Source organism: Gasterosteus aculeatus, chromosome 5 (genome assembly GCF_964276395.1).
Source record: "Gasterosteus aculeatus chromosome 5, fGasAcu3.hap1.1, whole genome shotgun sequence".
Lineage (NCBI taxonomy): Eukaryota > Metazoa > Chordata > Actinopteri > Perciformes > Gasterosteidae > Gasterosteus > Gasterosteus aculeatus.
In genome coordinates this window covers 4,744,775-4,799,659 of record NC_135692.1, presented here as the reverse complement: position 1 = coordinate 4,799,659, position 54,885 = coordinate 4,744,775, and the positions used below count along the sequence as shown (strand labels likewise).

The window sequence follows — 54,885 nt, the reverse complement described above, 5'->3', positions numbered from 1 at the left end:
TAATCCCCAAATCAATCAATCAATCAATTAATCACCACTAAAATACAAACCAAAAACAGCATGACATGTATTTCATGCTAGTTTATTAAAAACTGAAATATCCCATTGACAGAAGTATCCAGTGACTCAACTCCCAGCCAAATTGGACCACCTTTGTAATGGATTACAGGCCTGAGTCTACAAGCTTTCCACCAAAGGTTTTGAGGATTTTCCTGCCATTTTTTTCTGCAGAGCCTCACAGGATCTGTCTGGTTGGACGGGGGCCACCACAGGCCAGCTGGTCTCAGGTCCCCCCCCTGGAGGGTTCATGTCGGGACTCTTCTCTGTGCCACTTCAAAAGTCAAATACAGTGCATCCGGAAAGTATTCACAGCGCTTCACGTTTTCCACATTTTGTTATGTTACAGTCTTATTCCAAAATGGATTAAATTCATTATTTTCCTCAAGAATCTGAACACAACAAGCCATAACGACATAAGTATTCACAGCCTTTGCTCAATACTTTGGGAAGCACCTTTGGCAGCAATTACAGCCTCAAGTCTTCTTGGGTATTCCACAAGCGTGGCACACCTATTTCTGGGCAGTTTCTCCCATTTGTCTTTGCAGAACCTCTCAAGTTCCATCAGGTTGGATGCGGAGCGTCGGTGCACAGCCATTTTCAGATCTCTCCAGAGATGTTCAATCAGGTTCAAGTCAGGGCTCTGGCTGAGCCACTCAAAGACATTCACAGAGTTGTGCCGAAGCCACTCCTTTGTTATCTTGGCTGTGTGCTTCGGGTCGTTGTCCTGTTGGAAGATGAACCGTCACCCCAGTCTGAGGTCCAGATCGCTTTGGAGCATGTTTTCATCGAGGATGTCTCTGTACATTGCTGCATCATTGCTGCCACCACCATGCTTCACTGTAGGGATGGTATTGGCCAGGTGATGAGCAGTGCCTGGTTGCCTCCAGACATGACGCTTGGCATTCAGGCCAAAGGGTTCAATCTTTGTTTCATCAGACCAGAGAATTTTGTTTCTCATGGTCTGAGAGTCCTTCAGGTGCTTTTTTGCAAACTCCAGGCGGGCTGTCATGTGCTTTTTACTGAGGAGTGGCTTCCGTCTGGCCACTCTACCAAACAGGCTTGATTTGTGGAGTGCTGCAGAGATGGTTGTCCTTCTGGAAGGTTCTCCTCTCTTCATAGAACAATGCTGGATCTCTGTAAGAGTGACATCGGGTTCCTGGTCACCTCCCTGACTAAGGCCCTTCTCCCCCGATTGCTCAGTCTGGCTGCGCGGCCAACTCTAGGAAGAGTCCTGGTGGTTCCAAACTTCTTCCATTTCCGGATGATGGAGGCCACTGTGCTCATTGGGCCTTTCAATGCTGCAGAAATATTTCTGTACCCTTCACCAGATCTGTGCCTCGATACAATTCTGTCTCGGAGGTCTACAGATAATTCCTTGGACTTCATGGCTTGGTTTATGCAAAAATAAATAGGGGCGCAACATACAGCGGAGAACTATGAAGAAGAATTCATCCCGGTTTCATTCATCGTGATTAATTAAGATTAATTAATTAAAAAATGTGAGATTATGTAGTTAATGTTTTGACAGCCCTAATATCAATATATCATGAATACCATTTAGGGAGTCAAATAATTCTGTCATTTGCATATCACAACCTGTAGAAAGATAAATTAAATTTAACTGTCTTCCTTTTTTGAGAACTAAATCTGGCCACTAAAGTACAAAGCAACACAGTCCAGGTGGTAATATTACAAATTACTTCTAATAACTGATTTAATTGCCAAAAAAACAAGTTAATTTAAATTCTAAAAGAAAGACAGTGTAACAGTAGGTCAGTGTCTCACGTCAAGATGCTCAGGCTTCATTTCAAAATCTGGAAAAATAATTTTCAAAAAACTGGACCAAAAAATTGTCGGTCCAGACAGAAGAAGAAGACATGGGAGTAATGAGCTGTGGTGGGTAAATCCCTCCAACAAATCATACTTCACCAAACAACGTTTTGGGTTGCTTTTTTGAATTGTTGACTTCATGTTCAGCCATGCGAGTCTTATTAAATGAGCTGAACTACATAGGGACAAATGGGCTGCAGTTGACACAGGCACAGAGCATCTGGTAAAAGTAAATCTTAACAAGCCCCGGAGACACAGAGCTGCACAGTGAAAAAGATGCATTAAACAGCAATAGGAAGAGAGTGGCTTTATTGGACAGCTGTGTAACCCAATACAGTGTAAAAGGATGCTACCGAGGCAAGTTTACATAAATGTTGACATTTTGTAGGCCAATAGGTAATATCCTGGACCCTCTGCTGTAAACAATACAAAGACGTCATCTACAATCCATTTAATTACTAACTCAATAAGGATGCTAGCTGCATGGATTTGTAAAGGGGACTTAATGAAAAAAAAACACTAAAATTACTTCTAGTTTAACAAACAATATGTGCTGGTAATCTGAAAAGGAGAAACATAAAAGCAAAGCCTTGAAAAAATCAGGGGTGAAAATCAAAGTGTTATCATTTAAAAAAATAAATCAATGAATCGAGAACTGTCCTTTCGACAAATCAGTGTCACTTGCATAACAGTGCTTAGAATACCTCATTATACATTTACACACACCTTGATCTTTCTGAATTAAACCGCCTCTGTAGCTTTGACTTTTCTCAGCATCGAATACATACTCGATAAGAAAATTATCTAAAGCAAGCATTTCTACCTGTGTGCGTAGCTTGTGAAAAAATCACAGCTGTAGAGTTTAGTGGCTGTGTAGACTGGGTCTGTCTATGTGTGTGTGTGAGCGCGTGCTTCTGTTAAAGCCAGAGTGAGCTACTGTCCGCTTGCATGGACTCTTAACATAAAAAACAAATTAACAGCATACCTGTATGCATAGCAGACATAATTGAAAACATAAAAAGTGTTTTTCATCCCCGAGGGGGGATAGACACTTATTTGAATTATTCTAATTACTGTATTCACGCATGAACATTCCGAAGACTAAAAAATAAGTTGCAACTGCCCTGTTCTTTTGAAAAATAAGGCTGGCTTTTAAGTATCTGTTGAGGTCAACCAAAGCAATCTTACTACAGTGTTACCTCTACCACCGCCCACGGGTTTTGCTGCTGATTGGAGGTGTCAGGGTGGTGAAGGGTTGCGTGATGAAATCAGCGATGGGCAAAAATACTAAATGTATTTTGATACAAAATACAAAACACCCCTTCAAATAAATTACAAATTCAAAAAACTGGTGGCAGAAAATGTAATAAAATAGAATCCATCTTTTTTGTATTTAAAATATAGAAAAATACTTTTTTCTGTATTTTCCATTTTTTTCACAATTTGGTACAGCACAGCATTCTGGTTGGCTATATAATGTACACAACGCTCTGGTGATCCAGAGAACAGAAGTTGCCGGTTTGGTCAACCTCATTATTATTGTAGGAAGGATATAAAAGGTAAATGGGGGAAAGTATTGTAATTTGTAGTTTTTCCATATCTGGCCTAAAATTGTACTTTTTGGGAAATCTATCGGATTGCTTATTATTTGCCATGCATTTTAACTGGCATGGTAATTATAACGTCTTGTGTGAGTGGATACAATATAAATATTATTATACCTTATTGTTTTTAACTGCTGAACACTTGTGACTATCTGGCACACTAATTGTAGTGATATTTTGAGTAGCCAATATTTTGTTTGGGAACTCAAACCTAAATTGTAGGTTTCTGCTGGTCCCAGTTTGAATGAAACCTTGTGCAGTGAAGTGCGCTGGCTCACAGAGAACACTGGCTGAAACCCGCCCTTTGCGTGTGTTTTCTCAACTGGACACCAATGCGAGCGACTCAGCACGAAGCACTCTCCCAGATGTGTGCTATGCATCAAGCGTTTTGATTGCTGCCCACAGAACAGCGCCCAAATGGCCATGGATCCGATGGCTTTTCAGCGGCTTTACGACTTGAGATCTTAATAAAGTGTCTGAATGACTTTCCAGGGCGCTCATTGGTTTTTTATTCTCTTTACTTGGTGAAAGCGAGCCCTCTCCGAGTGCTCTGAGGATATGCCTTGAAGAGCTTTGCAGGGTTTTTTACCCCTTTGAAGGATCTGTACAGCAGGGATTTTCCCACTACAATTCATCTCCGTCTTCTCTGTGTCTGTGTGTGAGTGTGCAGGTCTGCCACAGGCCTTAACCGCTATTAGTGGGGATTTTGCCATCCTTTTGAGGTGGTGATCTGTTCCATTTAAATAGGTGAGAACTTGGATTAGATCTGAATCTCCTCTACACACTGTGGGACGCGCTCTCCACAGGCCCCGCAGGTCATACAGCGGATCACCACTTCCTTGGATGTGTGGTGGGTCTGCCTGTGTGCTTACAAAAGAACCCACGAGAAGAGATCACAACGGGAAGGCAGATAGCACGGTGACCGAGACCTACACACGACCATCATGTTAACGGAAATCTTCCTCCTTTGAATCACATGGTGTTTCGGTAATGAGAAATACAAAATATTGCTTATAAATATATTTAACTGAAATGTTGCAGTTAAAATTAACCCTCCTTTTGTAATTGTGTGGTTCCATTACATTTAAATATGTAGCATTATTAATGAGCCCATAATGTATAACTATCCCACAATTCCTCCTTTAACCGTTTGCTGAAAATGTTTTTGCTGAAATTTAAATGTCTTTTTTATAGGATTGAAGCTGAACAAAGATCTGTTATTTAATAGCAGCAAAAAGTTTAAAAAGCACCACTCTATCTGCTTTATAGCTAAAGGTTATTGCCTCTAGTTTGTGGTGAGGCGCAAAAAAAAAGATATAAGGAGATAAAAATATGTCCGTGTGTATATACACCTCTTTAAGTACCTTAAGTATTTTGCATGGGCACCTCAGACCCCTTCACATGCACAAGTCACCTCTATCACATCAAACCTTAATTGGTGTGTGCAAGAGTGAGAAACTACAAACATGTCCTAAGTCCTGCAGAGACACCTTGGGCCCGAGGGGGAGGCGACCTTGCATCAAAATAAGTGTGATAGGGCAGAAGCTATCAGACTCTGTACTAAACTGCTTTCTCCTCTTCAGACTAATGTGTTGTGAGGAGCAGACCACAAAGCTCTGCAGAGCTGCTAGCGAGTGGATGGGAACTTTATTCAGCCAGTGGAATGTTGGTTAATATACACACTGTAACGAATTACTGTACATTTACGATTGATTTTTATCGGTATCTTATAGTGTTTCATAATTACTGTAACTTTCAGGTAAATGCTCATCCCTTGCATCTAAATTAACAGTTAATGCCGCCAATTAATAATAACAGCACACTACCATAATTTAACAGCATGATACAGTGTTTTTTATGTGGCAAGTGGTGGAAATGCACATCTTCATACAAGTTTAGTGAATCACAATCCCACTACATCTACTGTCTACTGTAGGTTAATGTGTCTGTACTGATGAAAGAATGAAACAAATGTTTTACTACCCAAATTCTCATTACGTCTTCTGCAATTAACATAGAGCACAGCAGTAGCGTGCACTGTCCTTGATCGTAGGTTTGGATTGCTATTTTGCCTTAATAAATTAAATTGTCATTGAAAAACTTTTTTTTTTATTATTAAAGCTTATTTTAACCAGGAGAGTCCCGTTAGATTAAAACAATTACCAATCAAGGCCAGCAAGGGTTTTAAAAGGTTGCAAACTAACAAAACCTAAAAATAAGCACATGCCCTCCTTCACCTTTCCTCCACTTTCTTTGTTTTCTTCTCTCCCGTCATCAGATAAACCACTCTTTATGCTCCAAGGGAAAAGAACAGCAGCTCTTACCGTTTTCTTCTGAAAATATATTGCATCATAAGTTGATCTCGTAATAACGTTGGTGATCTGTTGACTTTTCCTCTGGCACCATTATCGGCTATTTTTCATTTGCCACATTCCTTTCTTTAATACACCCTAAAAACTGACGACTGTTCCGTCCACCTCGGCTGCACGCTAACACGCCTAGCTAAGCTGGCGACGTGGTTAACATTATGCCTGCTGAGCGTTAGAACGGTAGCGTATTCATTGCGAGCATGTCAGCGTAATAACTTCAGCTGAAAGTGCCACAGGGCAGTGAAGGCTGTGTTGTAAGCGTGAACTTGTCCACAAAGCTGCAGCATAGCGATCCACTGCATGTGTGGTACGCATCCACTATATTCAGAACTCCTACATGGAGCTGCACGTGTATGCGCCCGTTTATTAGCATAACCGAGGCTTCAGTTTACTAGCTTACATAGAAATCAGAAAAAGAGGACGACTGTGAGAATGGAAGCTGTCACGGTGTGGTTCACTTCATGTTATGTTTTGTAGTTTTCTGCCACTTGTGTCCCCGGGTAACTTCACTTCCTGCCTTGTCCCGTTGTCCCCTGTGATTGTCTAATAGTTTCCACCTGTGTCCAATCACCTGCATCTCCCTTGTGTATTTAAGCCGTGTGTCTCCTGTGTCACTTGTCGCGTCATTGTCTTTTGCCACGCATGTCCTGTTCTTGTCTTTCGCCTCCGTAGGTTCTTGCCTGTGTGTTTTTGCCCCTTGGCCTTTTGGATTTTGGACCTTTTGATTATTAAAGTCTTTTGTTTTGGAAAAGTCTGCGTTTGAGTCCTGCCTTCCACCCTCTACCCTGACAGAATGACGCGACCAAGGGACTCAGCAGACCCGCTGCCAGACTACGGCCCGGACTACTTGGACGTAAGAAGTCCCTTCTGGCAGCGGAAAACGAATTTTGTTTTTGGTCCCAGGAGCTATCAGCTCGCCTGCCTCGAGCTCCGGGACCTCCTTAACCCAAGGAGGAGCAAGCGGAAGAAGCGCTCTCCCGTTCCCGCTGGGCTGCCGCAGCGCTCTCCCGTTCCCCGACTCTGTCCTCGGACCCCGACTCGGCCAGTCCCCGCTCCGAGACTCTCGGCTCCGACCCCGACTCGGCCAGTCCCCGCTCCGAGACTCTCGGCTCCGACTCGGCCAGTCCCCGCTCCGAGAATCATGGCCCGACGCCCCCAGTCCCCGCTCCGAGAATCATGGCCCCGACGCCCCCAGTCCCCGCTCCGAGAATCATGGCCCCGACGCCCCCAGTCCCCGCTCCGAGAATCATGGCCCCGACGCCCCCAGTCCCCGCTCCGAGAATCATGGCCCCGACGCCCCCAGTCCCCGCTCCGAGAATCATGGCCCCGACGCCCCCAGTCCCCGCTCCGAGAATCATGGCCCCGACGCCCCCAGTCCCCGCTCCGAGAATCATGGCCCCGACGCCCCCAGTCCCCGCTCCGAGAATCATGGCCCCGACGCCCCCAGTCCCCGCTCCGAGAATCATGGCCCCGACGCCCCCAGTCCCCGCTCCGAGAATCATGGCCCCGACGCCCCCAGTCCCCGCTCCGAGAATCATGGCCCCGACGCCCCCAGTCCCCGCTCCGAGAATCATGGCCCCGACGCCCCCAGTCCCCGCTCCGAGAATCATGGCCCCGACGCCCCCAGTCCCCGCTCCGAGAATCATGGCCCCGACGCCCCCAGTCCCCGCTCCGAGAATCATGGCCCCGACGCCCCCAGTCCCCGCTCCGAGAATCATGGCCCCGACGCCCCCAGTCCCCGCTCCGAGAATCATGGCCCCGACGCCCCCAGTCCCCGCTCCGAGAATCATGGCCCCGACGCCCCCAGTCCCCGCTCCGAGAGTCAGATTCCCTCCCTCCCGCCCTCCCGTTGGTAATTTGAGGGCCGTCTGGGATCCGGCCCTTAAGGGGGGGGCTATGGGGTGGGTTGAGCCGACGACGACTGCGGAGGTGTTCCGTGTCCCCGAGCCGACGACGACTGCGGAGGTGTTCCGTGTCCCCGAGCCGACGACGACTGCGGACGTGTTCCGTGTCCCCGAGCCGACGACGACTGCGGACGTGTTCCGTGTCCCCGAGCTGGAGCCGCCGCCGACTGCTGCGGACGTGTTCCGTGTCCCCGAGCTGGAGCCGCCGCCGACTGCTGCGGACGTGTTCCGTGTCCCCGAGCTGGAGCCGCCGCCGACTGCTGCGGACGTGTTCCGTGTCCCCGAGCTGGAGCCGCCGCCGACTGCTGCGGACGTGTTCCGTGTCCCCGAGCTGGAGCCGCCGCCGACTGCTGCGGACGTGTTCCGTGTCCCCGAGCTGGAGCCGCCGCCGACTGCTGCGGACGTGTTCCGTGTCCCCGAGCTGGAGCCGCCGCCGACTGCTGCGGACGTGTTCCGTGTCCCCGAGCTGGAGCCGCCGCCGACTGCTGCGGACGTGTTCAGTGTCCCCGAACTCGAGCCGCCGCCGACCCCCCCGGAGGGTTCCCGTGTCCCCGAGCCTGCCATGCCAGAGACGTTCCGGAGCCGGCCAAATGACCGTCCGCCGGGCCGACCACCGGAGGCTCCCCGGCAGTGTGCCTATCCGCCAGGCCGACCCCCAGAGGCTCCCCGGTCGCCGGGCCGCCCGCCAGAGTTTCCTGGGTGGCCCGACCATTGTCTCTGGTTTCCCTCCCCCCCACCCCTTGTTTCGCTCTAGTGTGAGCCGCCTGGAAGTCGGCCCTTAAGGGGGGGGTACTGTCACGGTGTGGTTCACTTCATGTTATGTTTTGTAGTTTTCTGCCACTTGTGTCCCCGGGTAACTTCACTTCCTGCCTTGTCCCGTTGTCCCCTGTGATTGTCTAATAGTTTCCACCTGTGTCCAATCACCTGCACCTCCCTTGTGTATTTAAGCCGTGTGTCTCCTGTGTCACTTGTCGCGTCATTGTCTTTTGCCACGCATGTCCTGTTCTTGTCTTTCGCCTCCGTAGGTTCTTGCCTGTGTGTTTTTGCCCCTTGGCCTTTTGGATTTTGGACCTTTTGATTATTAAAGTCTTTTGTTTTGGAAAAGTCTGCGTTTGAGTCCTGCCCTCTACCCTGACAGGAAGCCACACCTATTCTTGCTGCTACATCGAGACATGATTTAAAGGTGCAAGTGTATCTATTAATCTTTCACAGTTAGTTAGTTAGTAGGATTCTAGTCAGACAAGTAACATTTTAGTTTTAGTTAAACACATTTGTTGCGGCATGCAGTAAGTAATATGACAAGGCGCTTAATGTGTTTGTATAAGTCTTGGGAATGCATGAGTGGAGCAGCTTAGTTAAGTGTTTGATTCACACCTTTAAAAACTATACTGTACACACACACACACACCTTTCCCACTCCCACCATTCCTGGCGTCAGTTGAAGCACTATATGTGAGACACCCCTCATTAACTTTTTGTGTGTGTGTGTGTGAATTTTGACTGGCCCCTCTCCTCGCTTATTAAACATTCGTAGGAGGGTAAGTTCCCTTGGCGAATGTGTGTGTGTGTTTCTATGAGGCCTACATCCTGTATGTAGAGAGGCAGAGTGTCTACTAACAAAGGACTCCTGTTACACGTGCTACTATACCAAACTTGAAAAGCAGTTGTCTTTTCACCCTACTGCAATTTGTCATGCATATATTTTGCCAGGTATATCACCATTCTTTAATGAAACATGTAAACCATTTAAATGAAAACCCTCTGATCATGCCTCTAAAACAAGTTGCTTTTGTTGCGTGCAGGCCTCTTTTTTTCACTTAAATGGTAAAGTGTATTCTCCATTAGTACATTCTATTAAACCAGCTGGAATCAGTACAAGCCACCAGCCAACTGGTCAAATATAGAAAGTGGTCTTTGGATTTACTCACCAGCCCAAAAGACAATGGTAACTTTTTGAGTTACGGGGACATGTAAGCTAAAGTGATGTATTTATTGAGTTCGTCACACCAAAGAAAAATGTGTTATTTAATAACATGCACATTGTGGGTGAGGTTTGATGTACGTGCAATTACAAGACATATTGTTAATCTCACTGCTGTGATATACAGTAATTCTTCTGGACTCACCAAATGTTATTTGACCGAATTGAATTCATTCTGACAGTGAAACTAACCGCTTTGCATCAAAGCTTTTAATTCAATGTTCAACAGCCCCATCGGCAAAAGAGTAGGCAATGGTGACAAGACAATACAGAATCCGCGTCAATATAGAACATGTTAAACTACTCTGCCAAGCTTATACATGTAAAATTTTGATTTCAAACTCTGTATAAAACACTTCAGCTTTGGCATCTGTGACTCTTTTACTGACATTAATAAATACATTTCTACTGTAAAATACCAAATGGCGTGCAGAGTCATACTATACATACACACACAAAAACAACCAATAGAACACAGCAAACCAACTACAGGAAACCTATTTTGAGGTATGAATTTCAAAATAAAAAAGGTGGAGCTGTCCGTGATCCATCCCTTGGTGAACTATATTCACTTTCAAATTCTACCTAGATTGAAAGTCTGCGAGTAAAAGTCCCCTAATGCTTTCTGCCGAACGACGCTGCCCTGCACTCAGCTCATAAAATATGATGTCATGGTTCTGAAGTCATTAACAGCCTACATAAGCATTGAGCAGAGCGATTGCAAGCTTAGTTTATGCTTCTGCGTTTTCAGAGAGACGCAAGGATACGCAGACGTAAGAGCCTCTTGCGCGCACCCTTGCGTGCCTTTTCACCCCTTCTTGCGTTATTGCGTGCTTGCATGCGTCAACCCATTGTTCTAGACAAGCGTTAAAAGCTACGCAAGCCTCCCGCAAGGCTGTGATTGGTCTGCTAACTACATCCTTTCTGGAGTTTCACATTTACGGTTTCATAGAAAAATACCGCCATTATTAAAACGGAGATTTTACGGGAGAATGAATCACAAGAACTTTTGTTGGAAGAAATCCGTAAATATAACCATATAACTTCTATTGGCGGACTATAAGGACGCGCGGATGGGATAAAAAGCAGCAGTGGCGATGCACGGGGAAAAAAAGTCTATGATAAATAAATAAACAAAGCAACAACTTCCACACACAAAGACATCACTGTCTAGGTCGTCTTCAACAAAAAACGTTTCTCCACCTATTGTTCTAGCGGTGAATTGCTTTGCAACACGCGCAAGACTTTTTGAACCATGAATTGAAACGAGTGCGTCGACACAGATGCAAAAGCGTGCGCTATCCTTAAAGTGACGCTGCAGTTCCTAGTGGGCTGTCTGATAAAACAGGGTTGTGACACACACTGAAATAATGATTTCAACTTTTGCAAATAGGATGCATCACCGCTCATATGGCCCGACAATGCACACCCAATGTGAAATCAACGTTTAAAGTGCTTGAGTGTAGAGGTCCTCATGAAACTGACACAGATTCTGCTTATCTTAGGTTTTAGACGTATTGACAAACAATTACTTGGGATGCAGCGCAACTGTATAGTTGGACACTGGTCAAAGCTGACCTTTGCTATGCCACGGTTGGTCCACTTTCGAGGGGCAGAACACAGCAAAGGATCAAAAACTCAATATAATTTGAACCTGTGAGGCAACTTAATGGGTCGATAAATGCTCAAAACCTCTGGCGCACCTGATTGCCTCTTGTTTGTCGATTGTCTTGTCTTTATTCACACAACTAAAATGGTTCAATCTAGATAAAGAGCCTTTTCTTACATCTCGTCAGCCCTAACCGCTGTGCTCAAGCCAGCAATGTTAGGGAGGTTGGATCTTTTAAACCCTCTCACTGGGGAGTTAACCTTCCATTCCATGCTTAAGCCAAAACATGATAAGCCTTGTACATATTTAGCTTTCACAATCCCTGCACCCTCCCCCGTCTTCGTACCTGGCCGGCTCCCTGGACAGGGTTATTTGCTTGGCTACCAATTGTTTGTAAAAAATAAATTAAAAAATGCAGCTTCTGAAACAGAACAAATCATTACTTCTCATAATCAACTTCAAATTTGATTTATGTGTCCACAGCAGTTTATCCTGGTGTTATTCCATTTTCCCTGACGATGGTGACTGTCTGAGATATTACAGTGTAGAGTAAGTAAGAAGAACTGCACAGAAACACAGATGTGTCTTCAAATATGAACAGAATGAAATATAGCTATATGCCATAGGCACACATTCAGAAATCCTTTTTAAGTAGACTGTGAATGGCTAGACACATGAGGAATTTAATTAACAAGTTGTACGGAGATCTACACCTGCACACAATCATTTAGAGGTGAACACACTGACGCTTCTGTGTTCCATCTCTGTTGAGGCCTGAGCAACAATTCTCACATTATGTCAGCAAAATTGTTTCACAGAGTCTCTGCGAAAGTATAAAGCAGATCGGAGAGTCTGATGCTGGACAGCTTTCATTTCAAAACAAAACAGTGTGTGGTGATTATGATTTCTTTGCCTTCACTAATTTATGTATATTTTGATCCTGGGTGCTGGCTGGTGCTCTTATAGGGTTTTCAGGCTGGGCGGGACGGCTGAGAGGAGCGCTCTCTCACCACTCTCACCTGTGGCTAATTAACAATCTGGCACCAGTTAAAGCCTGCTGTCTCCGGGGCTCCCGTGTCGGATTATTGTCCCCCATCGACACTACGCGCATGCCTGCGCTTTTGTTTAGCCTGCGCTCTGTACCCTGCCCAGCCTTTCACCGAACCTGCCAGCAGCCTACCCCCGAGACTCGCCTCACGAGCCCCTGCACGGGATCACCTGGACACGAGACCCTGTGAATAAATCCTTTCTTTTTGAGATCAAAACTGTCGGTCTCCGGTTTGCTTTTGGATGTAGTCCTCATCACCCGTAACGCAGTGTTTAAATAGCATGATTATGTAGTTTCCTGCAGAAAAAAAAAAGTTGAAGGTTACTTTTTAAGCGTCTTTTAAAAGAAACTGGAACATGGGGAAGGTAGTGGGTTTGACTCACATTCCAGTTTATATTATATACATAGTTAAAATATCCTACTTCTAGAAAGAATTTTATTTTTGGAAGTTCAATAAAAACTTTTTTTTCACAATTTCTGTCAAACCTGCTGTAATTGATGTTATCTTGTAGTTGATATAGCATCAAACATTGTTAATATACCCATTGTTAAGTAATATAGCATTTTAGTTACCATAGCTAAACCATAAACTTACCCAGGATTCACAACCTGACTGTATCAGTCTCCAAAATCAATATGAACCCTTGACCTATTCAAAATATTATGAAAAAGATCGTACTGACAAAGAGATATAATCACTTTCCAATCTTACCCAAAGAAAATGCCTCTGAAAAACATTTTAGCAAAATATATATCAAAATACATATACCTGTAATTTCTGTTAGTCTTCCTTCCTTCCCTACATTTAGCTTGTTTCTTAATTTTTTCCATATTTGCACATTTTTATAATGTGCCTTATGGAAAAACTTTTCAAGTTAAAAAAACATACTTCATCTACAATCTCTACTGAGGAAAACATCTGGCCCTTTAGCTAAGCATTTAATCAGCAAGTAAATGCTTCACTGTTGAACAGTTATTACCTTTCTGTCTGTTGTTTGGCACCGGGCCCGTACAGTGGCTTAATCAGAGCGAACCACCGAATGCAGCTGCCTGATTCTGTAAACAAAGCCATGAGAACTGTGAGAGGGAGTAAAAACAGTGAAGACGTGGAACACAATACCATAACAATGAGCTGAAACAGTCAAAGGCTCCCCACAGCTGAGACGAACTGCTGAGTCGGGTAACAATTCTCCAGGTTTGTCCCTTGCGTGCCTTTTCACACCTCCTTGCGTGCTTGCATGTGTCGACGCAAGCCTCCCGCAGCGCACAAGGCTGCGATTGCTCTGCTAACTACATCCTTTATGGAGTCTCACATTTCCGTTTTCATAGTAATAGTTTATATGCGCCCACGGTTCCTGTAAATAGAGATTGATGGCACTGAGGTGAAACTCACGTTCACACACAGTCAGCACGCTGTCACTGCAACATCAATCTGCTTTGAGTTAGATTACTCAGTTTATCAGAGTCTCAGTGGAAAGTTTCAGTGTCTTGTGATGGCCTTGTTCCCTGTGAGCACACGTAACTTTTCTGCTTTTGACAGCAGCGTTCTCAAATCAAACACAGTTAGGCCTCCTCTCAGCTGATGGCTATGCAGTGTGCAGAGAAAGCCTTCACTTCTTTCTGATCTCGATTTGGCTTGTTTCCAATGAGACAAACATCATGTAACCCAACACTGTGAGTCTTGCAATAACATTGTCTTTATTGTTGGCAACGGATGGAATTTACTCATTTTACTTGACTTTGAGAGAGTATCCAGGTGTGCTTTGGCCCCTGGTGAATGTACATGAGAGCTAAAGATGGAGAAATCTATTTTCTTTCATCCTATTTTCTGTCACTTTTTGGGACCTTTATTATCGCTTTAACTTCTATCTTTGGCCCCTTCTTTCAAACACCCTATGTTTAGTTTGCAAGATCACAAAGGGCTGGAGCTGCTTATGTTTCACATTCAGAACGTAATAAACGTGTATTTCAGAACATATTAGTGTTACTAACGGTTACTGGTACCGGTGAACGCTGGAACCCAAAAGCACGACAGAGACAACAATGAAAGAGGCGGGTAGATTTACTCAGAGTTCATGCAAGGTCAAAACTGGGTAATCAGTCAGAAAGCAAACAAATCCAGAGGGGCAGGGAGTTATTAAGGATTCAGTTATTAAGCTCCTCTTTTGTGGAACCAGTTTCCACTTTCAGTCCGGTGGGCAGAAACACAGTCACCTCATTTAAGAAAAAGCTTAAGACTTTCCTCTTTGATAACGCTTATAGTTAGGGCTGGCTCAGGTTAGCCTGGACCAGCCCTTAGATGAGGTGCCATAGGCCTGGAATGCCGGTGGATCTCATTGATGCACATCACTTATTCAGCTTCTTCCCTGGAGTTTTTGTGCATTCTCTCCTCACAGGTTTCCATGGATCATGTTTACTTCTGGTCCTACCTCCTGACACGGCCCGGCTGACATCTACCGCTTATATTATCTAATACACTATTATTATTAGTCACATTAATATCAACATTTATGCAGTATCTTTCTTTAAAGCCCTATACCAAATTTGTGATTTTGGCGTATACAAATCAAAGAATTCGATTACACTCTTAGCCTGTAGTTATTTTTTATGTATGAAATGTGTTTTGGAAGCCCATTTGTATCTATAAGAGGTTCTAATGGAAACAAAATTGCTTCTAAGGAATACGAAAAATAATAGAATGAATGACTTGAATTGATTGTAGAATTGAAAGCATCTCCCAAAAAAGCTAAATGCCAAAGAAAATCCTTCAGCCTGCTTTGATCGGCCTGACTGGAGAGCGCAGTCGTATGTGACTGATAAACAGACTTAAGGACCAGCTGTTTGAAAGCTCCACAAATGTGGGATACTTTCACTTTCCCATGATAAAGGGCTCCGTGGATGGACACCGTACATATGGAGGTTTTCAAACAGGACTAGATAGATTCAGAAACAGAAGCAGACCAAGTTCTCTTTTATTTGGGTTGTCTTATATTTCAGCTAAGTTATCTTCCAAAAGACATAGTTCATTCATATCTTTATCTTGCGTTCTATGCGTTTTATTGTTTTCAACAGTGCTGTTGATTTGGGTCTAATCAAAGCTATGGGGAGAGTTGATGACAGAGAAAAGTTGAACTTAGTTGATATTGATGTACCGATAACAAGACAAGATGAAGATGAAGAGAAGGAAAGAAAATATCAGGGAATTATTGCCTATTTTCATAAGTTTTCCTTCTGCCTCTTCAGCTTTGCTTTGTTATTGTAGCTTCATAGGGGATCCATGAAGTTTAATGTTCCGTCACTGTCTAAATCCTACCTTTTGATTTACATTTGCCCTTTTGCTCCTGTGACCAGTTTGATGGTCAGGGGGATGGTCAAAGTACAAAGCGATGCTGGAGTTTTGACGTTAAAACACAATGACTGCATTCTATTTTTTAGAATCTCGGAAAAAAAATTATTCAGAGGATAAATGCCGGACAAAGGCATCCACGAGGGCTTCTGCTGGGATTTAGACATCTTCCTGCACGACGCTTTTTTCATCACAGCATTCATTCCAGTTTGGTCAAAAACTTGTTTTGGGAAGGAAAGGGGCACAGGTCGAATCCCAACTTTAAGGCAAAGCCAAAGGGTTTGCCTAGAAAAACAACAGCGATCCTCAAATGGTAAAATGTGAAGAAAAAAACTTGACTAATTTAGGTTTCTCTACCGCAGGCTTTCTCCAGACGGGGGTCCGCCAAGTCGCAAATTAACAAAACAACAGAAGCCTTTTGTCTCGCAAGGCTCAGATTTTTTTCTCTTCTCTCTCTGTCGACCGTCGAGTCATTTGGCTCGGCATCTTGTTATTTTTCCATGCGTAAAACTTTCATGATGGAATAAAGCAGAGGGCATATGGCGGCGGGGACGGGCCTTTGGCTGCTATCACTCATGATCCTGTCTGATCGATGAGACCATGCCGAGCTGGCTGGCTCACATCGAGTGTCTGTTTTTAACTCCCTTTGCATCTCTGCATGCATGCATCTTTCTTTCTTTTATTTTATTACTGCCTCTCTTCTGTTTCTGTCTCATACCTTCATGCTTATCTGTTTTCCCATGTCTAATTTTCTTTGGCCCTGTATTTCCAAATATTTGTATTGGCTTCCAAACCTTAAAATCAAATCGTTTTGGTGATTAAAAAACACTGTATCATCCCCACTACACACACACACACACACACACACACACACACACACACACACACACACACACACACACACACACACACACACACACACACACACACACACGTTGCCTCGGCTTCTGACAATTGTAGACGTCTGGTGAAGAAAGTATATTGTTACTGTCATGTTGTTACTGTCAACATTGCCCACTTTGCTTTTTCCCTGAAGTATTTGTGCTTTCCCTTCCCACATGCTTCTGTGGATGGTGGTTCTATGTGATGGTGGTTGTCCCTGCAGAGGTCCTACCGTACACCTGGCCTACTACTTGCAATGTTTGAATAATTTCAGTCAGAGGAATTGAATGTCTTGTACATCCTTTACATTACGTTTGTTCTGTACATATGTACTGTACATCCATCGCAGTGTGTCCATACCAGGAGAGGGATGCCTTCTCTGACATTCTGAGGAAGGATCCTGTGCTGATGTGAGGGTTTTGGGACAGAGGATGTTGCATGAGACTCTAAAGCCCTCTGAGGAAAATTTGTAATTTTGAGCTTTTCAAAATGAAACTAATTGAAATGAATTGAATACGTCTGGGTCACTTCCACACAGATGTTGGTTTTCCCCCTCAGAGCATCTGACATTTGTATTCTGTCATCTCTGATGTGTTCTAAGCTCCCTTTACCTGTCCTCCTAAATAATGATAAGCTGTGGATTTAACGGTTTTACGGCTGGAAGGTCCCCCTGAATGTAAGTATGCGCAGTTGAACCAAAAATTGTGGCATTTTTAAAAGCCTTTCAACTAATACAAAGCCTGCGAGCTGAATTAGGCACCACCACCGTGTGAAAATCTGACACAGCTATCAAACAACCCCCCCCCCGGCTTTTCCCATCCACTTCCACACCGCGCATCTCGTGGGCTCCTTCACGCTCACCCTCTGGCTGCTGACCCTATATCATACCTACTACAGTCATGTTTTTGAAGAGTAGGCAGTTGAAAAGATTTTCCGTGGTGTCAGTCTGATCCTGTACGGGAAAATGTCCCATTTTTCTCTCCACTTTCGAATGTTCCATCATATTGCACTCGTCATACCTTTCAGTCTTTATAATTCCTCCCACATAGCTCACTCCCCCCCCCATGACTGAGCGTATGGCAGGGAAGACATTGAGGTTAACTGTGAAATGACACACAAAGTCCCTCCTGCCTCTCCTGCACAAATGTGAAGTAGCAGTATCAAATATCTTGCTGAGGTCTGTTTGGCAAAAAGTAGCAGCCTGACTTTACTTTGAAATGCGGAAAAACTGACTGACTGACAGGAAGCATGAAAGAAAAGAAAGTGGTGGTGAGGGGTGAGCGCTCCTCTCTGCTGTTTGATGAGAGTGTCCTTGCGGTTCGAGAAACGCAGCACTGGACCTTTTGCAATCACATCACACATGTGTGACGTATTCAGTGTGAAAGGTTCAGAACTGTTATTGGCTCATTAGCTGCACCTTGAGAGAGAGCCTGCAGCAGCGCGGTGTGTGGTGCAACGATTACAGCAATAATTTAGTCGGAACCAGAAGTGAGGTCAAGTCATGTCAGTGCTGGCTTACTCACAAGATTAGTATGTTTGTGTATGTCATGTGACCGTGCACGCGATGTACTGTTACAGTAGAAATGTGGGTTAATTGGCGTGTGTGAGACTGCACATATATAACTTCACAAACAAACGGTACTGCACAGGCCGACATAACAGCACTCCAGCAGTACACGTTCTGTCTGGGCTTTGTCACGTTTGATTGATCTTTTTTTTATAATAAAGAATGAAGAAAACGTTAAAACCACCACCAATGAGATCAGACTGGGCTATTTTGGGAGCAGGCCTCAAAGGAACACCATCAAAATCCTACATAGGGCAGATAGGTGTATTCAGACAGATATTACAAAAACAAATTCAAACAATAAAAGTTTTTCTAAATGTTTACCTGCATAAGGATTAAGGGACCTTCAATAAATAATAATGAACCTGAGTAAAATAATGGAATGGTTTCCATTGACCATGATGTGAGATTCCTGGTGTACAACACAAAAAGAGCAACACATTGCGGTTTATCATACAATCCCCAAATAACCCAACATTTTACACTACCTTAAGGTAGGAGGAACAGGTTTGAACGGCTGTGTGTTGAGGGAGGCGAGGACAGAATGGCTAGAGCATGCAGGGGAAGACTGAGATGCAATGTTATCATGGGCCATTGCTTGTTCATGTACTTCTTAAAGCCATTGTTTAACCATATCTTGTAGAGATTCAAATGCATAAATCAGTACACTTTCATATGCATAGTTTAGCACAAAGACAGTTAACCTGGCTCCATCCAGTTCAGAACCCAACAGTTTACACAGTACCCATCACAAACTCCAACTTGCCTATGTTATGTGGTGTAGTTAGTGGACTCAAACGCACACGCCCAGCAGTTCAATTTCTTGCCAATGACTTTATTAAGAAAACCCCAAACAAAAGACGAGCGGGGCAACTAGTCAAAAGGGGTAACTGAAAGCGCTCCTCAGGCTAAACTGGAATCGGGAGGGAAAACTCCGACGTCTTGAGGGTGAATAGGCAGAGTTCTGGGGCCTCATTTATAAAACCTTGCGTAGGATTTGCGCCAGAATTGGTGTACTGATGAAACACAGGACGTGCGTACGCACAGAAATGTTCAGACTTATAAAACCCAGCGCACGCACATCCTACGCAGTTTCTGTAATAAATCACAATCACTTCTAAATGCAGCGCAGCTTTTGCGGCTTCATGTCACGCCCATAGTTGCCCATATATAGTCTGTGGAATGCCCACAAATTAATATTCATCAATTGCGAAATCATGGCAAACTGACAGGAAAACGAAGAAACGTAACTTCAGTCAGTGTGACGTCGAAATGATCATTGGCGAGGTGGAAAGGAGAAGTAAAATGCCTTTTGGAGTGCACAGTATGGGCATTACTAATGCCAAAAAGGCACTTGAGTGGCAAAAGGTTGCAGAGCAACGCTGCAGTCTCACAACCTCGGACCGGCCGAAATAAAGAAAAAATGGTCTGACATCAAAGTGGATGCAAAAAAGCGCCATCGCCAAAGTGTGTCTTCCACGGGTGGGGGGGGGGGGAGGGGACACCGGAGCTGTCCCCTCTTGATGGGAGACTGGCGGCAATGATTGGGGATCGGGGACAGGGTCTGGGCCAACATCGGCGTCAGGAGGGTCGAGGCACGTTTCGAAGCTGTGAAACATTATGTAGCACAGCACATGCCAGCACGATTTTGCACACCTTTTCAGGAGTAGACAATAACCTCCCTCCAGTGCAGTCGCGGCAGCGCCATCTGCCCTTAAACAGGCCGATGGTGCGCTGCACTACAGCGCGAATCCTTCCATTTGCCACATCTTCTAAGAGCGCAAGATCAGCCATTTTGCGTCATTACGCATTGTGATGGCATCATGGCATTTTATTACAGTCCATTCGATTGCATCTGACAAGCAACAGCTGTGTTTTGAGGATGAATTGCATAACATGCAAATATTATTGCAGAACATATTTCACTTTTCTTTTTGAAAATGTGTTAATTTGTATTCAGTTTTTTTTACGCTGCAGATCGATCAAACGGGTGTATGTGTTATTTATGAGAGGCAGTATTGGCCTTTCATTAACACAACAGTCTAGTTTTACACACTTTCACCGCACATTTTTCCGTCAAGTTTGCTTTTTATAAATACCAATTATTGCGTAGAGAGCGGCGTACGCCTTCTTTTGTGCGTACGCAACGTTTATAAATGAGGCCCCTTGTGTGGAAACCCCGAGGTCCGACACCATAGTCTGAGTCCGATCAAAACGAGTCGCGCATACTCCGTGGTACCCCGCGGATGAGACACTGCTGGACAAAAACATGGAAACTGGTAAGTTCAATAGGGTAGTGAATTCTTAACGGCACCTGAGACCCGCTTGGGAACTGGGATGGACTGACGACGAGCCTGTGAACTCTGAAGCCTGTATGGCAATCACTGAGATTCCCGGAATGAGCCACAGCTGGGCTACTGGGAGAGGGGCGGGGCCGAAGGCAGGACACACGGGGGAAACTCGAGGTTGAAAAACAAGAACAAAACAAAAGCACAGACGGGGAAAACAAAAAACAGATACACAGATAGCAGGATCCTAAAAGTCTATGTAGCCAACATCAGCATGTTTCCCAAAAGACCGTCATGTGGGTGTCGATCCCAGTCCTGGCTAACCCCCATGTCGATGTGTCCTTGGGCAAGACACTTAACCCAACATTGCTCCTGTAGCTGAGACTACAGCGTATGAATGTTAGTTACTGATGGGCAGGTGTCACTGTGTCATCAGTGTATGAATGGGTGAATGATGTCATGTAGTGTTGAAGTGCTTTGAGTGGTCGGAAGACTAGAAAAGCGCTATACCATTTACCATTACTCCATAACATGTTCTTTTCAGGCAAATTGAAGGTCTTTTTTTCTATGTGTATTGTTTTCTGCAATTCTATTCAAAGACCAGCAGAAAGGACACTACAAACACGGTTTATCTTTTAACGGCGAAATGCAGAACCAGGGGGGTATTCCAGAAAGCGGGTTATGTGAAAACTCAGAGTAAGTTAACCCTGATATCAGGGAAACTCTGAGTTATCCGTTCCAGATAGAGAGGTTACTGAAACTCTGAGTCAATCACCATGGGAACAGACTCTGTGAACATAACCTGCTCGCTGGCAGGTTTACTATAAGAAACCCGGAGTTTCTACCGTTTCCTCCCAAATGAAGAAAGCTGGTAGACATGGATGGCCCATTCCTACCAAATCCAATTGACATCGAAGCCTTAGTGATTCGAAATGCTTTACATCGCGAGAGAGTCTTCCGACCTAGATTAGACGTTTTATCATTTCCAGAGGAATTTCTTTTAGAACGCTACAGCTTTTCCTCAGGTATCATTTATCTCACTAACATTCTCCGGCCGTAAATCACCAACCAAACACACCGCGCGCGGATGTGCACTCACATCGGAGCAAATCTTATGCATCGCGCTACGTTTTTTTTGCAAATGGTAGTTTTCTTTACAACATCGGGGATGCAGAGCACTTTGGCAAGGGAACAGTTTGTAGAGCTGTGAGGAAAGTTCGAACTGAAACGCGTTACGTGATGGTGGTGTTTCCCGGACTCAAACCTCTTAGAACCATCAAAGAGGAATTCCACAGGATTGCAGGTGACTGATGTAGAAATCATATATTATATTTTTTTAAATTATGATGTACATTCTGCTGCGACCTCAGAAGCTTAATTAGCTGTCATTTTGCAGGGCTTCCAAATGTGATATACATAGATGGGACACATATTCTTATTACTGCGCCTGCACTCGATTAAGGGGACTATGTGAATAGAAAATCCTTTCACACAAAAGCAAAGTTTGAAGAACAAAATTAATATTTCAAATAAAAAATTATTATTTCTAATCTTGTTGTGAATATCGTGACTATATTTTCAATTGATTTTTCCAACTCGTTTGATAAATAAAAGTGACTTTTCATGGAAAACACGAAATTGTCTGGGAGACCCCAAACTTTTGAACGGTAGTGTATATATTAGTTTTATTTTTTTTAAAGAAGTGTATACTTGCATCTGATGTAGTCACCTGTGTCCTGGGGGTGACAGGTTCGGAAGAGCTTTCCCCAGGGATACCTTCAGCCACCGGGTGACCACTGTTTAGTGGTGACCACGTCAGAGGTGGTGGAGGTGGCCCTCCACCTTTTTTCCCTGTTGTATTGCACCTAAATGAAAATCCCATTTCATTCCTACTTATATTCATAACTATAGGCTGCAATGATCTTACGGTTAAATGTTATGTCAATGGAACAGTACATTCAAACTTACGCGTTGACTCGGGCAGCAATTTTTACCCATGCGGTCTCTCTCTCCTTCGCTGCAGCTGTATTGCATTTGCGGCGAAATACATGCTCATACTCACCGTAGGCCTGCAGAAGTACCTCCACTTCGATCGCAGTGAAATAGCTTGCACTTTTATTTACTGTTGTCATGGTGACTCCATTGATGATGGCTTTTTATAATCGTCATGCACGCGCTTAACTCAAGGTGAACATACTCCGAGTTGATTGAACTAACGCAGATCAGCTGTTGTGGAACCAGTTTCCCGTCTCAGAGTAAGTCAACTCGGAGTAGACTCAGAGTTTATCAAACCTCCTTTCTGGAATACCCCCAAGGTCTTCAGATTTCCCCTTCGGGTTTTCTACCTTCACCTCTGGCCACTCCTGCCTCCTTCTCTCTCTCACTCGTCAGTTCTCAGAGACAGGAAGTAATTCACTAACCCCTCTCATCGCCACTCCAGTTGTTCCTGTCTCCAGTGTTTTGGCAAGTCGTTTTGATAAATACCATGACGACGCATATGCTGCAAGCCTAGCCATACCGTATTAGTCTCAATTTGATGGAGTGTGTGAATATGGAGCAGAAACCTGGGGCCCCTGACTGAGTAGAAGAAACGAGCATTCCCTCATGGATTCATGAAAAGAGCCCATTTATAGGCATGAAAAAAAGTCCCGTTTCAACAGACTTTAAGTGCGACGGCCAAGGAAAACAATGTGCCCGGCCAGAAAACCCCAAGTCTGTAATGCACCGACTTAATTCCATTCTCTCGCATGAAAAGAGAATAAAAAGTTCAGTGCTGGCTAGAAGGGTCGCTGTGTTCGAATTGAGTGCGGCTGACAGAGGCACTGAGATACTAAGTATCACTCTGCACGAAAATCAACTAGAGGCTAAATCACACAACAGTCTGCCTCAGTGGGGCTGCAGCACGTCACAGCGATATGACAAGCGATTTATTGTCATCTCGGCCAAAATGGCGAATACTGGAAGAAGAAAAAAAGGGTCAAGCAAAAAGAGAGTGAAATAAGCTGTGAAAGTACACATGGACTAGAGAGTAATAAAGTGAGGGGCAGATGGATGGAGAGCACTTGGTGCCAGTCGGCAGTCCATTTGGTCCATTAATGTGGAGAGCAACGGCCTCACTGACTGAGGGATGATGGGAAAAATGGCACTTCCTGTAGGGCAGCTCTTGAAGTGATGTATAGTCGCGAGGACAGAGCGTCGCGCTGGATGGGCGATTCTTCCTCCCTCAGCTCATTACAGGCATAAACAACAGGGGGCCTTCCTGTAAAGAGAAGGCACTCTCACAATGTAGAGCCCAACCAATCCAAAGAGCGTCATATTGTTTTTGGTCTGATGACTTTAAGTTTGCTCGGTTCAGACGTAAATTTGCTGCTGCAACTTATGAAGAAAGTATAAGAGCAATTATACAGAGAGTTTAAAACTGTCCAATGCACTAAAGAGACATTTGATTGGACAGCGTATACATTATGCAAAAGTCAGCTGTCTAAATCAACGCTTGAATAAAAATATACATGAACAAACATAACACTACATAAACATTTAGCACTCATGCCTATTTAGCAATTTTCAGACTGCTCATTACTATTTTTGTACAAAAAAAGGATTGAGTAACTTTATGTCATGTAAAAGGGGTCGCTTATATTGAAGATCTCATCATTGTTCCTACCTCAGCAGTTTGGTAGATCAGGATGACCATATCGTAATTTCAGCTGGATTTCGATTAAATTGTACATCCAAACAAAGCATCTCGGGTGAATGACTCTGATGTGAGGCATGAGTGCAATAATTAGATAATACAAAAGTGTTTTGTTTTGCAATAGCAGATCTATTTGTATTTTCATGAGATCGAGAATGAAAACACAAACAGGAACTTTGAATGCAATCCCCATTCATTTTTGTCCAGCTTAAAATAAAACTACTGGCTTGGGAATTCAATCAGTCAAACAAAAAATAAAACATTAAAAAAACAGTCATCTCATTCACAAGATCATATATCAGTTGGAAATGTAAAGTTTCAGGCCAGAAGTTTTTTAATGTTTAGACTAAACAAATAAGATAGCTGAATATTGCTCTCCATAAACCACCAAATATATATACAGTACGAACACCAGACACACGCCGGTATACCAATTAACCAAAGCTGTAGCTTATGTGCTGTATTTAAGAGAGGCAGCTTTAAGCTTCCTCCTTCCAGACAAAACAACAGACATCATCTGGAGGGAGCAAACAAACAGGGCTGACGAGGTGAAGCCAACAAGCAGCATAGGCCTGCCGTTGGAGTGTGAAAATGGACTGTGTGTACCATTCCTCCTGGCAGAGAAAGACCTGCGATCGTGGCTGATTTTAAACTGCAGCTGTTGCAGGAGACGGAGATGTGAAAAATTTGAGAACATTGTCAATTTTTCAAATAACTGACAAACACGCAGTGAATGATTGTTCTCAGACGGGGGGGTAATTGCCAAAACAACTTGCTTTAGAGAAGATTCCAGCCCCGAAAAACGCTACAGGAGAGTGATGACCATTTACTAATGAAAGCCCTCCTCATGGGAGACATTCAGGCTCATCCGTCACTGTGTGACGGACCGACGTGAGGCTTAAAGAGGGTCTGTGAGGCTCAGTCTCAGGTGTAAAGGCTCCTTGTGATATATTTTCTTATGATTGGATGGTTACTCTCATCATTAGCTAAGTGGCAGTCATCTAGAGCTTCTCAGTGGAAGGCTGCTGTCGGATGGCACAGCAAACTCATTTTTCAGAAGCGTGTGTTGGTATGTCGGCAGGTTTTTGAGCCTTTATGTGCCCGCTTGACTTTGGCTTTTTGACTTCACCACCTATCTTAATATCTGGTTTCTCAATTTCCTTTTGTGCAGTGGGGTTTCCCCAACTCCTTATTCGTAAGCACAATTAAACTAAATGTCCTCTTTAAAGGCAATCCATATTCTGGCCAACAGCTCACTACATCAACCCCTGGATTAGCCAGTTGAAACACAATGAGGACCTAGCTTTGTTCATGATGGGGGAAAAAAAGATGCAACCCAAAAGAAGTATTTTCCTAATTGGGCCACTTGAGGAAAAGCTTGTCAGGGCTGAAATCAATCAACGTTGATTGCTGGTCTTGTCTGCGTGGAGCCACATGGGGGGGGGGTTGATGGGGTTCTTGTGGTTTGGGATTTTGCACATGGTAGTTGGATCTCCGTAGGGAAGGCCTCTCACAGACGAGAGCAGCTCATTACCTCGGCCCACTGTCTGCAGCCGAATGATAAATGAGCAGGCTCCCGTGCACGGCTGTGACGGCCCTGTGCACGGGGTACAGCTGACATCCACGACAGACAGAGGCAAGGCCGAACGGACACAAAGCCTTCGGTGGCTACATGAGGAAATGTGTGAACAGTTGAGGTTGTTTCTAAAAGGATAACTCCCACACTGATCACCATTTAAAAGAAAGCCCTTTGTACTGTCCGACTCGTATTGACTTTTTTCATTGATACTACAGCGCAGGAGGCATAACATTTTTTATCCACACCACCTCCAGAACTGGTCAACTGGTCAATCGAGGATCACTCCTGAAACCGGTCCAACAGGCCAACAAGAACGATGGTTCAATGATTGAACAGGTTGTAAGCAAACCCCCATGTTAAGCACATTTTTGGGAAATTACTTGTAGAGCCAAATGGAAAAAATCATTTGACGACCCAAATATTTAGTTTACATAAACACATGACCGTTGTCAACTTACAAGTCAGGATTTTGAGCAGAGTTTGGACCTTTCAACTTCAATGTTTGCACACAGCTATTTCTGCAATTGATCTTTCAGTTGCCACTTGAAGTAAAAGCTGTAAAATAGGAAATTATTTTTGATTTGGATTCATACATTTGCCATGCGCAAGTTTCCCCCTTGGCTGGCACTGCTGCGGCTACATGCAGCACTAATGCAAGAGACAGCCGGATGTCTCCTGTAGAGAGCAGGAGGGCTGTATGTTTGTGTGTGTGGACCTGTCACCACCAGTTTAGTGATGTTGATGGGAGCTCAAGTGGCACGACTGTGGCTCTCTATGAGGGAGGTATGGCACTGAATCCAGACTGTGTGTGTGTGTGTGTGTGTGCGTGTGTGCGTGCGTGCGTGCGTGGGGACAGCTTGGCAGACATCGGATGAGGGGATGTCATACCCTTCAAACTCTCTCTCCCACACACACACACACACACACACACAAACATCCATATCCAACTGCAATGCGCATGAATGGTCATTCAGCTCCAGCCAGCAGTATTAAAACAAGTCAAAGGAACGAAGAGGAGGGGAGAGGAGGGAGGATGAAGGATAGGGTCTTGGGCCAAAAGAAACACGGTGGGCTCGCCTGTCCTCCTCCCTGTCCTGATGAGCACCCCAGGCAAATATTTTGTGAATGAGAGCATGTTGGGGGGGGGGTAAACTTCTCATTTTACCCTGCAAATGAGGAGGAGAAGGAGGTGTAGGAGCAGTGACTCATCTCATGATGTCATACAAGATGAAAAATGTTAAATGAGTCTCAATGTGTAATAGAGGACGTATATTTTGGCCAGCTTCTTGGTCTGGTTCTGCTAATACGGAACAACAGCGCTGGTTCTCACCCTTTTTGGCTTAATTGGTGTGATCCAAAAAACGAAGCTGTCATTTGAATTGCCCTGTGAAAAGGTCTTGTTTGTGTGTTCCATAACATTTGTCGTGAGACAGGCGAATGTGGGTGAGTGGGGAGCACGGTCGTCCTCCAATCAGAGGGTTGTCGGTTCGATTCCAGGCTCTGCTAACCCGCATGTCGATGTGTCCTAAACAAGATGAGTCTGTCGTTGCAGTTCCAAATGACTTGGTGTTTTGTGATCTGGCGACAGCTTTGATTAATTTTAGGTAATAAAAGCTTTCAGGCTATGGTTAGGAAAAGGGAATGGTCACAGTAAAAGACACCAATATGTGACTGTTGGTGGTAGATTGGTCGCAACCTGTTGTCTCGGACATCAAAGTCTTCCAATCATCTTCGCTGACCCGCTTCCTGAAGGGCTTTCTGGCGTCAGGCCCCTCTCCGGGTCCCACATCCCAAGGGTTGCCTCTGAAGGAGAGCAGTCCTTCTTCGCATCACCACAAGGCCGCCTCTTGTGAGGAAAACAGAGGCATTGGTCGTTTTAAGTGTGTGATGAAATGATTAATGCTGGTGTTTGTGCTGGCGAGGACAGCCTGAAACACCATCAAAAGAAGACTGGCCATCATTAGAACCAATTAGACAAGCCTGCGCTGAGTGATAACACAGTTCCAAATCTCCCCAGGCGGAGACAGATGCTATCTGGCTCTTTTGTTGAAGTCGCGCTAACTTTAAACACACCAGTGTTGGGCGGGGGGGGGGGGGGCGTTTTCCCTTAGTACTTTAAGGGTGGTGTCAAAGAGCTCCTTGTGATCCCCCAGTAGGTATTTTAATAGCTGGGCCGACCCGCTGTCATCTCACTCACAGGGACACTATTGTGATGCAGGAGAAGCACAGAAAGCAGAGGGGAGCCTAGAAAGATGTTGTTGACTGCTTGTTACTCAATCTTTCCCGAGGCTGAAATGAGCATCATCAGTAAAGTCAAAATGTACTGTGCTCTAACTTTTTTCTTAATGAAAAAGAGAAAGACGTTTTAATGTGAATTACTTACTGCCTCTAAAACCTCTTGCAGGATTGTTCTGCCTTAAACTGATATACTCAAGTCACCTTCGAAGATGCTGCATATTTACCGGACAGTTTGGCAGCGCGGTTCATAACTTTGCTTCTCATCAAAACTCATGAGCAGTCACAGAAGATGCGGCCTGTCGCTCGTTGGTTGTGCGCTCTGAGGCGTCACCATCTGACATCCAGCAGCAGAGCTCCATCCATGCGTCCTCCCCCCCGGTCTCCACCCATTGTAGAAACAGCTGTAGATCGTGAACCGCGGAGTGCTTGTTTTACGGATTACATAGACACCGGCTGAAACTCCTGGGTGGGCATCCAGCAGCGAGAGACGGGCAGCGCTACTTTTTGCTTATTCTTTGCTGTATTAAGTTTCCCCGCTTCACATTTTTTGTTTGGATCACTTCCAAGAACATCAACCATGGCGAGACGCTTTCTTCACACTCTGAATGTATTAATAATGCTGGAGTTGAGCTCCGGCAAAATGGTATCTGAGGATTTTGGTCAAACCGTGCGTCAAGGTACCGAAGACTTAGCGGCTGCGGAGCAGGGTGTCTTTGCGCACGAAGGCGCAAACCGGGACATGGTCTCCATCAACATGTTCAAAGTGTACGAGAAGTACAGCAAAGAGCCGCAGAGCCAGAGGGACGGAAACACTGTGAGGAGCTTTAAGGCTGTCCCGAGTGAGTGGCCAAAGCGATTATCAGTTGCATGTTACTTTGGTGATAAGTGATCATTGCTGCGGACACTATGCCGGATACAAAGTAAGGTCCATGATGAGTCAAAACAGATACATTTATTTAGAGTGTTACTCTGTGCTTAATAGCAAATTTTCTCAGGTAACATTGTGGTATACATTTTGTATACATATTGATTGGGCATTTTGTTTTTTCTGTTATGTTTGAGTCATCAGATCATAATGATTAACATATTTTCCACAACATAGCTTTTAGAAAATAATCCTTATGTTTATCTCAGTGACGTGCTGTGAGGTTCGTGGCTGCGGAGGCACTGACTTTTTCAGTCAATGAAGTGAAGTCAGATTCACAGTAGCATAAATTCAAAATTCAACTGGATATTTTGCCAAAGAAAGGTACATTTATAGCGGCTCAGAGAGAGCACATTTGCTCGAAACCCTCCATGTGTTCTTCATTTGACATCACAATCCATTCGCCTAACCTTCTGGACAAACTGCAATTACTTTGTTGTAAAAGTCCTCGTTATCTACTTCAAAAGTCTCTTTGTCCCAATAGAGATAATTGCCTAGGATGAAAGTTGTCCAATCCGATTTCGACTGTATGTTTTCAGTCTTTTCAAAGCAGAGAAGGACCTTTCCACGGACACTGTTGTAGCCGGTATAGTGAACACCAGCTGAAGTAACTTTGTCGCCTTAGGAACAGTCTTCATCAAATCCTTCTGGGCCAAAAAGTTGAGGAGCTGTCCAGGAGATTTACACTCATTCCTCACCGTTTGGGAACTATAAAGTCCGATGAGATCAGCCGTAGGTCTAACAAAGTAAAGTAGAAGAAAAGAAGAAGGCATATTTTGAGAGGCTCTGCTTTTTGGTGTCATCAAAACGGTGTGACATTTCCTCAATTTTTGCACAGTCAACCAAAACCAAGGAAAGCTAGCTCACCAAAATGATCAAACCTAGCTTTCAGTTGACCATTGATGTTGTCCAGAATGTTATAAAACATTTATTTCCTCTCTGAGTGACTGCTTACTTTGGACACTCTTCATCAGGCCCAGTGTGGCACATTTCTGTCAAATTGCTCAAAGAAACTGTCAAACTCCTGTCTCTGGCATTCCACAACTCCAATTGTGTCGCGGATTCATGCACAACAAAATTAGATGTCCATTACTTAGTTTTACAGCACTCTAAAGAGAGCTTCGTTTCACTGAAAATGTCTTCATATGCCATGATGAGAAAGGATGTTGATGCTTTTGTCAGCCATCGATCATATCCAGTGACCATCGTTGGCGTGTCATTATCCCAATTATCTGGATTATCAGTCATTACATGGAATGAGCACGCAAATCTGATTGGTATATGCTTATTGTCCGCAACAGCCAATTTGAGCTCCATCTCGTGGGCGCTGCTCTGGGCAAACATCCCTAGTCCCTCAGCTGTTTTAAAGAAGGTTCTACTCTGAGGCATGCATTTTGCTGAATGCGTGAGAACCAGGTTCGATTTGTGTGCGTAACAGTAGTAAAAATGGCTTCAGGCACGCCTTCTTCACTTCACAGGCTCACTTTTAGCCACATAACGCAAAATGACAGAGATCTGGGCTTTGTTTGTGACATCCATCGTCACGTCTACTTCTACAGCAATAGGGCTGCATCAATCTCCTTTTTTAAAATAATTTCTGATCGTATTACTACTGCTTCAATTAGATCTTTCTAAATTTGATTTGATAAGCCAGAAAACACAGTGGATGTCTCCAAATGTCTAGCTAACCTATCATCTTTCTCAGCAAAAGCATGTACATAGTTGCCACAATTAGAAGAGGTGGTACTCATCGTTACCACGAAATGCTAATTCCAAATCTATCCTTGCACTTCCACTTCCACTTTTGCAGCAATTTGGCTTTGAATGTTAGTCGTTGAACTTTCATGTCTGCTGAGACTTAATCCTGCTGTAGTCCAGAACGGACTGATGCGGTGCACTTGACTTTCACTAACGTTACTTAACACTGTTAGCTAGCATATGCTAGAACAGGGGTGTCAAACTCATTTTAGGTGTGGGCCTGGAGTAACGCCAGAGTCGAAAAGGTCTAATGCAGAGGAGCCCCACATTTTTTCGGCTGGCAAGCTACTTTTTACTCAACTTTTTCAATCCAAGTCATGCCGATCTATCCCCCCTCCCTCCCCCCATGGACAGTTCGCCTGAATAATAATAACTATGAGCAGTAGCGGTAACCAAATGGAACAACAGCGCTGCATACCGGGAGCGCAAAACAAACCGATATAAAAAAAAAAAAACACGAGCCTCTCGTCTGTCAGAAGCAGCCGCGCATGTGTGGGATCTACCGGCCCTGCGTTGGTCCAATGCATGCGCTCACTCACAGAGTGCGACCCCCAGTGAACTTTTAAGGAATAGCAGCTACTTTTATAGATGCAATTTATGTCTTTCTGTAATTGTCACATTAGCAAAGTCAGCTAGCGGGCCGCACTGGACCCTGCCCACCCCCCCAGGAATGCAAAACCATTTCAACTATTTTTTTTATCGTAAAGATTAACATTTTTTATTAACTTTGCCTTATTGAAGCCAGAAGGATAAAGGTAACGAACCCACATAGTGGGACCATGATAGTTTAGCCTGGTACCAGGAGGCTAGCAACTCAAAAGTGATATTAACTGGCTGAATTAACGCTGAATTGTCCATTTTGGCAGAGTTTGCATTAAATTATCGTTTTTTTATGGGTGTTTTGACAATGTTACCCATGAGTGTTATCATTCACACTGACTATTTTCAGAATAAATGTCATGCTTGTAGGTAGTAAAAAGGTGCTATGAATTGGAATGCCTAAGTTTATGCATTATACAATTAATTATGCATTATTTCATTGCTCAGAAATCCAGTACAGATGATTTAGGAAGACTGCTTGGATTTGCAGTTTAGGGAAAGGTTTGTCCAACCAGATTTGGAGAAACTCAGTTGATGGCTTTGAAATTGACAGTGAGATTCTGACTCTGTTCCGATCAAAATCGGAACAGAGTCAGAATCTCACTGTCAATTTAGTGTTCAGTCAGCACCACTAGCTACTAGGAAGATGTAGGAGTAGAAAGGTAAGGGGTCGCTTTGGCCAAGTGGAGAAGCTGATCAGAATCTTGATGTCTGTGCCTGCTTCCGCAGTTGATTCTCAGTGCGTTAAAAAGGTTCAGGTCAACCATCTCCCGGCAGCGGCTGAACAATGTCTGTGCATTGAGTTGCTCTGGACACCGTTGAGCTTACAGATGTAGGCCAACCCTTCCTCTCTGTGAATGATCTTCTTTTGGTGCATTTAAATAAGAAATTTAAAAGACAAGTAGATATGCATAAAAGAGGAAAGAACTTAATTTATAGCCTAGTAAGTGCTGCAAAATATATTTATTTTCAATTCTTTTTTGGCTGTGCAACTGGGAAACGTTTTTACTATATTTTGACGTTTTAGGAGATGTTTTTTTAATAAATTTGAATTGATCAGTCATTATTATTCAGGGTTTGTACGGTCATGGAAATCCATTGGTCAAGATGTATAGAAACCCTGATTATTTATTTGGTGCAGAATACTGTTTTGTATTTCAACCAAGATTTTATCACTGTTTTTATGTTTAAATCAGTGCCACAAATGTTAATATATGTAAATAATGTCTGCCTGTTCAACATAATATCAACTACGTTTTTTTAATTATATTGTGGGGGGGGGGGGGGGGCTGGTAGTGTCCCTACCAATGCAAAGACGAAACCTACGCCCTTAGAGACAAGGGACCCACATGGTTTAAATACACTGGGGAGGTACAGGTGATTGGACACAGGAGGAGACAATCAGGAACAAGTATGACAATCACAAAGGGGGAGAAAACTCACCAGATAAGGAAGTGAAGTTAAGCTAAATAAAGGACAAACCAGCACTGTAGTTCTTCGGCAACAAAGGTGTTAGACAAGAGTCTATTATCCCACCCTGACACCGGCTGCACACCACAAACCTCAGAAGAGCTTTTTCTGCTATAAGCATTTCCATATGCCTGCGACACACCTACTGGACCAATCCAATGTTTGTCTTTCAGGCTGTGGTGACGTGTGGGAGACAAGGGTGAACTTGAAGAGAATACCCATCCAAAATGAGGCTGGGATGAAGCGTGCCGTGCTTAATATGTTCCATGCTGCCGCTTAGTCAAATGTGTTGAGCAACAATTCACAGAAAACATATTGAATGTTTTTATTGTTTTCATTCTGTCAGCCAAATGTGCCAGAACGATGTGATATGAGAGGAGGGAAGGCAGCAACGTGAGCGCTGTAGTCTTTATTGGTAATTCCAGGTCTTTAGCATGTATTTGACAAAACATCTGTATGGACAAGTTTTTTTAAACTTGTTTTTTAATTTTTTTTAAGTTTTTAAAATCGTGGAGAGAGAGGATTAAAAAATCCTATAGATGTTACATCAAAGGGAGGCTTTTTTCTCATCCGTCTTCTAATTTGTTTTTCAAAATCTCCAGGAGTATTTCATGGCAAAGACGTGTTCCAGTTCAACCTGTCAACCATCCAAGAATCAGAGCTCATACTCCTCGGCTCTTTTCATTTCCTCAACAAGCGGCCCCGCCACCACCAGCGGCCGCTAAGTTTCCGACGGCCTCGCCACCCATCCGCCAGCCTCCAGCATCTTTATCCTCCCTCCCCGCAGCTCCTCTTCCATGGATCCTCCTCCCCAGACTTGACTTTTGCAACATCACTGGGGAACTTAACTCTGGCTCCTTTCAAGAAAGGCTCTTGGCAAACAAGGGATGTAACGGCGTTGCTGAAACACGCCAGGGATTGCAAACAGCTCGTGGTCACTGTGGAGTTTGAAATGGGTTTTGCGGCAGTGCGAGGACAGCAACGGAGCCCTCATGGCCAAGAGCGTCTCTCCTCGACCAACCTCCCGTACCTCTTGGTGTACGCTGACGACCGAGCAATAGATGAGCCAAACAGCGTGGCCAAGTCACTCCAGAGGTACGCAACCTTCCCCGTGGCAGAGGACGTGTCCTCCTCGGCCTCAGCCTTGAGGATCCGGAGGGAGCTTCATCTCCAAATAAAAACCAACGACATTCCAGAGGTCCAGTACAACACCTTGAAGAATCACGAGCTGTGGCAGAACACATACTTTCCGGCGAAGGCTAAAGCAGCAGTGAAGCCAGGAAAGAAGCACAGTTTGACGAGCAGCAAGGGCCCAGGGAAGCCCCATGTGCTGAGCTTTGATGAAAGGACAATGAAAAAGGCCAGGAGGCGACAGTGGAGCGAGCCCAGAGTTTGCTCCAGGCGATACCTCAGGGTGGACTTCGCCGACATCGGCTGGAGTGAGTGGGTTTTAGCGCCAAAAGCATTTGACGCCTACTACTGCGCAGGGCCCTGTGGATTCCCCATTCCCAAGGTTACCCGCTTCATCTTCCTTCAGATAATACAAAAGATTTAATTTTTGCTTTTATTTTGTGTTTTATAAGTAATTTCTTTCAGCGTTCATAATGATATACTCCCACTCATTTGTCCAGGTGGCGCTTCCATCCAATCACGCCACCCTCCAGAGCATCGTCAGAGCGGTGGGAATTGTCCCTGGCATCCCCGAGCCATGCTGCGTTCCGGAAAAGATGAGTCCCCTCAGCGTCCTCTTCATCGACACAAACAGGAATATGGCGCTAAAGGTTTACCACGGCATGTCCGTGGACACCTGTGCCTGTCGGTAGTGCTGGAGACGGCAAGGAGTGCCATCTATGAAGATAAAGGGTTGTGAGGAGGACGTATATGTGGAGTACATCAGGAGGGCATTTCCACCTCAAAGAGGACGGTGACAAATACGGCAAAAGGGGGACACTTGAGTCTCAGCTTGAGAACTCTGTTGTGAAGCTTGAACTAGCCTCGGTCATGAAGCCGCGGTGACCAAACACTTTCCATTTATGTGTTTTCTCCACCCGGGCCACCGTCAATTATTGTTCTCTCTTCATCCAAAAGCAGTTCAAAGAGGTGCACTTAATAAAAACCTGTTCATGCATTTAAATGACTGTTTGGATGTTAAATTTGGGTAAAAAAAAGATCCTGCAGGTAAATCATCTGTTGACCCCTTATGAACTTCCTTTGGTCTTTTTCAACTCACCTCACTTTTATAAAGTGGTCTTCCCAGCTCTCATATTAGACGAGATCATTATTTTCTTTGGCCTGGTTTTGGGAATATATAAACTCAATTAAACTCAAAGTCTGGGTTTTAACTGTTCCCAAACCTTTAGACATCAATATCCTCCGTTTATACTCTGCTTGCCCCTGTCGATAGGATTGAACTGATATTTGGAAACAGTGATGATCTGCCAACTGACTCTGATAGAGGGTCTGATGGACACAGAAGCTGTATGGCAGCACTTTACTTTCTACCAAATTAATCCACCCACATCATGTAAATGATGTTGTTACTAATGCTTACTAAATGGTACTTATTCTTAAGTAATGCCTAATTGTTGCCATTGAAAATCACCCTTATATTGGCAAGAACCGTTATTCATGCATGAGATGTAATATCGTCTTTGAACTATATTTCAATAACATTTTAAAATGTTCTATAATTCAGTGTTCTGTCACCCACTGAGCTGTAATGTGTTGCTCGCTCTGCTACAGCACACATGGAAAAGTGGTGCATTGCTGCCACCTGCTGTGCATTTTGGGAAAGATGAACAGACAACCATTTAACATGAGTTTTTGTACTTCCTGATGCTACTCGGTATTTGTCTTTGATACATTAATACTGTTTATTTAAGAAGACATGTAGGGTACGGTTTGTAATGATAGTTATTTTACGTAGTAAGTAAAAAGGGATAAATGTATCTACCTTATAACTGAATGGCTCAAAGTGTATCTGAAGAGTTGAGTGATGTGTGCTTTGACACATTGTAGACATAATGCGTGTCTGATAAGGAAATAAACTGAACTGTACATAGGGTCACAGACACTTGCTGACTTCCTTAAGCTAATAAAACATATATAAATCAAATACTTTAAATGTGCATTTAACATTCAAAATATCTTACTAACATTCCTATACATTATATTCACACATGCATGCATACATACACATCTGTTTGATCTCAATTTAAAATCCCTTACTTAAATGTTTAAAGGAATGCTGTAGTACAGCGGTTCCCAAACTCAAGAGTGCCGCGGCCCACTTTGAAATCTGAAAAATCTTTTGCGGCCCACCCAAACCTTTAATCACAACTCTGATCAAAACATAAACTTGGGATGACCTTAAGAAGTTAACCGATTAAACATGTATTAACCGACAATGTATGTTTTGTATACCATTTTCTCCGGAGCTCATGTGCCGTGTTTTCTGCACAATAAGGCACATAAGATACTGCAGTCTATCAGCGCAAATCACTGTCAAAATTCGAGAGCGCAAATCAGGTTGATGCGCGCGCGTAAATCAAACATCCGCCGGCAAAAGTCCGTCTTTAGGGAGGTATTTGCTCGCTTGCGAAACGTGAACTTCCTCGCTCGCATGGAGAATCTCTCCGAAGGAGTTTTCTACGCGCTCGCTTTTTTTCCTTCTGACAGTGAGGGGGCGGAGCCAGTCACCATGGTATCTACATCTGATTGGTTACAAACCCCGTCTTTGGATTGGCTGGAGCGATGCATTCACACAACTATAGAAGCTCATTTCCGCACTGAAGAAAGGGGATAGAAAGTCGAAATTATGAGACAAAACGTTGTCAAAACACAAACGACACCTTTATGTAACCGTAGTGCACCGTAGATGACAACCAGCTACAACCATCATTTACCATCATTACCGGCACATTAAGAGCAATGCGTCCAGCTGGCAGACCGGCTGGCGATTTGCCGCCATAGCAGTCAAACGTTTGGCGTCGGGGCGGGTGGACGGGGGTGTGTGGGGCGGGGAGACGGTGCTTTCAGGGTCCGATCGATGCTGTGAGGTGCGTCCGCTCCCGCCGCCCCCCTTGCCATTCATTCCTTAAATCTTCGGCTGCTCTCCAGCCGCGCCGCCTGCCAAGGGCGCCTTTTAGAATAACTTATTTTCCCCGTTAAGATGGTTCAGCTACTGTAAAGAAAAGGGCACCGTCTCTCGCTCTTTAATCTCATTATGTGCTCGGCAAGAATGACAGCTTTGTTTCTCCGACGCGCCCTGAAACAAGCTCCATATCTCACGCGCTTGAGCGCCGCTCAGCATCTCGCTGTCGTAAACCGAGCTTTGGCATGTTTGGCAGAGCGCCTTCAGCGCCGTGTACAACCAGTATGGATCAACCGATTAACCAATCTTTTCGTTTGTGCTTCATCAATTAATGTTTCACATAATTAATGTGCCGCATCATACATATTTTTTTATTAATTTCAAACTTTTCAAAATTGAAAATTAAAAACTTTTTATTTATTTATTGTAAATGACCTCTCGCGGCCCACCTGCAGTACCTGGGCCGCGGCCCACACTTTGGGAATCGCTGCTGTAGTAGTTGTCACCGTACAGACAAACCTTAATGCAGAATATACAGAGGCTGTCAACCAAAAACCAGAGATTCAGCAGCATTCACATGTGTGAATTTTCCTTACTTTAACAACCAGAAGATACAAGGTGACCAGTCTGACCCGCAGTATCACACTTGACAGCTTTGCTATGGAATTGAAGATTTCTACAAGAAAAACTGTGGAATGAGACATGTAGAGGCCCTTTTCCATTGTATGTGTTAAGGCACTATAGGGCAAACGGGGGGAACATGTTTGGACCCGTGTTCAGCCAGAACTAGAAATAGACAATCCCTGTCCAGTGCGCTGAGTGTCTTTAAGTAATTTTAATCTGCGCTCTGCATACAATTACCAATGCGTTTTTCCTTGCATTATATCACATTTGTTGGTTACCAGAACCACACAGCATAAGACAACACGTTGACACCTGCGACACGGTCAAAAACTCCCATCCACACCTTTGCTCATTAGCAGGCACTTACTTAAGTGCATTTTTATGGCAATGTGCCACCCTGTTCATGTGTAGGAACTGCATGTCCCAATTCACCCAGTGTTTCCCTCAGCATAACCCATCACCAAAACCTGCATTTATGGGTTGTTGTGGCGCAGGGGGTAGAGAGGGTGTGCTGGGAACCACAAGGTTGGTGGTTCAAGTCCTGGCTGCCCCCTGTCCCATGTTGAATGGTCCCTGAGCAAGACACTTAACCCCTAATTGCTTCCCGGGCAAAATGTAAGAGCCATGGGTTAAAAATGTAATGTAAGTCACTTTTGATAAAAGCGTCAGCTAAATGACCTGTAATGTAATGTAATTATGGCTCCATAAAGGCATTTAGCCTTTTTTATATCCAATATATTTCAATGCACATGCACAACATGAGTATTCATGACCAACCTTAACAACATCATTACCGTCAACCACTAGATATGTTGCATTTAAAAATAACCTTTTTTTTTTTTTTGCTAGAGTAATATCCACAGAAATACAGCCCGATGTCAGGTTAAATCATTTGTTATATTTTGAGGAAAACAGCATAGAGGCTATAATCAAATTTTCTATTTCTAAATCCGTGAGAGGAAATAACAGCCCAAGATCTTTCCTTGAATACACTTTTTAATAAGTTAATTGTGGGTTTATTCATTATGGTGGGTGACACAGTATACTTATTCATTCTCAACTTTCTCCATATAAAGTGATTGTTTGAGGAACAAAATGTCTTAAATATTGCAAGACATTTGTGAAATGTGTAAACAAGGCTGGAAAACCCTGTTATTTTGGTTTAAAGGCATCAATTCATTTAACATTGAAAATAGCAAAAGAAGAAGAAGGAAACGTCGAAGAAGGTGCTGATAACCAGTTTAATGAATTGATTCAGCTGCTGCTGAGCATAATGGTAACTATAGAAACGGTGAGTGGCCGATGCAACCCTGAGTCTTTATTTTTATTGTTAAGCTTCACTTATTGTTCAACCATCTGCTCTTTTTAATTTATTATATTACATATTATATTACAGTGTGTCTTGTTGCACATATTTCAATGCATATTAAATGACTTACGCTGTTTTTCAAATACTATTCTTTTTTTTCACACAAATCTTGAAGTATTTACAATTTTTTGGTGAAAAAAATACAATGAATGAATAAATAAAATCAGAAATCAGGGATGACCTATAGAGAACCTTTTAACCTCAAACATTCGTGGGCGTCCTCAGGAATCAAAGAACAGACGATGAGCTCGGCCTCGCGTTTACTACCACCTGGAGGACACTTTTCAGCTACCCTCGACACCTAAATATATACTGCTGCCACGAAGATTTTACACTTCATAATGCACAACTTGTTTTTTAATATGTGTCACCCTCAATATAAATATACACATGCATATACTTACTCTATTGCACACAGTACATAATCAGGAAATACAGGAAATAAACACAAAGGAAAACGTCCAAGGAGGATTTTCCTGGAGCAGCCAGGTTATGCGTTGGTGAAGATTTATATCGAGAGACGGCATTTGACACTAAGAGCATCAACAGCTGCGGCAACTTTTGTAAAATACAAAGACACACAACCCCCCACTGGTTCCAACTACGGGCAGGAGACGTGGCTGGTGGCAGGTGCCATGTCCGTCCCAACAGAAATAAATCCAAGACCAGCAACACCAGTAATCCGCATATTTCTTCATAGTCACGTAACAAGTATTCTGAATGTATAAGGTGGTAATAATGGGCTATTTAGGTAGTCAATAAACAAACGTACCTGAAACAAAAACCTGGGTAAAAGTTTTAATTATTATGCTAAAGGGAGGGGCTGTGAGATGGACGATAGCTGTGCAGGTAAAATAACTTTTAGATTGGATTTAGCTTTTATGAGAAATGTTAGAAAAACACTTAGTGGACACAAACACGGCCGCTCAAAATCCTTTTCATTAGTTGCTTAAATAGATTAGAGAGATTAATTAGTTGAGCATCAGCACGTGCAGGTGGAATGAAAAAAAGTGTTTCAAGCTTTTGATTGTTTAGCTTTGCTTATGGTGCAACCATCTGCTCTTTTCATTTAATCAGATCACATAACTGAGTCATCTACCATTTAACACCTGAAATGTACTTTAATCTTCATTGTGCTATTTGCAGATCAATTTGTTAAGTAACCGCTTGGGACTGCGTGTGAACTGCCGCATCCAGCAGGACAACATCTCCTCCACATGTTGTGATATTGCGCAACTGAAGATTTATGTTGGATTAATGTAGCTGGGTTTCACCAGTGCATCTTGTTGTTGTCCAATGCATAATGCCAATGCATAATAAATGAGTTCATAATGACTTTAAGGTCTTTAATTGGTAACTATTAATTGCTTGTTGGTGTGTGCATGTGAGTGTGAATTGGGGGGTTGTGTGTCTGTGTCAGCTGTGTGATTGACTGGCGACCAGTCGAGGTTGTACCCCATCTCTCGCCTTGGTTGGGATTGACTCCAGTATGAAGGATAAGCGGCATTGAAGTTTGACTGATGCTGTTCATTAAAAAATATTGATTATTTTGTTCAAAACAAACAGGTTTCAGTAAAAGAGCCTGCTGACAAAAGAAAAACAGATAAGATGTCATAAGGTTGATTTGTGAAACTAAACCACACTGCCGATCCCAAAGGAGCTCACTGCTTTGTTGTTTGTGGCTACAAAGTCAAAGTGAGTTGAATCCGTTGCATGCTGGGAACTCAGGGGACCACACCACCCCCTAACGGTCCACCAGTTTCATCACCTTTAGCTCTAGCGAGGTAATGAGCGCTAATGTTTCCCATCCCGATAGGATCATTAACAAGGTCCACCGTGACCATCCGAGAACAAAAAGACTTATGAGCACACACTGTGGGGGTGATCGGCCTTCTGGGAGCAAAGGGAGAGGCCCGGTAATAGATGTTCATCAGACAGGTTACAAGCACTAATGAGGGCTACTGGGATCCCCAACAGGTGATCCTAGCCAATAACAAAGAGACACAAACAGGCTATTGGTTAGCAGCTTTCATTTTGAAACAGAGTACTGGTTTGGTAAGTTACACATAAAACACAGTTTTGCGGCCTAAACGAATCAAAATGCTGTCTGAACAAAATGTAAAGCTGTTGGCGTCTCCTTCTGTAGACACAGAAAAATAAAGGGTTTTAAATTCCACGTAGAACTGCCACCTACTAAAGAACCACTTTGTTAGGTCGTAGTTAGAAACCACGAACCCTGCTGATTACACCAGAGAACAATCACAGCACGAGAAACAAAGACACTCAGTCGACTTGTAAGTTTTACTTGCTGCAAGGGGAGCCCGTCAAGAATCTTAGAGTACTAGACCCTTCACTCGATCACAGCCAACTCCGACTAGACTTCCCCATGCAGTCTCCTTTTATTGAGGTAGTGAACTATGTAAGCATGATGAGTCGACACTTGTTTGTTAAAAAGGTCAGTGGTACAACAGTAGTAGCAAAAGGCATTGTACTGCAAACTGGGTATGTCGACTCAAGGTTTAAAACAGCTTACACAGGTGAATGTATGTGTGTGTAAGATAACGTATGAGTGTCTGCAAATGTGTCTTGGACTTTCTTTCTATATATTAAGTTGCTTTTCAGTTTGGTGGAGAAAATACAGTTGAGTCCACCGTTTCCTGTTTTAAAGCAATTAAAACAGGACAATCAAACAGTATATTGCGTAATGATAATAGCACAATAAGCAGTATTCCCTAACACATTTTATGAATGGAGCTACATGTTTGCCATAGTTGTCTTTGGGATCTTAAATAGTGTTTGAGTTGTTGGATGGCCATGATCTGGTTGTGTTTATATAACTATATAGATATCTAGAAATCTATAGATATATACATTAGTGCTGGGCAATTTGAATCACAATTTATAGATTTGTAATCAATAGCAATCACATTTTTACACGCAAAGTTTAATAATTCATTCAATTATTTTTATTCAATTAGTGTACTGCGCACTTTTCTTTATGCAAACACAAATATGGTGCTTTATTTGCCACTACCATGGCATTAACATTTTATCTAGTTTGCTATAGAAAAATAAGTTTAACTTGCCGCCTGGAAGAGATTTCAAATGAAAATGTCCACATAAATCGCCAGTTCTTTTGTTTTGGTTCTGTTTTGGATCATGGAGAGCGGTCTTAGGACCGCCCCCAAATCCGCCCCCAAATGCTCTCATTGGCTACGATGCATGACGACGTACCTCCCAAGCCAATACTGATCAACATTGCCATTCAACATTTTTCTATGTGCACATTTTTTGCAAACTGATATTAGTCATTGGTGTTAAGAAAGCGAATCACATCACACCACTACTGAGGATGTCTCTCACGACTCGGGCTTCTTGTCCTGAAAAAATAATTGACCGTAAAATCCTGCTGTTGGTTCATAAAGCTCTTAACATTTTAGGGCCAAAGTATATGTCTGACCAGCCACTACCAGATAAGCCATCCCGACCCCTCAGATCATCTGGGACGAGTCTTATTTCTCAATTTCTATATAGAACGCAGAAAACGAACCCGCATGCACGGATAAACTGAGAGCGGTCATTGCAGCAATTAGAACAGCAGCAGACTTGATGCACCACGTCAGCTTGTCTTGCTAATTAATTTAATACAGTTCTTGACTGTTGACAGTACAAATATAAATTAGTTTACTCGAGTGCTCCATTACATAAACTGTCTCTCAGACATTAAAATATTAGCAGAAACTATTCAATAATTCATATTTGGAAAATATTATTACAATTTAGAGTGCCTTTGAAGCTGACGTCCTGCCGGTTTAGCGTCCATGTCTCCTCACATGTCCATGAGTTAAAACATTGTTTTAATGCACAATAATAGACAGTACAACAAGCCTTGCTGTGAATACGAGACGTTTAAGTTCAATTTCAACATGAATTTATGAATCTTAACTCTGCCTTCAAGCAACTGTAACGTTAACAGTGAACAAACATCAGTCTCTGACATCTGATTAAAGGTTATGAACACTTAAGCGTAGTTATAGTATCTCGTGTATAACCGCTACGGAGATGTGAATACCAGCAGGTAATTTCACAAAAGACAGGCCGAGAACAGGCTGCTCCCTGCGGGCTGAGATGAGGCTGACCGTCCAGTCCTCTGCTATTGTTGCCTTTTGCTGAGGTGAAATGCATCCTGGGATATTTGGCTCGCACAAGAACGGCACAAGAAGTCTGCTCCGATGCATTTTCTGAGAAATGGGCAAATGTGTGTATTGTGACCGCTCTTTCCTTTGAATTGGAACAGTACTCAGGCTGCGACTCACAAGTCCAGTCAAGAAGGCATATCTAGAAAAGGCCCCTAAGTCAGGACCAAACAAGGCGACAAACTCCCAGAAGGCTGCAGACTCAGCTGCTTCAAAGTAAGACTCAAGACTTTCAAGCTGCCCTTAATTCATCCAGATGAAAGCATTAAGTGGATTTCTTTAATGATTTATTTCATAAACTGCACTGCAACTTTTATTCTTGTTTATTTTTTTAATGTCTTTCTTTAATAAATAGTTAGACTTTTCTTTTGTCTGATGTTGTAATAGTGAAACACTTTGAATGGTCTGTTGAAATGTGCTAAACACATCCTGGACACAAAGACATCGGTTTGAGAACCATAGATGTGAAGGAAGAGTGAGAGTAAGACTCCAGAGAGAGAGCCAGCATCTGCCTGTCAATTGGACCCTGAACGCCTCACTGCGGCTGTAATTCTATTCATCTGCTGGTCAATGAGACACGTGGGAGCTCCAAGACCTTCAGGGACCCTCATTACAGCTTGGTAATAATAACCACTATGCACACGGCATATAACAAACAAACATAGAAGATTGTTAGCATCCCCGAGCGGCCTTGGGGAAAATGCGCCAATCATGAGTCCTGGATGAGGTTTTAAGGCAAGGCAAAGGCATGGCAAGGCAATTTTATTTGTATAGCGCTTTTCATACACAAGGCAGACTCAAAGTGCTTCACATACAATAAAGTGAAATAAAATGCAGGAATTAAAAGACAATTAAAAACTAAAATTATGAATTAAAATCTTATTTAAATTGTTTAATTAAAGGCAGAGGTTAAAAGTGCAATATAGGTAAAATTTAGCAGAAGGCGAAGCTAAACATAAAAGTTTTCAGTCTTGTTTTAAACGTGGTCAGAGTTGGGGCAAGTCTTAAATCTTCAGGAAGTTTATTCCAGCTGTTTGTTGCGTAGTAACTAAATGATGCTTTTCCATGATTTGTATTTACTCTGGGAATCACTAACAGATTGGTGTCAGAAGATCTTAGTGATCTTGAAGGCTTATGTAGTGGAAGCATATCAGTGATATACTTTGGCCCTAAACCATGTAGTGATTTATATGTGAGCAGTAGGATTTTGAAATTAATTCTCTGACATACTGGGAGCCAATGTAAGGATTTAAGAATTGGTGTAATGTGCGCACATTTTTTGGTTTTTGTTAGAACTCTAGCAGCAGCGTTGTGAACAAGCTGGAGCTGCCTGACAGTTTTTTTTGGAAGACCTGCAAGGAGACCATTACAATAGTCTACTAGTTATAAAGGCATGTACAAGTGTTTCTAAGTCTTGAGCTGACATGAGCCCTCTAAGTCGTGCTACATTTTTGAGGTGGTAGTAGGCCGATTTTGTTACTGATTTGATGTGACTCTCCAAGTGTAAATCTGAATCCATAATAACCCCCAGATTTCTGGCTTTATTTGATGTTTTCAGGGACATGGAGTGAAGGTGTTGGGTTACTTTAAACCTTTCTTTTTTAGCACCAAATACAATGATCTCAGTTTTGTCTTCAAACCAAAGCTTAATTTATTTTCATATTCTAATCACACCCTTCACCATCACTGACCAGTTAGTCATTTTCAGTATACTGAATTTGAAGAAAAGAAATCGCCTTGGCAATAAAGGAAGAAAAAGCTTTCTTTAGTTATGTTATCATCATTTTTTTTTTTAAATTACTAATCGGTCAGGCACCGGTTTTGTTTAAAAAAAATAATTTTTTAATAATAATAATTAATTATTGTAAAAAAACGGTAGTCACAACAATGGGAGACGCAGGTTGTTGTTACAGTGCAGAGTCATGCAGACGACATAAAAACAACCAGGTTCAAAGTATTACTTTATTAACAAGGTTGAAATGTAAATTAAATAATTTAGTAAAACCAAGGAATATCATAGAGTACAAAGGTAAACTGTCCGGTAAACTAAACTGTCTGATTTCTTTCTCGGTCATGATCGTTAATTCTCGTGAACAGTGATTGACACGTCATTGTAGGACGGAATTATCTTGTTTCCTTTCGTAAAGGATGGTCCAGTGGTTCCTATGCTGAAGAAGCTAAGTAAGGAAACATTGAAGCTTCTTTCCTTACCACCCAGAGACTTCAGCTCTACTTTTGCGCCATTTAACTCAGTTAGGAACCTTCCTACGCAAAAAAAGATTCAAAAGGAATAGCTATGAACATGAACTCACAACTAGTTTAAAGATGAATTAATAGTACACAAGCTTTCCAGTTGATACGTCACTAAAGTTGCTCATGGTTCTGTTCTTTGACAAATATTTTTTTAATTACTACAAACATGTCTCTGCCTCATCCTTAAAGTACTTAGAGTACTTTAAGATTGTTAAACTGGTGTTTGCTGGGGTGTAATTATCCAGATGTCACTGCTTGTAACCTTCCTTTTTTTTCCCCTTAAAGCCCCGTCACACTAATATATGTACATGCAATAGGAAGTTATACTCAATTTTAGTGAGCTAGAAAGTGGCATAGACATTTTATGTGGAGGATAGGATATGTGGATAACAATGATTTCCGTGGTACTGAGTACGGTACAAGTGTCCCGTTTAAAGTTGTAAAGCTGAGACAACCATGACGATGTTGTATTGGATATTTTTGCGTACTGGCAACCCTGCACTTTGACAAGAAAGCTTACCTGAGAGTACCCAATGACCTTGTTGAACGTATTAGATGAACTGTACAGGATAATCACAGCATCACATAACCTTTCAAGCACAAACTAGAAACCAAGAGCATTTGTAGACTGCATGGTTTCCCATACATGGAAAGTTTACACATGCAAAGAGCTTTTTATCAAATTGACAGAAAGAATGCAATTCAATTAGTTCTGGATTAGTCAAGTCATCAATGTGAAACAGAGGAGCTATACACATTTATGTCAATCAGTATGAGAAGTTTTCTCAATTTGTTAGAACATGAAATAAAAGTAATTGTCATCAGAATTTGTCGGTTTCAGAGCTCTTTCCAATATATTTTTAGAAAACAACATGTTTTCCTCGGACAGGAAGTCAAATATTATACTTTTTATCGTAATTCAACAAGGTGTCTTACTAAGTTAATAAACATTACTTTTGCTGTTTCCAATTTTCCTCCATTTTTTAAATCAAAAGGTGTCAGAAAGGTTCATTGAATTTTACAAATATGTTTTCATTATGCCATTAAAAATCTGTCAATTAAATCCTCCTATGGGTTTCATTTTTATTGTTCTCAAAACTGAAAAAGATTTCATGATTTTCCAAATGATCATTATGGTGTCTACAAGTTGGACTGGGGGAAGTTGGCTCTATATTTGAGGTTTTAGAATACCTGTAACCTCACGCTGTTTCCCCTCTCCAATGCGACGGAAGACTGATGCACTAAAGAACCCCCCAACCGCTGTCAGGACCATATTCATTCTGAATCACTTGCCCAATAAAAGAAGGTTAAACTAATAAATAATATACTTACGCTAACACAATGTAATATATTTGGTTAAACATTTCTCTGCTGCCCCGATTTTCCATTCGGACTATTAACGACCACATTGACTTTAAATTGTAAAACTTCCTGCCCATGGTCTTTTAAATTAAAAATACTGATGTAAGACATTTCATTGACTACCTTTTGGGAGTAAACACAACAGAACATTTTTCTGTTTTGGTTTAATGATGACAGATAATAAAATACTTAGGAGGATAGGATGTTGGTTCTTTTTTTCCTTTCAGATAAACAATAAATGAGTACACAATATGTTTTGAAAGAATAAGTGCAAACAAAAAACTGAAGTCAAACGTGTCAAACGCATGCAGCAAAAGCATTTAGTGTCATCTGAATAATATGTGTTACCCTTTTCTAACACGGGATGAACAACGACGATGCCGGTTGCTCACAGGTTGCTGAGCAACAGTTGACCTATTAGCATTCGTGAGCCCGCAGCTGACAGACCAAATAAAAGCATCTGCGGTTGCCTCTTCTGGTCCGAGCCGGGTGAGGGAGGCCTGTGATTTCAAAATGAGCCCTGGAGCTGCTTCACTCTGAATCCAAAAGTTAATGTCAGATGTTAAGCTCTAACAACAAATGGCTCTAGGACACTTGCTGAAATGCTCCAATGTTATTTTAATCAGGGAACTGTTTGATGAATCAAGATTAAATGAAAACATCAAGGAAATGGAGACTTTATATGTTGGATACCTCTTTAAAAACTGTTCATAGTAAAATAATCAGAACTATAGATGTTATTGTCATTGTGATATAAGATTGATCTGTTTTTAAGGATTGTGTTAACTTTTTATGAATATACCTGTGGCGAGTAAAGACCTCTGTTATTGCCACAAGACTGATGAACTATGGAGAACATCACTTCTGTTGGGGATATTCTAACCTTGGAGAGGTTAAAAATCACCACAGAGTCTTCCGTTCCTGTCTTTGTTGTCCTCCTCCTCATCTACATCTTTATTGTGGTGTCCAACATCGGCCTGGTGGTGCTGATCTTCAGAACCAGGAGCCTCCAGCAGCCCATGTACCTGCTCCTCTGCAACATGAGTATTAACGACGTGTTCGGGGCGACGATCGTCGTCCCCGAGATGCTTAGAGATCTGTTAATCTCAGACTCGGAGCGGCTCGTCCGTTACGCTGACTGTGCCGTTCAGGCCTTTTGCGTCCACCTGCATGCGAGTGCTTCCCACACGGTGCTCATCATCATGGCTTTTGACCGCTATGTGGCCATCTGCAGGCCGCTGCGGTACGCCGGCGTCATGACCAGTGGGACAGTGGCAGTGCTTTCGGCGTCAGCGTGGGGGACAGCTTTATTGATGGTGGCAATCCTGGTGGGACTCAGCGTCCGCCTGTCACGCTGCAGGTCGGTCATATCCAACTTGTTCTGCGACAACGCCTCCCTGGTCAAACTGTCGTGTGAAAGCGTCCTCACCAATCAGGTCTACGGCCTCGGCTACACAGTGGTGCTGCTGGGCTCGTCCATCGGCAGCGTGGTGCTCACCTACCTGAGAATCGCCGTGGTGTGTCTGCGCAGCAAGAACAAGTCTATGAATGGCCAAGCGCTGCGGACATGTGGAACCCACCTGGCCGTGTACGTCATCCTCTTGGTGTCCGGGTTCCTCATCGTGATCCTGCACCGCTTCCCTCAGCTGGCAGACCACAGGAAGGTGGCGGCGGCCATGGGACACGTGGCGTTGCCGGCACTGAACGCCATTATCTACGGGCTGCAGATTAAACAAGTCCGGCAGAAGATCATGACTTTGATACAGAAAAAAAAAGTAACTTTAAATGTCTGATTATGCCATGTGATCAGATGTGAAACATGCAAATGTTATTGCAGAGGATGCTTATTGAAAATATTCATGTTTTAAGTGTATGATGGTCATGGTTGTGTTTCAGCAGATTAGAAGTATAAATTAAGGGGTAGGAAGTTAAATACATCAAATTGTTTTAATGTATATCTGTTTTTATATATTATTTACATATTTAAATCTGCAACTAAACCTAAATATATATATACTGTATGTGTCAAAACGTGTCAAAACGTGGTGGTGAAGACAATCTTTAACAGATAATATGTGAATATATATATATATATATATATATATATATATATATAAAATCTATATTCATATATTATCTGTAAAGGATTGTCTCCATCGCCAACATCAAGTTTTGACACATATGGGTAATATAAATCTCCTTTTATATATATATATATATATATCTGTTAAGAACAAATTTTGACACATAGGTGTCAAAACTTGTTGGTGGTGAAGACAATCCTTAACAGATAATATATTAAATGTCTGATCCTTCACATACTGACCTTTTTGACTATAAAAATGAATGTGTAATCAAATAATACTATTTAATAATGCTCAGAAAAAGTGCATAGATTTTATAATGACATTATCAACAGTTTATTAAAGCATGACAGTGTTCCATATCCACCTGTTTTGTTTTCCAAATACACAAAATGTTGAAAGTGTTCACAGTGAACATATAAAGAGGTGGAATTGAAACATGTGACTCAAAGTTACTGTATGGCAGCTTTAAAAAAATCTCTCTGTGATACATTATGTCTACAGCTCAGTAAAAACTTTGAGAAAGAAATCAACAGTTAAAGCGTATTAACGTACGCTAACAGAGTAGGTTTCCTCGAGGATTTCAGGAACAACTGAGCTGTCAATAAACTGATATCAAAAAACAGTCCAAAGTGAAAAATGAAAAGTATCTTAAAGCTGCAATCTTCCTACAGTCCACAGCCATTCTCTGGTTGTCTATGAAAAAATGACTCTACTTCTCTCTTGATTTATTTACTCAGTAAACATTATAAACATTAGTTTATGGTCTCAATCTCGAGTTTCATGTCTTCTTCCACAGTCTTTATTAGAGACCTGTCAATAAGCGTTTAGCCTTTCCCTAAAGCACACTACTTTAAACTTTAGAACTCTAAATGGATAATTAAATCCATAAAAAAACTCAAATGGCCGTACGTTAAAAGCAGTATATTTAAAGTGAATGTGAACATTAAAAGAGAAAAGATTTGAAAAAGCAAGAAATTGTCAGTGGCGGCCCTGGATTTATTAATGAGTCCATCTGCAGACAGGATGAAAAAGGTTTTGATGATGATGATGAGGTCTTGGTGCTGATGGACCGCAGCCGACTGCCAGAGGGACGGGACCCAAACTGTTGGTGTACAGGGTGAGAGCGGCTGTTGCCTCCTCGGAGTGCTGGATGTGAAGTTGTGGAGTGACGGCAGATTGAAGCCAATCAATCTGCCGATGATACATCATATTTCACTGTGGCCACATTCTTTGAACTGAGTACCAAACATATGTTATATGAATGGAGTTTTAATAGTAAAATAAACTCAATAAGCATGCTCAGAATTTTCTTTTCCTGTGTTTGGCTGATTGTTGAGTAGCCTTTAGCTTCCTCCAAAGTGGGGAAGGTGTGTAAACAGAAGTGCTTTCCTCTTTTTTACAGACTTCACACTGACAGACTACAGATTCAATAAGCTCAGACAATGAAAATTGTTGTTGTTTGTGACAGATTGAAAAGTTGGTGTCCAGGCAACGACCAGTGATGCAACCAAGCTCAAAGCTCTGCGGGTCTATGGCTCTACTTATAGAAGATTGTCGGGTCACTTAAGCTCCGAGTAGAGCAGGTCCATGTCAATAGGTGAGTGTGTGTTAAATGTGGAAAGACAAGCCCTCGTCATCTAAAGCCAGTTAACATAATTTTATCTCCACTCAATTAGTGCAACATGATGTTTAAATCTGTTAGTACAACATTCTATCCTTCTCATTAGCTGTTAATCAAGCTGTTTAAAATGAAGATGACAATTTTACTATTGTTTCATGCAGCCTGTTCTGTGGTTGTGTTAACAAACAAAAAAGATTTGTATTTTGAAACATGAATGTCTTGTGATAATGAATTGGATTTAAATGCGGTAGTTTTGATATTCACTCTAAACTGATTTTTCTAATTCAAGCGTCATTCTCCTACATTTTCATTCAACCATGTTTTACTGTTTGACTATGGCCCATTCCCATAGTAGTTTATGTTTTGATAGAATTATGGGATATCCGTTTTGATTTGTCAACCATCAACGTTAAATAAAACCACTCATTTAACCATATCTCTCATTGTAATCATAACAATTTCACAGTATTTCTTTCTTTCATCGTTTTACTTTATTCCCATCTTCATAGTTAGGGGAGTAATTAGTATCTTTCTGTTCATTTAAAGGGCTTTTCTTTATAATTGGTACAGCAAATTAGTTTTTGCCTAAATATTGTTGATGTTTTAATGTTTTTTAAATTATTTATTTGGCAAAAAAAGCAGGAGGATTTCTACTCTTGTTTTGTGAGTTCCGAGCTGAGATTCAAATATGAACTTTTATCTATTTATTTATGATTGTTTTAACTAAATCCAGGTGTGTTTTTGCAACTAACAATATAATATTGATATATTATATATAATAATAACATTTCTTTGCATGGAATTATTAGAATGACAATCAGTCATTTGAGTTTAACATAACAAAATAAGGTACTGTTAGTGTACCACTTTACAAATTCGAAGAGTGATTTTGTGTTAGAAATGTATGAATATATGAGCTGCTTTGACTATTTTATGTGAAATGAGACAATATTTTAGAACTGTAGGGAATTTATGTTTATCATTTTCTAAACACTGTTATCTCCCTTCTGATCCTACAATAAAGTAAAGTTCTATATTTTGTCTCTTTCACATCCTCATTAAGCTTGCATCAACCGTCTGCACAATGGAGAACCAGACATTAAATGCAGATGTTCTAATCCTGGAAGGGTTAAAGGTCAGCCCAGAGTCCTCCCTTCTCATCTTTGTCTTCCTCCTGCTCATCTACATCTTCATCATGGTGTCCAACCTCGGCCTGTTGGTGCTGATCACCACAGAGAGGAGCCTCCAGCAGCCCATGTACCTGCTCTTTTGCAACATGAGCATTAACGACACTTTCGGGGCGACGACCATCATCCCTCGTCTGTTAAGCGACCTTTTTCATCCGATCGCAGAACGCTACATCCGCTACGCCGATTGTGTCCTCCAAGCCTTCTGCGCTCACTTCAATGCGAGCGCCTCCCACACGGTGCTCATGATTATGGCCTTTGACCGCTACATGGCCATCTGCAACCCTCTGCGATACGCCGCCATCATGACAAACCGAATGGTGGGGGTGCTGGTGGCGGCGGCATGGGCGGTAGCCTTTTTGATGGTGGTGATCCTGGTGGGGCTCAGCGTCCGCCTGTCGCGCTGCAGGCGCGCCGTGCTCCATCCGTTCTGCGATAACGCCTCCTTGTTCAAGCTATCATGTGAGAGTGTCCTTGCCAACCAGGTCTACGGCCTGGGCTACACGGTGGTGCTGCTGGGCTCGTCGCTCGGGAGCGTGGCGCTCACCTACCTGAGGATCGCCATTGTGTGTCTGAGCAGAAAGAACAAGTCTCTGAACGGCAGAGCACTGCAGACCTGCGGCAGCCACCTGGCCGCGTATGTCATCATGTTCGTGTCGGGCTCCGTCATCATCGTTCTGCATCGGTTTCCTCAACTTTCTGACCACAGGAAACTAGCGTCCATCTTGTTCCACGTGGTTCCTCCCGCCATGAACGCCCTCATCTACGGACTGCAGATCAAAGCAGTCAGACAAAAGATTGTGGTCATGTTTACCAGGAACACAGTAGGTTAAATGACTCAATAGGGAATCTTATGGAAATGTGTAATCCCTTTCTTATTATTTTCTTCTTCTTTCTTCTTATACTTAATGTATTCCATCTCAAAAATCAATTCAGTAATAAAAAACTGAGGTAATGATGGCAAATCGTAAAAATTATGTTTACATGAATATTTCGCCTTTTTTTCTCAACAAATTTTTCCAAAGATCTGTAATTGTGGAGGAAAAACAGAAAACTAATTCACAACCTGTATCTACAACCAAATAGTTAAGACACATAAATTACATTTAACTGGGAAAGGTATTTGAATTCATGAATAATGTCCTAAAACAGATTTTGCAACTGGATTGTTGTCAAAATGTGTTTTGAAATATAGTTTTACCGATGCAAAGTTCCTTTTTAACAACATTGCATTACATGTCATTTAGCTGACGCTTTTATCCAAAGCAACAATAAGTGCATTCAACCATACCAATTTGCTATAAGTATATTGTACTTAAAATGGCACTTAAGTGCTACAATTTGTTAGTCCTTTAGTCAAGGTAGATTTGACTAAAGGTGTGTCTTTAGTCAAATTTGAGGTGTGTCTTTAGTTTGCGGCGGAAGATGTGAAGGCTCTCTGCTGTCCTGATGTCATCACCAGCACGTTCCACCATTTCGGGGCAAGGACAGCCTTGCGACAGTTGTGATCTAGTCAGTGAGGGAGGGACAAGCAGTTTAGCAGATGCAGAGGGGAGTGCGCAGGTTGGGATGTAGACTGGACCCGATCCATTCACAGCATGGTAGGTGAGCGCCAATGTTTTGAATTGGATGCTGGCAGCCACCGGTAGCCAGTGAAGAGAGTGGAGGAGTGGAGTAGTGTGGGTTAAATATTATAAAGAAAACACTGGACATACACTGGAAAAGCATCTAGAAATCACCTAGCAATGTTATACATCTACATAATGTATTGATTATTTATTTCATAATTTATTTACTTTTATTATTTAAAATCAATAAAAAAAGTGTATAATCAACACTTTAGTCACAAGAGTGAATCACTAGTTCATAATTATATTATAATAATGATATTTTATTATTTACAAGAAATCCTCCGGTTACTACTCCGATATTGATTGACGTTGCTTGCTTGCAACAACATCGCACGTTCAACATTTTACTGCTTTGAGGATTATGCTGTATTGCATTCAGGACAATATTGATTCTGTGGACTTTCAATGATTGCATGTACATCAAAGGAAAATATTGCACTACATGTCCCGTGATAACGAGTGGATTGGGTGGACAGGCTGTGTCGTGCTTTCAACATAGCGCCTCTCAATAAACAATTTGTGGAGAATGGATGATGTGCATCATGATATTGTTGAAAAGGAACCAGCAGAAATAAAATGTGATGCCGCAGAAAAAAGAACAAGAAAGTTCAGGTTGAAAGGAATCTCAATGGTGATGTAAATGCTAATTTGTACAAGCAGGCAAAATAAAGACTAACATCACAACACTCTTGGCTTCCAAGAAAAATGCCTCTCTTGTCCAACAAAATCTCAGACCCTGAGGGGCCTTTAAATGTTAAAAGGCCTATGTCAAAAGGCTTCTGAAATCTACACATTGCTCACTGAGTTTCCTCTACCTGAGGAGGAGCAGAGAAGGCAGGATGCATGGTTTCATCCAAAGAAAGCTGTCTATGATATATTTATTGAAGAAATATCCACATGGCTGAAAGAAAACAAATTTGTAAGTAATGATGACGTTGACAATGATGATTATGAAAATGCAAAATCTGAGTGCCAAGATGCCATTAGACCCGGGGACGGTGTGTCTAATTTGTCAAGCAGAAGAAGTCAAGGTAGAAGTATTTCATCTGCATGTATAATGGCTAAGGCAGAGAAAGTAGCTTTAATGGAGCCTAGTTTCTGTTCTGCAAAAGAGACATGACTTCGAGGCACAAGCGGACAAGCTAAGAAAAAGGAACAACTGGAGCTTGATACACAGATAGCTGCTGCTGCTGCAAGATTTTGTGTTGTAAGGCAGTGACGTTGGAGGAAAGGCACATTCAGATGGAATGAATTCCTAAGCCTCCACAATGCCACACTTTTCATCTACACGCATTATGCGACCAAAATGAATACACAAGCAGATTTACAGGACCAAGTACAATGGCATGAAACCGCAGAAACAAAAAATATCAGGCTACAGATGCAGCCAAATACCGGATTGACTCATACAACCACTCCAAGGCTGGAGTCTCAGAATGTGTACACCCTCAGCAGCTGCAGCCCTCAGGACTGTAGCTACACAGGAACAAGATCTACACAGGCTTCACTAGGGCAACATGCATTTGACCAGGATACACTTTGTGAAATCATGCAGAATGAAATCACCACAATGCTTGTACAACAGCAAATGCCAGCTTCTTTACCACAAAAAGACATAATCGTTTTTGACGGTGACCCATTAAAGTATATTTCCTTTTCCCATTAGAACATTTGAACATTGTATTGAAGAAAGTACCAGCCGTTATCAAG

The 54,885-nt window shown here is 42.6% G+C and overlaps 3 protein-coding genes across 3 annotated transcripts; all 3 read left to right on the top strand.

Moving 5' to 3' along the window:
- The first annotated feature begins 28,370 nt into the window (after window positions 1–28,370).
- LOC120819755 (growth/differentiation factor 10-like) lies at window positions 28,371–35,867 on the top strand. Its single transcript, XM_040177451.2, has 3 exons — window positions 28,371–28,838; window positions 33,355–34,265; window positions 34,384–35,867. The coding sequence occupies exons 1-3, from the start codon at window positions 28,577–28,579 to the stop codon at window positions 34,573–34,575; spliced, it is 1,365 nt and encodes a 454-aa protein (XP_040033385.2). The 5' UTR covers window positions 28,371–28,576; the 3' UTR covers window positions 34,576–35,867.
- An 11,630-nt stretch (window positions 35,868–47,497) lies between these two features.
- Window positions 47,498–48,490, top strand: LOC144407992 (olfactory receptor 5B17-like). Its single transcript, XM_078103214.1, has one exon. It carries the CDS (start codon window positions 47,498–47,500, stop codon window positions 48,440–48,442), a length of 945 nt encoding a protein of 314 aa, XP_077959340.1. The 3' UTR covers window positions 48,443–48,490.
- A 2,951-nt stretch (window positions 48,491–51,441) lies between these two features.
- LOC120819764 (olfactory receptor 5AC2-like) lies at window positions 51,442–52,377 on the top strand. Its single transcript, XM_040177462.2, has one exon. The coding sequence runs from the start codon at window positions 51,442–51,444 to the stop codon at window positions 52,375–52,377; it is 936 nt and encodes a 311-aa protein (XP_040033396.2).
- Window positions 52,378–54,885: the final 2,508 nt, after the last annotated feature.

What these genes read in the sequence shown, in the direction of transcription:
- LOC120819755 (XM_040177451.2), top strand. Translation starts at nt 28,577, where the DNA reads ATGGCGAGACGCTTTCTTCACACTCTGAATGTATTAATAATGCTGGAG. An exon ending in GAGCTTTAAGGCTGTCCCGA is followed by an intron (nt 28,839 to 33,354) that starts GTGAGTGGCCAA and finishes CAAAATCTCCAG; the next exon opens with GAGTATTTCATGGCAAAGAC. An exon ending in GTGGATTCCCCATTCCCAAG is followed by an intron (nt 34,266 to 34,383) that starts GTTACCCGCTTC and finishes TCATTTGTCCAG; the next exon opens with GTGGCGCTTCCATCCAATCA.
- LOC144407992 (XM_078103214.1), top strand. Translation starts at nt 47,498, where the DNA reads ATGGAGAACATCACTTCTGTTGGGGATATTCTAACCTTGGAGAGGTTA.
- LOC120819764 (XM_040177462.2), top strand. Translation starts at nt 51,442, where the DNA reads ATGGAGAACCAGACATTAAATGCAGATGTTCTAATCCTGGAAGGGTTA.